The sequence below is a fragment of the Xenopus tropicalis genome, chromosome 3 (assembly GCF_000004195.4).
Source record: "Xenopus tropicalis strain Nigerian chromosome 3, UCB_Xtro_10.0, whole genome shotgun sequence".
Taxonomy (NCBI): domain Eukaryota; kingdom Metazoa; phylum Chordata; class Amphibia; order Anura; family Pipidae; genus Xenopus; species Xenopus tropicalis.
The window spans coordinates 147,432,355-147,502,986 of NC_030679.2; the positions used below are offsets into that span (position 1 = coordinate 147,432,355).

The following is a 70,632-nucleotide window of genomic DNA, read 5'->3' on the forward strand; positions in this document are numbered from 1 at the left end:
GAATCAGTAAAGGCAAAGTACACCTACATACAAGGAAAACTCATAAATTGCAATCCCGGATTGGGCTGGACAATGTTTAGCATTACTCATCACTGGCGATGTTGCCCATAGCAACCAATAAGCAATTAGAATTTAACCGGCACCTACAAGTCAGAAAACAAAAGCAAAGATCTGATTGGTTGCTATAGAACACATCTCCGCTGATGTTGGCTTCCATACTATAATGAAAGGCGGTCGGGATTACTTACACGTTCCTTTATGCTATAGGAGTCCTCAGCTGTCCATGGTTTCATTTAAAATGCTACCTGGTTGCTAGGGACACCGATCCCAGCAACCACACAGCTGTTACAGCAACAGGCTGCAAAAATGAAGCCTAAACAGCTGGCACAAACAAGAAAAGTGCGATAACATAATAACAAGCATTAAATCTTGCTTCCGGATCAGTCCGGTTTCCAGCTGGCGGGGGTTCCCTAGCAACAAGGTGGCAGTTTAAAAGCCAGGATGGACCTGGCAGCATAGAAAGGTCAATGAGACCCCAGATTTAGACAATAAAACCCAGCGCAGAACTTATTGAGATCAGAGTTATGGATCCAAGACCCCCCCCCGGCTGTAGGAGGGCCCCCCAGAACCTACAAAGCCTAAAGAACATGGGGCCAACATGGCCGGGGGCCCCAGCATGGGATAAAAGAGGGGCCACATCAAAACCCACAGCAGGTAAGGGGGTTCTATTAGCATTGGGGTCCCCAGACCCCCTATGAGAGAGAGAGGGGGGTCACATAAGAGACAGACAACACGTATAGAGACTCACTGTGCAGCAGGATTAGTAGAGACAGAAAGCAGACGCCCGGCTCCATCGCTGCCCGCTGGCACAGACCGACAGTCGGAAGGGGCAAGTTATTTACAGACAGGATGTAACGTTTCCTAAGGGAAGAAACTGGATCGTCTTGTCTCGGAGACCCTGTAACCAACGTGTCCCCCCCACCCCAGCCCCTCTGTCCCACAGCTGTCACTTGTGTCACTCACAGTGACATCCCATATCATCCTATAGACAGGGCCTTAAAGGCACAGCGACGCTTTCTTTTTGTTTTTTAGGCTCAGCAGCTGCTCAGATTGGGGTCCCATGTACCCTAGCAACCAGGCAGTTGCTTAGCTGGTAAGATAGAAGGTGAATAAGGAATGGCCGGGACAGTAAATCAGTAATAAAAATAAGGGGAACAGGGGATCTGAACTACCGGCTACTGAACTACAAATCCCAGCATACTAAAATATATTATCCAGCCTTGACGCATACTGGGAGCTGTAGTACAGCAACACCGGGGTTCTATTTTAAAGGCAATATGGTTTTCCCCCCACTCTCACGGCCCCATTAGATTATAAAGGAATCGTCCAATGAAAATCCCAGCTGATCTGTGTCAATCTGGCTCGTGTTTGTGTTCCTGGAGCTGGAAGGGTTAAACTCTGTTTTACTATCACAGAACATGTAAACAAATGTATTGGATTAGCTCTGCAGGCCTAGGCCTGATCTTTTTGCAGGTCACATGTGATACACAAAAATAACTTTTCATCTGTTATTTTTGCTTAGTTTCTCATTGGTGAGCTCGTTTGCATCAATAATTAGGTTCTGGCTCAGCAGCATTCTCATTGGTGAGCTCTCCTACATCTGTAATTAGGTTCTGGCTCAGTAGCATTCTCATTGGTGAGCTCTCCTACATCTGTAATTAGGTTCTGGCTCAGTAGCATTCTCATTGGTGAGCTCTCCTACATCTGTAATTAGGTTCTGGCTCAGCAGCATTCTCATTGCTGAGCTCTCCTACATCTGTAATTAGGTTCTGGCTCAGCAGCATTCTCATTGGTGAGCTCTCCTACATCTGTAATTAGGTTCTGGCTCAGCAGCATTCTCATTGGTGAGCTCTCCTACATCTGTAATTAGATTCTGGCTCAGCAGCATTCTCATTGGTGAGCTCTCCTACATCTGTAATTAGGTTCTGGCTCAGCAGCATTCTCATTGGTGAGCTCTCCTACATCTGTAATTAGATTCTGGCTCAGCAGCATTCTCATTGGTGAGCTCTCCTACATCTGTAATTAGATTCTGGCTCAGCAGCATTCTCATTGGTGAGCTCTCCTACATCTGTAATTAGGTTCTGGCTCAGCAGCATTCTCATTGGTGAGCTCTCCTACATCTGTAATTAGGTTCTGGCTCAGTAGCATTCTCATTGGTGAGCTCTCCTACATCTGTAATTAGGTTCTGGCTCAGCAGCATTCTCATTGGTGAGCTCTCCTACATCTGTAATTAGGTTCTGGCTCAGCAGCATTCTCATTGGTGAGCTCTCCTACATCTGTAATTAGGTTCTGGCTCAGCAGCATTCTCATTGGTGAGCTCTCCTACATCTGTAATTAGGTTCTGGCTCAGCAGCATTCTCATTGGTGAGCTCTCCTACATCTGTAATTAGATTCTGGCTCAGCAGCATTCTCATTGGTGAGCTCTCCTACATCTGTAATTAGGTTCTGGCTCAGCAGCATTCTCATTGGTGAGCTCTCCTACATCTGTAATTAGATTCTGGCTCAGCAGCATTCTCATTGGTGAGCTCTCCTACATCTGTAATTAGATTCTGGCTCAGCAGCATTCTCATTGGTGAGCTCTCCTACATCTGTAATTAGGTTCTGGCTCAGCAGCATTCTCATTGGTGAGCTCTCCTACATCTGTAATTAGGTTCTGGCTCAGTAGCATTCTCATTGGTGAGCTCTCCTACATCTGTAATTAGGTTCTGGCTCAGCAGCATTCTCATTGGTGAGCTCTCCTACATCTGTAATTAGGTTCTGGCTCAGCAGCATTCTCATTGGTGAGCTCTCCTACATCTGTAATTAGGTTCTGGCTCAGCAGCATTCTCATTGGTGAGCTCTCCTACATCTGTAATTAGGTTCTGGCTCAGCAGCATTCTCATTGGTGAGCTCTCCTACATCTGTAATTAGATTCTGGCTCAGCAGCATTCTCATTGGTGAGCTCTCCTACATCTGTAATTAGGTTCTGGCTCAGCAGCATTCTCATTGGTGAGCTCTCCTACATCTGTAATTAGGTTCTGGCTCAGCAGCATTCTCATTGGTGAGCTCTCCTACATCTGTAATTAGGTTCTGGCTCAGCAGCATTCTCATTGGTGAGCTCTCCTGCATCTGTAATTAGGTTCTGGCTCAGCAGCATTCTCATTGGTGAGCTCTCCTACATCTGTAATTAGATTCTGGCTCAGCAGCATTCTCATTGGTGAGCTCTCCTACATCTGTAATTAGGTTCTGGCTCAGCAGCATTCTCATTGGTGAGCTCTCCTGCATCTGTAATTAGGTTCTGGCTCAGCAGCATTCTCATTGGTGAGCTCTCCTACATCTGTAATTAGGTTCTGGCTCAGCAGCATTCTCATTGGTGAGCTCTCCTACATCTGTAATTAGGTTCTGGCTCAGCAGCATTCTCATTGGTGAGCTCTCCTACATCTGTAATTAGGACGCCGATACATTGTTTCTATAGGACAGATAGGGATGACAGGCATGGTTGCCAGGGGCAACTACACGGGCAAATAACCCCAATACGGTAACACTGTGTAACGAACCTTTAGGGCATTAGATTTCCTTTCATTGTGCAAATTAGTTTTTCCCTAGCGCAGTTCCCCTTTAATTGGGTGCAATGAGAGACACGAGGGTGCAATGAGAGACAAGCCCCCCCCCCCCCCCCATTCCGCGTTGTTACACGGCGAGATTCCTGGCACAGCGCCCGCGTGTATTTTCTGGACAGGGCCCCTTTAAGTGGCTTTGGGTTCAGCTAATTGGCCGAGATGTTCTGTAGAAAGGCGCCAGGCCTATGATTTGCGCGACTCTGGGGGTTTGATGCCTTTTATGCCGGTGCCAAGTGGCGCCTGAAAGCACTGCCTCCAACGCTTTGTGCCGCTTCTACTGCAGAAAATCACAAATGTGGATAAAAATGACTTTAAAGTATATACAAAAAGTTACAGAACACATTAAATAAACAAGCGGAAAATAATGGCAGTCAAATTATAAGAAAAACAGGGCAAGCAAAGTGGCGCCCCTCTGTGCCATTATGGCCCCCGCTCTGCCTTTGTTATGTTCCTGCACTAAAGGCCAACTGAGGATTTGTTGGGTTTGTTATGGGTTCTTGTAAAATATTAAGGTTTGGAAATTGATGATACAGTGGGCTTGAAGGAGTTAATAGCTGTGGTCATGTATGCACTCCTGTCTTAGCCATACACATATTGACTGACACATAAATTTATATAGTCCTTTGTTCCTTACATCAGCAATGTCCCTAAGCAACCTATGGAATGGCCTATGTATAAGGGTGGGGGAAGTGTATCCCATTGAGGGGGTATATATTTAAGAACAAAGAAGAGCCTGGAACACAAGCACACATCCCACACAGACACACAGACACTCACACACACAGCTAAGACATACACATTTATCCACATAATACACTTTTTAGACCTCAGATTAATACATTCATATACTTTGCATTTATGGTTTTGGTAGGCTGTCGATGATATATTTGACTGGCTTAATTGTTATAATTTGTATGTATTTTTCTGTAACATTATTTCCACACATTAAATATACTTAAAATATCACCCTGGTGAGTGGTATCTGTTGACCATAGAACTTACACAAATTTAATAAATATAGAGCAGTTATTACAGTTCTGTACAGTTCTGATGCTGCAGAGAAGATCCGACTGATGAACCCAAGGGGGTGCCCCCACCCGACCCACCGTAAGGAGAAGAGCAAAGGGGCAAATGGTACTAGAGGTGCCCGAAATGCCTCCGTAACTACTGAATGTTGCAGAGCCCAGGGGTTGGGGAACAGGGCATCCCAGTATTTACCCCATGGAGGTGGCATTTACCCCAGGCACAGCGGCCAGCACCCCCCCTTCACACCCACAAAAACACATTGCTGTGAGGTGCATCATGGGGTGGGGAAGCCGTAATGGCACTCACCCCCTGGCACAGAGCAAGCACTCACCCCCTGGCACAGCAGCACTCACCCCCCTGGCACAGAGCAAGCACTCACCCCCTGGCACAGCAGCACTCACCCCCCTGGCACAGAGCAAGCACTCACCCCCTGGCACAGCAGCACTCACCCCCCTGGCACAGAGCAAGCACTCACCCCCTGGCACAGCAGCACTCACCCCCCTGGCACAGCAGCACTCACCCCCCTGGCATGGTGGCAGCACTCACCCTCCTGGCACAGCAGCACTCACCCCCCTGGCATGGTGGCAGCACTCACCCCCCTGGCACAGCAGCACTCACCCTCCTGGCACAGCAGCACTCACCCCCCTGGCACAGCAGCACTCACCCTCCTGGCACAGCAGCACTCACCCCCCCTGGCACAGCAGCACTCACCCCCCTGGCATGGTGGCAGCACTCACCCCCCTGGCACAGCAGCACTCACCCCCCTGGCACAGCAGCACTCACCCCCCTGGTACAGCAGCACTCACCCTCCTGGCACAGCAGCACTCACCCCCCTGGCACACCAGCACTCACCCCCTGGCACAGCAGCACTCACCCCCCTGGCATGGTGGCAGCACTCACCCTCCTGGCACAGCAGCACTCACCCCCTGGTACAGCAGCACTCACCCTCCTGGCACAGCAGCACTCACCCCCCTGGCACAGCAGCACTCACCCCCCTGGCACAGCAGCACTCACCCCCTGGTACAGCAGCACTCACCCTCCTGGTACAGCAGCACTCACCCCCTGGTACAGCAGCACTCACCCCCTGGTACAGCAGCACTCACCCTCCTGGTACAGCAGCACTCACCCTCCTGGCACAGCAGCACTCACCCCCTGGTACAGCAGCACTCACCCTCCTGGTACAGCAGCACTCACCCCCTGGTACAGCAGCACTCACCCCCTGGTACAGCAGCACTCACCCCCTGGTACAGCAGCACTCACCCTCCTGGTACAGCAGCACTCACCCTCCTGGCACAGCAGCACTCACCCCCTGGTACAGCAGCACTCACCCTCCTGGTACAGCAGCACTCACCCTCCTGGCACAGCAGCACTCACCCCCTGGTACAGCAGCACTCACCCTCCTGGTACAGCAGCACTCACCCCCCTGGCACAGCAGCACTCACCCTCCTGGCACAGCAGCACTCACCCCCCTGGCACACCAGCACTCACCCCCCTGGCATGGGCCTTAGTAGAATAAAGAGAGAGAGGCTCTTGGCTGATGAGTGACATGGGCACATGTGGGGCCCGGCGGCACATAAATCCCATTAATAAGGTAGGGATGGGGGGCAGGAATGCGGTGTAAGAAGGGAGGATTAAGGGGGACGGGAGCCTCACAGGAATCATTTTTCCCACTTAACAGGAGCTTTAAATAGAGGTGCCCCCCCCCCCCCCCCCGCTCGGCCTAAATATCCTGAGAAACTTTATCCCCCTCAGTGGGTGTCTATGCCCTCTGCCAAACTCCCGGGCCCTCACCCCTAGTCCCCTGTCCGGGCCCTCGCCCCTAGTCCCCTGTCCGGGCCCTCGCCCCCAGTCCCCCGCCCGGGCCCTCGCCCCCAGTCCCCCGCCCGGGTCCTCGCCCTCAGTCCCCCGCCCGGGCCCTCGCCCCTAGTCCCCCGCCCGGGCCCTCGCCCCTAGTCCCCCGCCTGGGCCCTCTCCCCTAGTCCCCCGCCCGGGCCCTCGCCCACAGTCCCCCGCCTGGGCCCTCTCCCCTAGTCCCCCGTCCGGGCCCTCGCCCCTAGTCCCCCGCCTGGGCCCTCGCCCCTAGTCCCCCGCCCGGGCCCTCGCCCACAGTCCCCCGCCCGGGCCCTCGCCCACAGTCCCCCGCCCGGGCCCTCGCCCACAGTCCCCCGTCCGGGCCCTCGCCCCTAGTCCCCCGTCCGGGCCCTCGCCCCACGTCCCCCGCCCGGGCCCTCGCCCCTAGTCCCCAGTCCGGGCCCTCGCCCCCAGTCCCCGTCCCCCGCCCCCAGTCCCCCGTCCCCGCCCCCCCCATGGCCTTCGCCCCCAGTCCCCCGCCTGGGCCCTCGCCCCACGTCCCCCGCTTGGGGCCCGATGCTCCTCACACACCGTAGTTATCAGCTCTGTGGGAAATACACAAACCTGAGGCCGAACATGGTTTATAGGATTAGGCATGTGATGGATTCACACATTTTGATTGGCTGCAGACTGGCTACTTGCCCCAACTGCGTTGCTAAAACATGGACACAATGAAGTTCTATGCACCCAGAAAAGAATGGGTCAAGGCAGACACTCCCCCCAAATGCCACCCCATCTCCTCTCCTAGATACACTAAATCCCAGGCTGAAGGCCAATTAGGGTGAGATTTGGGGTGCTGCTCCTGAAACTATGGCTGAATGGCCCGTACTTCAGGGGTTCCTTGTATCCTTATATAAAACAATGGTCCCTTATATCCTTATATATCAATAACGGCCCCTTATATCCATATATATCAGTAACGGCCCCTTATATCCTTATATATCAATAACGGCCCCTTATATCCTTATATATCAGTAACGGTCCCTTATATCCTTATATATCAGTAACGGTCCCTTATATCCTTATATCCTTATATATCAATAACGGCCCCTTATATCCTTATATATCAGTAACGGCCCCTTATATCCTTATATATCAATAACGGCCCCTTATATCCTTATATATCAATAACGGCCCCTTATATCCTTATATATCAATAACGGCCCCTTATATCCTTATATATCAATAACGGCCCCTTATATCCTTATATATCAATAACGGCCCCTTATATCCTTATATATCAGTAACGGTCCCTTATATCCTTATATTTTTATATATCAATAACGGCCCCTTATATCCTTATATATCAATAACGGCCCCTTATATCCTTATATATCAATAACGGCCCCTTATATCCTTATATATCATTAACGGCTCCTTATATCCTTATATATCATTAACGGTCCCTTATATCCTTATATATCAATAACGGTCCCTTATATCCTTATATATCAATAACGGCCCCTTATATACTTATATATCAATAACGGCCCCTTATATCCTTATATATCAATAACGGCCCCTTATATCCTTATATATCATTAACGGTCCCTTATATCCTTATATATCATTAACGGTCCCTTATATCCTTTTATTTTTATATACCAATAACGGCCCCTTATATACTTATATATCAATAACGGCCCCTTATATCCTTATATATAATTAATGGCTCCTTATATCCTTATATATCATTAATGGCCCCTTATATCCTTATATATCAATAACGGCCCCTTATATCCTTATATATCAGTAACGGTCCCTTATATCCTTATATATCAATAATGGCCCCTTATATCCTTATATATCAATAACGGTCCCTTATATCCTTATATATCAATAACGGCCCCTTATATCCTTATATATCAATAACGGCCCCTTATATCCTTATATATCAATAACGGCCCCTTATATCCTTATATATCAATAACGGCCCCTTATATCCTTATATATCAATAATGGCCCCTTATATCCTTATATATCAATAACGGCCCCTTATATCCTTATATATCATTAATGGCCCCTTATATCCTTATATATCATTAATGGCTCCTTATATCCTTATATATCAATAACGGCCCCTTATATCCTTATATATCATTAATGGCTCCTTATATATCAATAATGGCCCCTTATATCCTTATATATCACTAATGGCCCCTTATATCACCTGTGTCACCTGCCTTTGGTGTCATAAAGTTCTGTAACCAATAAGAAGTGGCCAATGAATTTCCCAAAGCCTATATATACAGTATATACACACATTTCCTCCCACGTTCCCATAACTTTGGGGAATTTTAGCCTTCATGTAACTGTGGTTATTTCCCTATAAATGTCCTCAAAAATAGCCATAGGAAACAGCAGGGCTGCAATGATAAGGCCAGCGGGGGCTGCCGCACACAATGCATGCTGGGTAACGGAGCAGCAAGCAACTCTCCTACACACACACGCAACTGCCCCAGCCTGAGAGGTAAGAACACAGAATGACTACGGGGCAATAGGTATCTCTGGGATGGCAGATACAATAGACAGCTTTAGGGAAGGGCTTTTGTTATGGGCGTCATACAATGCGGATCCCGGGGGTGGCGCACTCTTTATTCATGGTATTTATTGCTTCCCTTTGCTCTATGTGCCTGGGGCAGGGGGTGGGGCTTACACAGCTAATGGGGGTAAGAAGGGGCCCCCTGGGCAGATAATGTCCTTACGCTGGGGCTTATAATATAATAATAGCTGGGGGACACTTGTAGGGCTGGGGAACCCCCCAGCTTTTCCTATCATTTTGCAGATCCAATATTTTTTACTTTGCTATGACTATATTTTTTATTTGGCCATGGTGTCTTTTTCAGCCCCCGATAAGCTGCGCGACGCATTGAGCCCACCATGAGACGTTTGCTCTCGTTGGTCCTCATTCTCTTGGCCACTTGGCCGGCCTGCTCCCCTTCCTGCACCACTGAGAAGAACGTAGTGAAGGACAAGCAGGAGACCCAGTGTACGCACATGGCTCTCACCTCTGTCCCCATAGCGGATATCCATAAGGACACCGCCATCCTCATCTTGAAATATAACGACTTGAAATCCGTCACTGCCTCCACCTTCAAAGGTCTCTCACTGCTGCTGGAGTTGGACCTGTCTAACAACGCAATGACCAATTTTAAGGTAGAATTTGCACTGGGCTTGGAAGAACTCAACTTGGCCAACAATTCATTGGACCACATCCCAAACCTCTCCCTGCTGACCAACCTGAACAAGCTCATTCTGTCCCACAATCGCATCACCTCCGTGCCCGACGCAGCCTTCCATCATCTGAAGAACCTCCAACAGCTCTATCTCCAGCACAACGGAATTCATTACCTCTCCGAGCAGGTCAGGACCCATCTCTATGTTCTTGTTATGCACTGTATGGACCTTGTGTCTTACACCGTAGCCATCCCCTTATCCCTACTGCCATCTTCTCTTCTCAACCTTCCTAATGCCGCGACCCTTTAATACAGTTCCTCATGTTGTGGTGACCCCCCAACCATAAAATTATTCCTAAGACCATCGGAAATATGTTTTTTCCGATGCCCTTAGGCGACCCCTGTGAAAGGGTGGTTCGACCCCCAAAGGGGTCCCGACCCACGGGTTGAGAACGGCTGCTTTATAAATTACCTCCATCACCACCAATGTTTTTTTCAAAACTTTTTTCCCATTTCAAGCCCATCATTGGTCCAGGCCTACCTTATTTAGAAGTTTGCAGTTCCAAGAATATGTATTGCAAGCTAATTAACCTACAGGCTAGGCTTACTAACCCCCCAAACTAGGTACTACGTATCCTTTGCCTCATTTCTTCCTCACCCTCTTGCCTCTGCCTCTACCTGCCCTGTTTCCTTCAAATACGACTTTAGTACTCATAGAACGTCCGATTCATGAATTTAAGGGCAATTAAACCAAATATTCCTGTATCTTGGGCAGGTATTTGAACACTCCCAGCAGCTGCACACCTTGGACCTCTCGTACAACAAGTTGGTAAGTGTCCCGCGGCATCTCATTAGCCACGCTGAAAAACTGGACAAGTTCTACCTAACGGGGAACCGGCTGACTGAAATCCCAGATGATTTCTTTGAAGGTCTGGCCAACCTGGCCTATGTCTACCTGGATGACAATCCCTTCCAATGCAACTGTGCCTTAGAGAACTTCAAGGCTTGGGTGGAGGATAATTCATTTAATATCTATACCATGAAGGATGGAGATACAACCCAAGATGAATACAGCGTGGTCTGCACTTCACCAAATAAAGTGCCACTTTTGAACTTTCCTATGGACCACTGTAGTAACACAGGAGATAATGATTATGTAACAAACACAGTAGGTACGGATTATGTAAAATATTCAGTTACATCGATACATTCCATACTAACAACCCAAAAAGCAAGGCTTGTAAGTCCAACGATGCTCCAAACATCTACACTGACAGATGCTCCAACAACTATCAAATCTGAAACAACTGAATTTGAAATATCTTCTGAAACACCAACGATTTTATCAACCCTGGATGCAGCAGAGGCTGCTACTACTACTACTGCCGAGTTTCAAACATCTAAACTGACAGATGCTCCAAAATCTATCACACCTGGATCAACTGAATTTGAAATATCTTCTGAAACGCCAATGATTTTATCCACCCTGGATGCAGCAGAGGCTACTACTACCGCCGAGTTTCAAACATCTACACAGACAGATGCTCCAACAACTATCAAAGCTGGATCACCTGAATTTGAAGTATCTTCTGAAACGCCAATGATTTTATCCACCATGGATGCAGCAGAGGCTACTACTACTGCCGAGTTTCAAACATCTACACAGACATCAAAGACCTCAGCCTCTAGGTCGGCCTGCTCTCATTTGTGCACCACCGAGAAGAATGTAGTAAAGGACAAGCAGGAGACGCAGTGTACGCACATGGGTCTGACTTATATCCCCCTAACTTGTATTCCAAGCAACACTTCTATCCTCATCTTGAAATATAATGACTTAACCTCCATCACCACCTCCACTTTAAAAGATCTCCCCTTGCTGGAGTTGGACCTGTCTAACAACGCAGTGACCAGCTTTACGGCAGACTTTCCTCTGGGCTTGGAAGAACTCAACTTGGCCAACAACTCAATCAACCACATCCCGGACCTCTCCCCGTTGACCAACCTGAAGACGCTCATTCTGTCCCACAATTACATCAGCTGCGTGCCCGACACAGCCTTCCATGATCTGAAGAACCTCCACCATCTCTATCTGCAGCACAACGGAATTCATTACCTCTCCGAGCAGGTCAGGACACAGATATAAGTTTTTGTTATTCGATGTATGTTGATACGTTATGTCTCCACCTGTATTCTTCTGTAGGTATCTCATACTTCTATTGCCATCTTTGCTTTGTAATAGTTCAGTAATGAGCATTTGGTCATTAACCTCCACCACCGGTGGTTATATTGGACTTTTTCCAATTTATGCTCCATTATGGGGTCCATTGTTTGTTCAGGGTCCCCTTTAGCTAATATCGAGGATACAGGTGTATGAAAACATCGTAGCCATTGTCATAGTTTCAAGAATATCTAGGACAGCCAATAACTGTTCACCTTAGATCCCAAGCTAAATGACCCACAGGCTAGGGCTAAGGCTGGCCGGACTATCTAGGGCAGCAGAGAGACATCCTTTTTCTCTAATTTCTTCTTCTTCACCCTGTTACCTGTCCTGTTTGCTTCACTTATGACTTTAGCACTCACAGATAAATAGGGAACCCTAGATTTATTAACATGAGGCCAAGCCCTTGCAAGTAAAACCAATGTTCTTGTACCTTGGACAGGTGTTCGAACGCTCACAGCAGCTGCAAACCTTGGACCTCTCGAACAACAAGCTGATAGGGGTCCCATGGCATCTCATTAGCCACGCCAAAAAACTGGACAAGTTCTACCTAACGGGGAACCGGCTCATGGAAATCCCAGATGATTTCTTTGAAGGCCTGAAGAACCTGGCCTATGTCTACCTGGACGACAATCCCTTCCGATGCAACTGCGCCTCGGAAAACTTCAAGACTTGGGTGGAGGTTAATGCGTTCAACATTTACACCATAAAGGATGGAGCAACAACTCAAGATGAGTACAGCGTGGTCTGTGCATCACCCTATAAGGTGCCACTTCTGAATTTCTCCATGGACCACTGTAGCACCGAGCCAAGCAAACCCATAACTACCACCCCCACACCTTATGTTCAACCGACCCAAAAAGCAAGAGTTTTATCAACCACGCAAGTGAGAGTACCCACCACTGAGCTTACAACTTCTACTCAAGACACGCCAACAACAAGGTCACCCCAAACACCAACAGTTCCAACATCTCCTCTAGTAGATGCTCCTCTACCGACCACCCTTGCATCAGAACCATCTACTTTAAAGTTGTCCACAACCATAAAGACACAGACCACTTTGAAATTGGAAATGCCAGACGTTCAAAACACCACATGGACCAAAACCGTGTCGCCAATGGTGGAAGAACACAGCACACCAACCATTTATTTAGACACACAAGTGCCAGTGGCACCGGTGGGCATAGGAAGGCTCCAATCATGGCTGGCAGAACCCATTACCAGATACTGCTGCATCCTTCACCTTCTCCTCTACCTTTTGGCTACCCTCCTGGTTCTCCTGCAGGTCGTGGTATTTGGAGTGTGGCTTGTCTGGGCATGTAAGACTTACTACAAACATTACCACACACTTGTAGATAAACCCCCCCCAATCTGGCTGATACGGGCGCGGAGGCGGAAAGATGAGGCTCCTCAGCCACATGTAGCGGCACAGGGCCGTGTATACACAGGCCAAACATTAATGAGGGTCTTCGAAGTGGATTGTGGAGACCAGAGAAATAAATTCACCTCTGCCATTCTTTAGGAAGAGCACCTACACACTTTACTGCACTGTCACAATAACCCTGGGGTAATGGAGATACTATAGGGAACCTGGCAGCCCCAGGCCTAGGGTAGCAGGACATACTGTGTATTATTTGAAGCAAAATATAATCTTGAACAACCACGGCCATCTTGTTTTATTGTGTGGGTCTGGCGTGGGTCGCTGCCACATTGGGCAATTGTCAATCTTTTATTTAGTACAATGGACACCTAGGAGATTCTTGCCCAAAGCTGCCCAAGTACTGAGGGAGGCTGGGTGGTATATGTCAGGGCAGGGCCGCCATCAGTTTTCTGGGCCCCCCCTCCCACACCCTCAATGGCCCCTCCCCCAGTGACCCCTCCCATCAATACAAAGGACATAAAACTTTGGTAGCCAGGGCCCCCTAAAACATTGGTGTCCAGGAGTTACATTTTGCATTTGTGCCAGGGCAGGTACCCCCTAAATCATTGCTAGCCAGCCCAGGGCCCCCTAGAACTTTGGTAGCCAGGGCACCCCTAAACAGCCCCCCCCCCCCCAAAGCATCCTCCAGCTTCCCCCAGGCCCCCCCCCCCAAAGCATCCTCCAGCTTCCCCCAGGGCCCCCCACCCAAAGCATCCTCCAGCTTCCCCCAGGGCCCCCCACCCAAAGCATCCTCCAGCTTCCCCCAGGGCCCCCAAGCATCCTCTGGCTCCCCCCAAGCATCCTCCAGCTTCCCCCAGGCCCCCCTGTGCAGAACATACACCCATGTATATATAAATCCATATTAAAGGGAAAGTTTCCCTGCAAAAAAAAAAAAAAAAAGATAAAAAAGACCCCTGGCTGTTGTGGGTGCTGGTTTCCTATTTGTTCATCTAAATGGCAGCAGAGTGCTGGCGTCAGTGCTAATCTGTGCTTCCCCCGACTTTATTTACCCCCATAAATAGTGGAACATCCCAACTCTGCACCCCACTTTCCCCGAGCGCTAGAATGTGGGGCTCCTATGGTGGATAGGTGGGCGGGGACGTGGTACAAGAGCACAAATACAAACGTGTGTGTGTAGCAGTTTATACAGTACTTCCATGATCCAGTATACAGCTCTAACCCCCCCCCCCCCCCCAAACTACCCCTGTGCCCCCAAGGGTGCAGTTTCTATATTAAGACACACACATATATACAAAAGTGTATATATGTCAAAGCAGAGAGTCCAGATACCCCGCCGGCCAATTGCACACAGATTAAAGCCCCCAGAGGAGGCTGGGAAACCAGTACTGCAGTACCGCAATCTCACAGCAGGGGGCGGGCCAGTCCCCTCGGGGGCGGGAAATGTGAGGTTGAGTCTCCCAAGGGACAGCTTCTCTGGGGTTTCGCAGTTTGTCGCTTATCCGCTGAGGAAAAACTTCTTGTAGTATTTGTTCATCTGCTCCAGGAAAATGAAGGTCAGAACGGTGTGGGGTCCCAGACGCGCGTAATACGGGGTGAACCCCTTCCACAGGCTGAAGAACCCCTCGTACCGCACCACCTTCACCAGCACGTCCTGCGCACACACAGCGGGGAAAGTCAGCGTCACATAAACATATCACCATGGTAACATGTGGAACAAACTGACTTAATGGCAGTGATGGGGTTAATGGGTTACAGGTACAGAAAAGAGCCCTAATGGCAGTGACAGGGTTAATAAAGGTACCGTAAAGAGCAATACTGGCCGAGATCGGGTTAATGGGTTAACGGTACAGTAAAGAGCCCTAATGGCAGTGACAGGATTAATAGGTTAAAGGTACCGTAAAGAGCAATAATGGCCAAGATGGGGTTAATGGGTTAAAGATACAGTAAAGAGCCCTACTGGCAGTGACAGGGTTAATAGGTTAAAGGTACCATTAAAAGCAATAATGGCCGAGATGGGGTTAACGGGTTAAAGGTACAGTAAAGAGCCCTAATGGCAGTGACAGGGTCAATAAAGGTACCGTAAAGAGCAATAATGGCCGAGATAGGGTTAATGGGTAAAAGATACAGTAAAGAGCCCTACTGGCAGTGACAGGGTTAATAGGTTAAAGGTACCGTAAAGAGCAATAATGGCCGAGATGGGGTTAACAGGTTAAAGGTACAGAAAAGAGCCCTAATGGCAGTGACAGGGTTAATAAAGGTACCGTAAAGAGCAATAATGGCCGAGATAGGGTTAATGGGTAAAAGATACAGTAAAGAGCCCTACTGGCAGTGACAGGGTTAATAGGTTAAAGGTACCGTAAAGAGCAATAATGGCTGAGATGGGGTTAATGGGTTAACGATACAGTAAAGAGCCCTACTGGCAGTGACAGTGTTAATGGGTTAAAGGTACAGTAAAGTGCTCAAATGGCAGTGACAGAGTTAACAGGTTAAAGGTATGGTGCTGTAATGTCAGTCTCTGGATTAAAGGGACAGGAAAGTGCTCTGATGGCAGTGACAGGGTTAACATTTTACAGGTACAATAAAGAGCCATAAGGTCAGCCTAAGGGTTAATGGGTTAAACGGTACAGTAGCATGTCCTAGGGCTAATGGGTTAAAGGTAAATGTTAGATTACGAAGAGCAAACAAGCATGGAGGTTGCTACTCCCTGGGGGATAATGGGTGGGGGCAGCGCTACAGAGCAATACCAGGCATTAGTGGCACTTACCCACCTCCCATATATGGGCACAGAACCCCTCAGTGACTGCTAATATCCTTATCATTTACAGTAGGGGGTACATTATCCCTTATACATGAGTGATACTCAGAGTTCCCTGTATAACTCAGCCTGCAGCCTTGTGCCTTTATATGGGGGGCACAGAACCCCTCAGTGACTGCTAATATCCTTATCATTTACAGTAGGGGGTACATTATCCCTTATAATACATGAGTGATACTCAGAGTTCCCTGTATAACTCAGCCTGCAGCCTTGTGCCTTTATATGGGGGGCACAGAACCCCTCAGTGACTGCTAATATCCTTATCATTTACAGTAGGGGGTACATTATCCCTTATAATACATGAGTGATACTCAGAGTTCCCTGTATAACTCAGCCTGCAGCCTTGTGCCTTTATATGGGGGGCACAGAACCCCTCAGTGACTGCTAATATCCTTATCATTTACAGTAGGGGGTACATTACCCCTTATAATACATGAGTGATACTCAGAGTTCCCTGTATAACTCAGCCTGCAGCCTTGTGCCTTTATATGGGGGGCACAGAACCCCTCAGTGACTGCTAATATCCTTATCATTTACAGTAGGGGGTACATTATCCCTTATAATACATGAGTGATACTCAGAGTTCCCTGTATAACTCAGCCTGCAGCCTTGTGCCTTTATATGGGCACAGAACCCCTCAGTGACTGCTAATATCCTTATCATTTACTAGTCGGGGGCCATAAAGTGAATGCCATGCTTATCAGTATGAAGGGTCAGTGCCATGTTGATTTACAGAGGGTGAAGTCCAGGTTCACGGAGGGTTAATGAGTGAGCACTCACCAGTCCGTTCTTGTACTCGGGCTTCCCATCGATCATACGCATGTTCTGTATCCTGCAGGGAGAGGAGCCAAACGCACCCAAAGGGTAAATTAGGCGTGAAAAGGGCAAATCCATAAAGCAAACAGGCAATTATAGCACAGATAAGGGCAGAGCAGAGAGAGAGAGGGAATGGCGCTGCCATGTTGGCATGCCGGGGGTCTGGGTAAGGAATGGGGGGGGGGGGAACCAATGTATTATTATGGGCGGGGGGAGGGGTGGGAGTTACACAGAGGGAGCACTTACCTGGTTTTTGCAATGTCGACTGGCATGGAGGCGGCAGTGGTGACCAGCCCACTGATCATACTGGCACAGAAGTGGCACAGAATATCATCCCCAAAGTACCCTGTAGGGGCAGAAGGCAAGGAGCGTTGCATCCTCTATTCACACTGAGTATCACACGCTGTGCCAGCCCTACTCACCCCACCCCCCTATTATATACACTACCCGGCCAAGGCTGGCACAACAGGGGCATAGAATGGGGCTATAGATGCCACCCCTTCCTGCCTATAGAGCGAAACCCTGACCAGCATGGGGGGCCCCAGCGCAGTCATGTGACAAGAGCCCACCCCTTACCTGTATCTAGCAGGAACTGCTTGGACTGCGAGTACGATGCCAACTGAGCCGCATTAACAACGACGGCGCGAGCCATGGTGGGTACACAGCCCTGTAATAAACACAACATCACGTGGGCACGGGGCCACTAGTAAGCACAGTGCGGGCCCCAACCCCCTTTGTCTTTATTGTGTTTCTTCCCCCGACCCCACTTACCCTCCAAAGTGTGGTAATTCCCTCCTCCCTTGACATCCTCACTAGTGCATTAAACACGTTGGTGTAGCCCCTCCGCTGATCAACGGGCATCCTGGAACAGAAAAGCATGGGATTTGGCTCCTCCTCTGCGGAACCCTTCAGCCTCATACCCCTCCCCCAAAGAAAATTCCTCATAACTGCTGCTTTAGAGATGATTTCCCCACCTCAGCCACATACTCTAGTTACTCCCCCGAGCAACCTTCATCCATCCTACCTTCTGCCTTACAGATAATTCCCCCCAGCCACATACTCTAGTTACTCCCCCGAGGAACCTTCATCCATCCCACCTTCTGCCTTACAGATAATTCCCCCCCAGCCACATACTCTTGTTACTCCCCTGAGGAACCTTCATCCATCCCACCTTCTGCCTTACAGATAATTCCCCCCAGCCACATACTCTTGTTACTCCCCCGAGGAACCTTCATCCATCCCACCTTCTGCCTTACAGATAATCCCCCCCAGCCACATACTCTTGTTACTCCCCTGAGGAACCTTCATCCATCCCACCTTCTGCCTTACAGATAATCCCCCCCAGCCACATACTCTTGTTACTCCCCTGAGGAACCTTCATCCATCCCACCTTCTGCCTTACAGATAATTCCTCCCAGCCACATACTCTAGTTACTCCCCTGAGGAACCTTCATCCATCCCACCTTCTGCCTTACAGATAATTCCCCCCAGCCACATACTCTTGTTACTCCCCCGAGGAACCTTCATCCATCCCACCTTCTGCCTTAAAGATAAATCCCCCCCAGCCACATACTCTTGTTACTCCCCCGAGGAACCTTCATCCATCCCACCTTCTGCCTTAAAGATAAATCCCCCCCAGCCACATACTCTTGTTACTCCCCCGAGGAACCTTCATCCATCCCACCTTCTGCCTTACAGATAAATCCCCCCCAGCCACATACTCTAGTTACTCCCCCGAGGAACCTTCATCCATCCCACCTTCTGCCTTACAGATAATTCCCCCCCAGCCACATACTCTTGTTACTCCCCTGAGGAACCTTCATCCATCCCACCTTCTGCCTTACAGATAATTCCCCCCCAGCCACATACTCTTGTTACTCCCCTGAGGAACCTTCATCCATCCCACCTTCTGCCTTACAGATAATTCCTCCCAGCCACATACTCTAGTTACTCCCCTGAGGAACCTTCATCCATCCCACCTTCTGCCTTACAGATAATTCCCCCCCAGCCACATACTCTTGTTACTCCCCCGAGGAACCTTCATCCATCCCACCTTCTGCCTTAAAGATAAATCCCCCCCAGCCACATACTCTTGTTACTCCCCCGAGGAACCTTCATCCATCCCACCTTCTGCCTTAAAGATAAATCCCCCCCAGCCACATACTCGTTACTCCCCTGAGGAACCTTCATCCATCCCACCTTCTGCCTTACAGATAAATCCCCCCAGCCACATACTCTAGTTACTCCCCCGAGGAACCTTCATCCATCCCACCTTCTGCCTTACAGATAATTCCCCCCCAGCCACATACTCTAGTTCCTCCCCCGAGGAACCTCCATCCATCCCACCTTCTGCCTTACAGATAATTCCCCCCAGCCACATACTCTAGTTACTCCCCCGAGCAACCTTCATCCATCCTACCTTCTGCCTTACAGATAATTCCCCCCAGCCACATACTCTAGTTACTCCCCCGAGGAACCTTCATCCATCCCACCTTCTGCCTTACAGATAATTCCCCCCAAGCCACATACTCTTGTTACTCCCCTGAGGAACCTTCATCCATCCCACCTTCTGCCTTACAGATAATTCCTCCCAGCCACATACTCTAGTTACTCCCCTGAGGAACCTTCATCCATCCCACCTTCTGCCTTACAGATAATTCCCCCCCAGCCACATACTCTTGTTACTCCCCCGAGGAACCTTCATCCATCCCACCTTCTGCCTTAAAGATAAATCCCCCCCAGCCACATACTCTTGTTACTCCCCGAGGAACCTTCATCCATCCCACCTTCTGCCTTAAAGATAAATCCCCCCCAGCCACATACTCGTTACTCCCCTGAGGAACCTTCATCCATCCCACCTTCTGCCTTACAGATAAATCCCCCCAGCCACATACTCTAGTTACTCCCCCGAGGAACCTTCATCCATCCCACCTTCTGCCTTACAGATAATTCCCCCCCAGCCACATACTCTAGTTCCTCCCCCGAGGAACCTCCATCCATCCCACCTTCTGCCTTACAGATAATTCCCCCCAGCCACATACTCTAGTTACTCCCCCGAGGAACCTTCATCCATCCCACCTTCTGCCTTACAGATAATTCCCCCCCAGCCACATACTCTTGTTACTCCCCTGAGGAACCTTCATCCATCCCACCTTCTGCCTTACAGATAATTCCCCCCCAGCCACATACTCTTGTTACTCCCCTGAGGAACCTTCATCCATCCCACCTTCTGCCTTACAGATAATTCCTCCCAGCCACATACTCTAGTTACTCCCCTGAGGAACCTTCATCCATCCCACCTTCTGCCTTACAGATAATTCCCCCCAGCCACATACTCTTGTTACTCCCCTGAGGAACCTTCATCCTTCCCACCTTCTGCCTTACAGATAAATCCCCCCCAGCCACATACTCTTGTTACTCCCCCGAGGAACCTTCATCCATCCCACCTTCTGCCTTAAAGATAAATCCCCCCCAGCCACATACTCGTTACTCCCCTGAGGAACCTTCATCCATCCCACCTTCTGCCTTACAGATAAATCCCCCCAGCCACATACTCTAGTTACTCCCCCGAGGAACCTTCATCCATCCCACCTTCTGCCTTACAGATAATTCCCCCCCAGCCACATACTCTAGTTCCTCCCCCGAGGAACCTTCATCCATCCCACCTTCTGCCTTACAGATAATTCCCCCCCAGCCACATACTCTAGTTCCTCCCCCGAGGAACCTCCATCCATCCCACCTTCTGCCTAACAGATAATTCCCCCCGCCACACATTCTCTAAATATTCCCCCGAGGAACCTTCATCCCACCTTTTGCCTTACAGATGATATCTGCAGTCTTGGACATTTATTGCAGCTACAATTTCACAGTCAAACTCCGACCCAGAGGAACTGCTCTCATACCACATGACTTACAGACAATTTAGCCACCACTCTAGCTCCTCCCCTGAGGAACACTCCTTGTAACTTTGTAACTCCTTGTTTCGGCCATGTCCTAATGACCCAGAGGAACTGTCCCCATACCGGCTGTCTTACAGGGGATTCCTGCAGTCTCAGCAATGCACTCGAGCTCCAGCATCATGTGTCTCAGAACTGTGCAATTATGTGCATTTCCCCCAGCTTAAGGCTTGCACTTTAGCCTGCTCCTGTGGAACCTTCCTTATACCCCCTGTCACTAACCTTCCCCTATATCAGCCAATAGCTGAACACTGGTTCATAAAGGGTGCAGCTGGCACTTCCAGGGCCTGCGGGAGGAGAGACACAAATATAGTGAATTTGGGGGGTGACTCCTCCTTATGCACTTGGATATGCAGGAGAATGCCCAAAGGGAGCTAGCGATCCAAACTGTGCAAAGAGCCGTAACCCCTATGCCCCCTACCTCTTACAGCCCAGCCAGGTATTCCAGGCCATGCCCTGTGGGGCCCTCCCCAAACCTTCTGTCTAATGGATAAGCCCCCCAGGTTCAGCCTTCCCTTTCCCGTGGTTTAAACCTCCGCCCAGGAATGCCACATATAACTGGGTCAGGAGAATGCCAGGCTCATATTATCAAGTATACCAAGAACTTGAATATCACAATAAATGTTCCTTTCCTCCCGGGTCACTTGCTTTGCCCCCCCCATCTCCCCCTCCTATATGTCCCACAGTGGCCTGGAGCGTATCCATCACCCCCGCACCGTGACAGCTCAGCAGTAAGTGATATGTGCCCGTGGGCAGTGCCAAGGATCCTGTGAGACTTTATGTCCTGCTCAGTTGCTCGCTGAATACTTGGCTAATGTCACAGTCCAACCACTGATTCCCCCCCCCCCCCCCTTGGCCAAATATAACTGCCCTCGCTCTACTGATGATGCCACGCTAATTCACATAATGTCATGTGACACATGCAGAGAGACTGGCACCAACCCATAACCTCTAAACTGTCTCAGGGCCATGTCACCCCTAAGGGCACTTGCTCTCTCCTTTACTGGGGGCACTGCCTCTTGGGCCCTACGTAACGCACACCTTGTACCCAGAGCAATGACAGGTAAGGGCATAATTTGGCATCTGGTACATTCTGGTTTTCTAAACAGAGGCGCATTGTTCTAAGCCGGTATTGCCACAACACTGCCTGTGCCACCCATCTAGATGTGTCCCACATGTGCCCTTCAGGGTCCCGTTCCTTACAGTAGACATCCGTGCCAATCTTCCATATCTGCACTGGACTTGTGGCCCCACCCAGCCAGGCTCTCTGGCAGTGCCCTCTGTCACTGTTACCTGAAACTGCCAGCTCAGCACTCTCTTTATTTACCTGCCGTCGGCAGTCATTCTGATGAGTGCAACCTCCGCCGGTGTCCCCACAAAAGCCCCGGTGGCCCCTGCGGTCATTCCAATAGCAGCCTTCATAAGGAAGTTGGGGGGAGTCCCATCAGCCTTTGTGAACTTCTCGAACAGTATGGTGTATATGCCGAGGCGGGTGGTGGTGTAGGTGGCCTGGCGCAGCAGCCCCGCTGATAAACTGTCCAAAGAGAAACAGAGAATGAGAGAACAGGGTGCACTTATCCACTCTGCCCGATCCTGGCATGACTTGATCTGTGTGCCCCCTTACTCTATATACTTCATATACAGTGTTTGCCCATTTCCTTTACTACGCTTGTTGTTACCCCATTCCCCGGGGGGCAGTTCCAAAGAGGCACTGGGCATTTGTTTGCCAAGATGCTATCTGGCATCTGCACCTGTTTTATTTGCCAAACACTTTTGTGCAGGGCACTGGATGTATGGGGTACCCACACCACACAGCCTGGCATCAGCAATATTACCCCCATGCCCCTCAGATAATGCCCCAGAGGAACTGAAGGAATAACACCTGTCAGACCATGGCAATGCACAAGAGAAAGCACCACCCTGCGGCACTCTGGGAAACACAGGCGACGGCAGGGAAAGGAGGTCACTGGGTGCTGAAGCAAATATAGTAGCTGAGTTATGTGAGGAATCCAGTGTTACAATAAAGCGAGTCACCTTATGTGAACTCATTCCCCGCCTCCAGTGAGCTCTCAGTACCCCTCTGCCCCCTTCTCCCCACAATCGCTGGGTGCTCTCACCCTGTGTAGATCCCTCTCAGGCCCTCATTGCGCAAGATGCTGCCAACAGCATGGAAACTGGTCTTGTACTCCTTGGTTTTGGCTCCTTCCCCGCTCAGCTGCATCCGGTTCTTCACCAGGTCGAGGGGCTGCACAAAGACAGTGGCCCCCATCCTAGGAACACAAACACAGTGTGTGACACAGGGGCCCTATGTACTCACCTCTTATATACACCACATTGTCTCTGCTTGAACTGTGTATGTGCTGGGGGGGGTATTTATAGGGAATGATACTGAACTGTGTATGTGCTGGGGGGTATTTATAGGGAATGATACTGAACTGTGTATGTGCTGGGGGGTATTTATAGGGAAAGATACTGAACTGTGTATGTGCTGGGGGGTATTTATAGGGAATGATACTGAACTGTGTATGTGCTGGGGGTATTTATAGGGAATGATACTGAACTGTGTATGTGCTGGGGAGTTTTATAGGGAATGATACTGAACTGTGTATGTGCTGGGGGGTATTATAGGGAATGATACTGAACTGTGTATGTGCTGGGGGGTATTATAGGGAAAGATACTGAACTGTGTATGTGCTGGGGGGTATTATAGGGAATGATACTGAACTGTGTATGTGCTGGGGGGTATTATAGGGAATGATACTGAACTGTGTATGTGCTGGGGGGTATTATAGGGAAAGATACTGAACTGTGTATGTGCTGGGGGGTATTATAGGGAATGATACTGAACTGTGTATGTGCTGGGGGGTATTATAGGGAATGATACTGAACTGTGTATGTGCTGGGGGTATTATAGGGAATGATACTGAACTGTGTATGTGCTGGGGGGTATTATAGGGAAAGATACTGAACTGTGTATGTGCTGGGGGGTATTATAGGGAATGATACTGAACTGTGTATGTGCTGGGGGGTATTATAGGGAATGATACTGAACTGTGTATGTGCTGGGGGGTATTATAGGGAAAGATACTGAACTGTGTATGTGCTGGGGGGTATTATAGGGAAAGATACTGAACTGTGTATGTGCTGGGGGGTATTTATAGGGAATGATACTGAACTGTGTATGTGCTGGGGGGTATTATAGGGAATGATACTGAACTGTGTATGTGCTGGGGGGTATTATAGGGAATGATACTTAACTGTGTATGTGCTGGGGGTATTATAGGGAATGATACTGAACTGTGTATGTGCTGGGGGGTATTATAGGGAATGATACTGAACTGTGTATGTGCTGGGGGGTATTATAGGGAAAGATACTGAACTGTGTATGTGCTGGGGGGTATTATAGGGAAAGATACTGAACTGTGTATGTGCTGGGGGGTATTTATAGGGAATGATACTGAACTGTGTATGTGCTGGGGGGTATTATAGGGAATGATACTGAACTGTGTATGTGCTGGGGGGTATTATAGGGAATGATACTGAACTGTGTATGTGCTGGGGGGTATTATAGGGAATGATACTGAACTGTGTATGTGCTGGGGGGTATTATAGGGAATGATACTGAACTGTGTATGTACTGGGGGTATTTATAGGGAATGATACTGAACTGTGTATGTGCTGGGGGTATTATAGGGAATGATACTGAACTGTGTATGTACTGGGGGGTATTATAGGGAATGATACTGAACTGTGTATGTACTGGGGGGTATTTATAGGGAATGATACTGAACTGTGTATGTACTGGGGGGTATTTATAGGGAATGATACTGAACTGTGTATGTGCTGGGGGGTATTATAGGGAATGATACTGAACTGTGTATGTGCTGGGGGGTATTATAGGGAATGATACTGAACTGTGTATGTGCTGGGGGGTATTTATAGGGAATGATACTGAACTGTGTATGTGCTGGGGGGTATTTATAGGGAATGATACTGAACTGTGTATGTGCTGGGGGGTATTATAGGGAATGATACTGAACTGTGTATGTGCTGGGGGGTATTTATAGGGAATGATACTGAACTGTGTATGTGCTGGGGGGTATTATAGGGAATGATACTGAACTGTGTATGTACTGGGGGGTATTTATAGGGAATGATACTGAACTGTGTATGTACTGGGGGGTATTATAGGGAATGATACTGAACTGTGTATGTGCTGGGGGGTATTATAGGGAATGATACTGAACTGTGTATGTGCTGGGGGTATTTATAGGGAATGATACTGAACTGTGTATGTGCTGGGGGGTATTTATAGGGAATGATACTGAACTGTGTATGTGCTGGGGGGTATTATAGGGAATGATACTGAACTGTGTATGTGCTGGGGGTTATTTATAGGGAATGATACTGAACTGTGTATGTGCTGGGGGGTATTATAGGGAATGATACTGAACTGTGTATGTGCTGGGGGGTATTATAGGGAATGATACTGAACTGTGTATGTGCTGGGGGGTATTATAGGGAATGATACTGAACTGTGTATGTGCTGGGGGTATTATAGGGAATGATACTCTCAATTCTGCCACATATTCCCATAGGGAATATATATATATATATATATATATAGCTTCTTTTCCATATGGGAATGTATAATATATATGCACAGCGACAGCCCTTGTATAGTGGCCCAGCTCCCATACATTCCTATAGGGACACGCAATATAATGGCTCCCATACATTCCTATAGGGACACACACAGTATAAATAGAATGGCTCCCATACATTCCTATAGGGACACACACAGTATAAATAGAATGGCTCCCATACATTCCTATAGGGACACACACAGTATAAATAGAATGGCTCCCATACATTCCTATAGGGACACACACAGTATAAATAGAATGGCTCCCATACATTCCTATAGGGACACACACAGTATAAATAGAATGGCTCCCATACATTCCTATAGGGACACACACAGTATAAATAGAATGGCTCCCATACATTCCTATAGGGACACACACAGTATAAATAGAATGGCTCCCATACATTCCTATAGGGACACACACAGTATAAATATAATGGTTCCCATACATTCCTATAGGGACACACACAGTATAAATAGAATGGCTCCCATACATTCCTATAGGGACACACACAGTATAAATAGAATGGCTCCCATACATACCTATAGGGACACACACAGTATAAATAGAATGGCTCCCATACATTCCTATAGGGACACACACAGTATAAATATAATGGCTCCCATACATACCTATAGGGACACACACAGTATAAATAGAATGGCTCCCATACATTCCTATAGGGACACACACAGTATAAATATAATGGCTCCCATACATTCCTATAGGGACACACACAGTATAAATATAATGGCTCCCATACATTCCTATAGGGACACACACAGTATAAATATAATGGCTCCCATACATTCCTATAGGGACACACACAGTATAAATATAATGGCTCCCATACATACCTATAGGGACACACACAGTATAAATATAATGGCTCCCATACATTCCTATAGGGACACACACAGTATAAATATAATGGCTCCCATACATACCTATAGGGACACACACAGTATAAATAGAATGGCTCCCACACATACCTATAGGGACACACACAGTATAAATAGAATGGCTCCCATACATTCCTATAGGGACACACACAGTATAAATAGAATGGCTCCCATACATTCCTATAGGGACACACACAGTATAAATAGAATGGCTCCCATACATACCTATAGGGACACACACAGTATAAATAGAATGGCTCCCACACATACCTATAGGGACACACACAGTATAAATAGAATGGCTCCCATACATTCCTATAGGGACACACACAGTATAAATAGAATGGCTCCCATACATACCTATAGGGACACACACAGTATAAATAGAATGGCTCCCACACATACCTATAGGGACACACACAGTATAAATAGAATGGCTCCCATACATTCCTATAGGGACACACACAGTATAAATAGAATGGCTCCCATACATTCCTATAGGGACACACACAGTATAAATAGAATGGCTCCCATACATTCCTATAGGGACACACACAGTATAAATATAATGGTTCCCATACATTCCTATAGGGACACACACAGTATAAATAGAATGGCTCCCATACATACCTATAGGGACACACAGTATAAATATAATGGCTCCCATACATTCCTATAGGGACACACACAGTATAAATAGAATGGCTCCCATACATTCCTATAGGGACACACACAGTATAAATATAATGGCTCCCATACATTCCTATAGGGACACACACAGTATAAATATAATGGCTCCCATACATTCCTATAGGGACACACACAGTATAAATATAATGGCTCCCATACATACCTATAGGGACACACACAGTATAAATATAATGGCTCCCATACATACCTATAGGGACACACACAGTATAAATATAATGGCTCCCATACATTCCTATAGGGACACACACAGTATAAATATAATGGCTCCCATACATTCCTATAGGGACACACACAGTATAAATAGAATGGCTCCCACACATACCTATAGGGACACACACAGTATAAATAGAATGGCTCCCATACATACCTATAGGGACACACACAGTATAAATAGAATGGCTCCCACACATACCTATAGGGACACACACAGTATAAATAGAATGGCTCCCATACATTCCTATAGGGACACACACAGTATAAATATAATGGCTCCCATACATACCTATAGGGACACACACAGTATAAATAGAATGGCTCCCATACATTCCTATAGGGACACACACAGTATAAATAGAATGGCTCCCATACATTCCTATAGGGACACACACAGTATAAATATAATGGCTCCCATACATTCCTATAGGGACACACACAGTATAAATAGAATGGCTCCCATACATACCTATAGGGACACACACAGTATAAATAGAATGGCTCCCATACATTCCTATAGGGACACACACAGTATAAATAGAATGGCTCCCATACATACCTATAGGGACACACACAGTATAAATATAATGGCTCCCATACATTCCTATAGGGACACACACAGTATAAATATAATGGCTCCCATACATTCCTATAGGGACACACACAGTATAAATATAATGGCTCCCATACATTCCTATAGGGACACACACAGTATAAATAGAATGGCTCCCATACATTCCTATAGGGACACACACAGTATAAATAGAATGGCTCCCATACATTCCTATAGGGACACACACAGTATAAATAGAATGGCTCCCATACATTCCTATAGGGATATGGTACAACCCTGCCCCCCCAGTGATGCCCTATAGCAGTACCAGGGATCAAGCTAAGGGGCTCTGCTAATATCCCTCCCACCCCCGTACAAAGCCGCCAAGGGCATTACCCTGCCAGCCCCCCGAACAGGAACTTCACAGCCTTGGGGGAGGTCCGCTGCCTCCCTGCTTCTGCCATCTTGGTACCGACTGAACGGAGAGACCCCCAAGGTGACACCGGCGGCCGGGTAGCAACAGGGTAAAGCCGCGCTGGCTGCTGACGTACAATGAGGAACTGCTGCGGACATCTTGGTAAAGGGAAATGTGAATTGAAACTAGTGCGCGGCCGCCATGATAAGTGCGGGCAAACGCTGTAGCGAAAGGCGTCGGAGGCCTGGGCATCCATTTGCCAGAAGGGCAGCACTAGTATGTGGGATAGGGTGGGAGACATCTTTACTATGGGCGCTTTGGAGCACAGCTTGTTATTATTATATAAACTGGAGGCTCACTGCCTTATTGTATATCATGTACTCTTACCCTTACTAGGTGTTAGTTTGACAACAATTCTAAGTATACCCTAAGCATACAGAACATAAGGCATTCCTTCACACTTTATATGTGAAACAATATGGCAGCTGGATCCATGGTGGTTTGTCTTTGCTCTTGCTGTGACACCTGGTGCCAGCAAACATGCAGGCTGCATAAACAGAGGCTATGGAATGCCTAAGCACGCTTATGCTGACTGTGTGGGAAAGTGCTCAGGGAAGCCATTTTCCTCACACACTACTATCCTGCAGAGGGTACAAGGGCTCAGGGAAGCCATTTTCCTCACACACTACTATCCTGCAGAGGGTACAAGGGCTCAGGGAAGCCATTTTCCTCACACACTACTATCCTGCAGAGGGTACAAGGGCTCAGGGAAGCCATTTTCCTCACACACTACTATCCTGCAGAGGGTACAGGGGCTCAGGGAAGCCATTTTCCTCACACACTAGTATCCTGCAGAGGGTACAAGGGCTCAGGGAAGCCATTTTCCTCACACTAGTATCCTGCAGAGGGTACAAGGGCTCAGGGAAGCCATTTCCCTCACACACTAGTATCCTGCAGAGGGTACAAGGGCTCAGGGAAGCCATTTTCCTCAAACACTACTATCCTGCAGAGGGTACAAGGGCTCAGGGAAGCCATTTTCCTCACACACTACTATCCTGCAGAGGGTACAAGGGCTCAGGGAAGCCATTTTCCTCACACACTACTATCCTGCAGAGGGTACAGGGGCTCAGGGAAGCCATTTTCCTCACACACTAGTATCCTGCAGAGGGTACAAGGGCTCAGGGAAGCCATTTTCCTCACACTAGTATCCTGCAGAGGGTACAAGGGCTCAGGGAAGCCATTTCCCTCACACACTAGTATCCTGCAGAGGGTACAAGGGCTCAGGGAAGCCATTTTCCTCACACACTAGTATCCTGCAGAGGGTACAAGGGCTCAGGGAAGCCATTTCCCTCACACACTAGTATCCTGCAGAGGGTACAAGGGCTCAGGGAAGCCATTTTCCTCACACACTAGTATCCTGCAGAGGGTACAAGGGCTCAGGGAAGCCATTTTCCTCACACACTAGTATCCTGCAGAGGGTACAAGGGCTCAGGGAAGCCATTTTCCTCACACACTAGTATCCTGCAGAGGGTACAAGGGCTCAGGGAAGCCATTTCCCTCACACACTAGTATCCTGCATAGGGTACAAGGGCTCAGGGAAGCCATTTTCCTCACACTAGTATCCTGCAGAGGGTACAAGGGCTCAGGGAAGCCATTTCCCTCACACACTAGTATCCTGCAGAGGGTACAAGGGCTCAGGGAAGCCATTTTCCTCACACACTAGTATCCTGCAGAGGGTACAAGGGCTCAGGGAAGCCATTTTCCTCACACACTAGTATCCTGCAGAGGGTACAAGGGCTCAGGGAAGCCATTTTCCTCACACATTAGTATCCTGCAGCGGGTACAAGGGCTCAGGGAAGCCATTTTCCTCACACACTAGTATCCTGCAGAGGGTACAAGGGCTCAGAGAAGCCATTTTCCTCACACATTAGTATCCTGCAGAGGGTACAAGGGCTCAGGGAAGCCATTTTCCTCACACATTAGTATCCTGCAGAGGGTACAAGGGCTCAGGGAAGCCATTTCCCTCACACACTAGTATCCTGCAGAGGGTACAAGGGCTCAGGGAAGCCATTTCCCTCACACACTACTATCCTGCAGAGGGTACAAGGGCTCAGGGAAGCCATTTCCCTCACACACTACTATCCTGCAGAGGGTACAAGGGCTCAGGGAAGCCATTTCCCTCACACACTACTATCCTGCAGAGGGTACAAGGGCTCAGGGAAGCCATTTTCCTCACACACTAGTATCCTGCAGAGGGTACAAGGGCTCAGGGAAGCCATTTCCCTCACACACTAGTATCCTGCATAGGGTACAAGGGCTCAGGGAAGCCATTTTCCTCACACACTAGTATCCTGCAGAGGGTACAAGGGCTCAGGGAAGCCATTTCCCTCACACACTAGTATCCTGCAGAGGGTACAGGGGCTCAGGGAAGCCATTTTCCTCACACACTAGTATCCTGCAGAAGGTACAAGGGCTCAGGGAAGCCATTTTCCTCACACACTAGTATCCTGCAGAGGGTACAAGGGCTCAGGGAAGCCATTTTCCTCACACACTAGTATCCTGCAGAGGGTACAAGGGCTCAGGGAAGCCATTTCCCTCACACACTAGTATCCTGCATAGGGTACAAGGGCTCAGGGAAGCCATTTTCCTCACACTAGTATCCTGCAGAGGGTACAAGGGCTCAGGGAAGCCATTTCCCTCACACACTAGTATCCTGCAGAGGGTACAAGGGCTCAGGGAAGCCATTTTCCTCACACACTAGTATCCTGCAGAGGGTACAAGGACTCAGGGAAGCCATTTTCCTCACACACTAGTATCCTGCAGAGGGTACAAGGGCTCAGGGAAGCCATTTTCCTCACACACTAGTATCCTGCAGAGGGTACAAGGGCTCAGGGAAGCCATTTCCCTCACACACTAGTATCCTGCATAGGGTACAAGGGCTCAGGGAAGCCATTTTCCTCACACTAGTATCCTGCAGAGGGTACAAGGGCTCAGGGAAGCCATTTCCCTCACACACTACTATCCTGCAGAGGGTACAAGGGCTCAGGGAAGCCATTTTCCTCACACAATATTATCCTGCAGAGGGTACAAGGGCTCAGGGAAGCCATTTCCCTCACACACTAGTATCCTGCAGAGGGTACAGGGGCTCAGGGAAGCCATTTTCCTCACACACTAGTATCCTGCAGAAGGTACAAGGGCTCAGGGAAGCCATTTTCCTCACACACTAGTATCCTGCAGAGGGTACAAGGGCTCAGGGAAGCCATTTTCCTCACACACTAGTATCCTGCATAGGGTACAAGGGCTCAGGGAAGCCATTTCCCTCACACACTAGTATCCTGCATAGGGTACAAGGGCTCAGGGAAGCCATTTTCCTCACACACTAGTATCCTGCAGAGGGTACAAGGGCTCAGGGAAGCCATTTTCCTCACACACTAGTATCCTGCAGAGGGTACAAGGACTCAGGGAAGCCATTTTCCTCACACACTAGTATCCTGCAGAGGGTACAAGGGCTCAGGGAAGCCATTTCCCTCACACACTAGTATCCTGCAGAGGGTACAAGGGCTCAGGGAAGCCATTTTCCTCACACACTAGTATCCTGCAGAGGGTACAAGGACTCAGGGAAGCCATTTTCCTCACACACTAGTATCCTGCAGAGGGTACAAGGGCTCAGGGAAGCCATTTTCCTCACACTAGTATCCTGCAGAGGGTACAAGGGCTCAGGGAAGCCATTTCCCTCACACACTACTATCCTGCAGAGGGTACAAGGGCTCAGGGAAGCCATTTTCCTCACACAATATTATCCTGTGGAGGGTACAAGGGCTCAGGGAAGCCATTTCTCTCACACACTAGTATCCTGCAGAGGGTACAAGGACTCAGGGAAGCCATTTTCCTCACACACTAGTATCCTGCAGAGGGTACAAGGACTCAGGGAAGCCATTTTCCTCACACACTAGTATCCTGCAGAGAGTACAAGGGTTCAGGGAAGCCATTTTCCTCACACACTACTATCCTGCAGAGAGTACAAGGGCTCAGGGAAGCCATTTTCCTCACACACTACTATCCTGCAGAGAGTACAAGGGCTCAGGGAAGCCATTTTCCTCACACACTACTATCCTGCAGAGAGTACAAGGGCTCAGGGAAGCCATTTTCCTCACACACTACTATCCTGCAGAGAGTACAAGGGCTCAGGGAAGCCATTTTCCTCACACACTAGTACCCTGCAGAGAGTACAAGGGCTCAGGGAAGCCATTTTCCTCACATACTACTATCCTGCAGAGAGTACAGTGGCTCACTGTGTGGGCACCAGTGCAAGTGCTTGAGGGCTAAGTGGGGCATACACTAAAGACTTTTGCCTGTCCCTATAGGAAGTGTAACCTGCACCCTGGGCCTTGATTGGCCTTGTGGCCCCGCGTGGGTCACATCATTGTTAGGAGCTGACGGAGCAGAACCAGTAGGTCGCTCTGATCCCTCATTACAGGTACAGGCTCAGTGTGTGCTCTCTCCATATTGAGAGCAGTAGGCAGCCATGATCCGGTGGGTTCCCAGACAGATTCTGATCCTCAAGTTGCTGTACTACAGTGTGGGTAAGTCAGTGTGTTTAGACCCTTCCACTATGGCGCATAATTCCTATACGGGGCACTTGGTTCCTTTAGGGACTGGGCCTGTAACTATGTCAGGGCCATTAGGGCACTTTTACACTGACTTTGTTTCGCCCCAGATCTGGCACGTGTGGCACACCGTTTCCCATCTAACATCTTCCTTGCCATATTGCAACATGCCAACCAGCACCACATTCCCAACCCCTGGATTCATCAGCTACGTATAAAGGCTCATGAGGGAACTGAGGCAATGGTGGCAGAGGGTAAGTACACATATATCCATATGAAAGTGTTTCCCCATAGAATGCCATGCAGCCAGCTTGGTGGCTTGTGTAGCCCAAGGCAGACGATATTAAGCCCACAGACAGGATGGCAGGAGAAACCATTGAGTATCTCACATTGAACAGATAACAGAATTTCCTCCATGTGACCCACGGGCTGCAGCCTTGGCCTTGCACCCCTGAGTGGGATTGCTTTACTGCACAGTATGGGCCACTGGTCTTGTGCCTCAGGTGGCTTGGCATTCACACAATAGATGTGCCAGTTAGCTGGATGGCACTGAGAGATCCTACGAATTAGTGCAATTCCCCATATACTGGGAATAAGTAGCCACTCCATTGCACAGATCTCTATGGATCAGTATGTACATGATTTAATCCACTCCCCTACACAGCACTGGGACGGGCAGGTTCAGTGACCCCTACAGGCTAGGGAATAGCTATGCACCCCACAAGTTGCCCCAAGTGATTTACTCATGCATTTATAATTACAGGGGGACCGGAAGAAGAGCCATCGGGAGAAAAACAGCCACCCCGCCCCGCCCCGCCCAGACTCACTGACCCAGGGCCCACTGGGAAAAGAAGCAAGAACTCAAATTAGTTCTCATCAGTGGGCGTGGCTACAGGTCACCTGATTTCCAGGAAGTAATCCTTCCATTTTTCTCATGTTTCTGGATGAATAAAGCTCTTTTCTGACAAATTCCTGTATTTGTTCCGTTCTGTACTAGTTTCCTATGTCATTTAATTACTATAATTACTCATTTGTAGATGAACCCCGCATGGGAGGAGCCATTCTTACCGATGGCAGAGTGTGATGACCAGTTATTGTCCTTTAGCGCCACAAAGGGCAGGAAGCACTCACTGCCAGCCCCGCCTTGTCCAAAGGGGAAGGAAACTTTATTTGTACAGGGAATATAAATATATATATATATACAGTATGTTATTGCTAAATGGCCTCTCTCTCCTCTTCCATCACTTGTCTTCTGATTGGTTATGATTCACATGCAATCAACCAATGCTCCTCCCTTACTTACTGATCACTCCCAGCCCCTCGCGGTACTCTCCATTTGCACCTCTCTGCTTGGTGTCAGTCTGACATCACCCAAAGATGCTGGGATTGTGCAGCTGCAAAGTGCATAGGAGCCGGTTGAAGTCCGCAAGTGTCCATGGGGAAAGTGGAGCCAGGGATGCTCCTCCCACTGCGCTGCTGCTGGATGGGCTGCAAGAAAACATGTAGGCACTTTAGTCTCGCTTGCACATCAGTCATCAGCTCCAGTCACAACTCGCAGCTCCTTCTGTCTGTGTCACCCTGCAGGGGGAGGGGCAGTCTCACAGCTCCTTCTGTCTGTGTCACTGTGTCACCCTGCAGGGGGAGGGGCAGACTCACAGCTCCTTCTGTCTGTGTCACTGTGTCACCCTGCAGGGGGAGGGGCAGACTCACGGCTCCTTCTGTCTGTGTCACTGTGTCACCCTGCAGGGGGAGGGGCAGACTCACGGCTCCTTCTGTCTGTGTCACTGTGTCACCCTGCAGGGGGAGGGGCAGACTCACAGCTCCTTCTGTCTGTGTCACTGTGTCACCCTGCAGGGGGAGGGGCAGACTCACAGCTCCTTCTGTCTGTGTCACTGTGTCACCCTGCAGGGGGAGGGGCAGACTCACAGCTCCTTCTGTCTGTGTCACTGTGTCACCCTGCAGGGGGAGGGGCAGACTCACAGCTCCTTCTGTCTGTGTCACTGTGCCACCCTGCAGGGGGAGGGGCAGACTCCCGGCTCCTTCTGTCTGTGTCACTGTGTCACCCTGCAGGGGGAGGGGCAGACTCACAGCTCCTTCTGTCTGTGTCACTGTGTCACCCTGCAGGGGGAGGGGCAGACTCACGGCTCCTTCTGTCTGTGTCACTGTGTCACCCTGCAGGGGGAGGGGCAGACTCACGGCTCCTTCTGTCTGTGTCACTGTGTCACCCTGCAGGGGGAGGGGCAGACTCACAGCTCCTTCTGTCTGTGTCACTGTGTCACCCTGCAGGGGGAGGGGCAGACTCACGGCTCCTTCTGTCTGTGTCACTGTGTCACCCTGCAGGGGGAGGGGCAGACTCCCGGCTCCTTCTGTCTGTGTCACTGTGTCACCCTGCAGGGGGAGGGGCAGACTCACAGCTCCTTCTGTCTGTGTCACTGTGTCACCCTGCAGGGGGAGGGGCAGACTCACAGCTCCTTCTGTCTGTGTCACTGTGCCACCCTGCAGGGGGAGGGGCAGACTCACAGCTCCTTCTGTCTGTGTCACTGTGTCACCCTGCAGGGGGAGGGGCAGACTCACGGCTCCTTCTGTCTGTGTCACTGTGTCACCCTGCAGGGGGAGGGGCAGACTCACGGCTCCTTCTGTCTGTGTCACTGTGTCACCCTGCAGGGGGAGGGGCAGACTCACAGCTCCTTCTGTCTGTGTCACTGTGTCACCCTGCAGGGGGAGGGGCAGACTCACAGCTCCTTCTGTCTGTGTCACTGTGTCACCCTGCAGGGGGAGGGGCAGACTCACAGGTCCTTCTGTCTGTGTCACTGTGCCACCCTGCAGGGGGAGGAGCAGACTCACGGCTCCTTCTGTCTGTGTCACTGTGTCACCCTGCAGGGGGAGGGGCAGACTCACAGCTCCTTCTGTCTGTGTCACTGTGTCACCCTGCAGGGGGAGGGGCAGACTCACAGCTCCTTCTGTCTGTGTCACCCTGCAGGGGGAGGGGCAGACTCACGGCTCCTTCTGTCTGTGTCACTGTGTCACCCTGCAGGGGGAGGGGCAGACTCACAGCTCCTTCTGTCTGTGTCACTGTGTCACCCTGCAGGGGGAGGGGCAGACTCACAGCTCCTTCTGTCTGTGTCACTGTGTCACCCTGCAGGGGGAGGGGCAGACTCACAGCTCCTTCTGTCTGTGTCACTGTGTCACCCTGCAGGGGGAGGGGCAGACTCACAGCTCCTTCTGTCTGTGTCACTGTGTCACCCTGCAGGGGGAGGGGCAGACTCACAGCTCCTTCTGTCTGTGTCACTGTGTCACCCTGCAGGGGGAGGGGCAGACTCACAGCTCCTTCTGTCTGTGTCACTGTGTCACCCTGCAGGGGGAGGGGCAGACTCACAGCTCCTTCTGTCTGTGTCACTGTGTCACCCTGCAGTTTTTCCTGTATTACTCACTTAATGGCAGCAGGGTCATTGAATGTGACGAGCATGTCAGTTGAGTGCTGCGGCAGGCGGAATAAGGCCATGTGTATAGTGACAGCGTTTCGAGCCTGTAAGGCAATACAGAGAGATTAGGAGGCACCTCTCCTGATGATGCAGCAATGGCAGCGCCGGCCCTCAGTCTCTGATACAAGGAACACCGTAAGGAAATACCGTACCTCTTCATTGAATTTGGCCACTAGCTGGTGACCGGTCAGTACCCAGGCATTGGTGCAGGCAGTGAGAGTGAGCTGAGCCAGGGGGAGGGGCTCTACGCTTAAGACTTCTGATTGGCCCTCTGCATCATTACTTGACGCCACATCTTCAAAGTGGTATCTACAAATAACATAAAAGAACGGGATAAGGCACCGGCAGCCAACCCACATTGCCCTAGGTCCCACCGCTCATACTGCCCTGCCCCACACAGCCAATGGCTACTAGGCTGCCGCCCACTTACAGAAGCACTGACAGTATGGCATCTCCCATCGCCCTCAGCTCACTTATTCACCCACAATACACTTATTACTGGTCAAAGGGGAAGAGTTGTGCTGCAGTAACCCATAGCAACCAATCAGCAGTTAGCTTTTAGATTCTGACTATATTTCCCAGCCTTTCCCTCTATCTCTGCTCACTGATGTGAGTGATACCCACCGGGCAGCATCTGAGTCTGATACCCCTTCCTGATACTCCAGTAATTCCACTATGATACTCTGGTCAGTGGCATTGTGGGCAAAAACCTCCTGGTTGTCTGGGATCTCCCGCAGCTCACTGTCAGGGGCAGAAATACAGAGCGTGAGGCAATAACACCCATTGGTATAAATACAAATATACAGAGAAGGAATGTTCTGGGCACACAATAAGCTGTACCCCCATACTGTACTGTCTAAGGGAAACACTATGGCACCTCCCTACCCATATGTATAAATACAAATATACAGAGAAGGAATGTTCTGGGCACACAATAAGCTGTACCCCCATACTGTACTGTCTAAGGGAAACACTATGGCACCTCCCTACCCATATGTATAAATACAAATATACAGAGAAGGAATGTTCTGGGCACACAATAAGCTGTACCCCCATACTGTACTGTCTAAGGGAAACACTATGGCACCCCTACCCATATGTATAAATACAAATATACAGAGAAGGAATGTTCTGGGAACACAATAAGCTGTACCCCCATACTGTACTGTCTAAGGGAAACACTATGGCACCCCCTACCCATATGTATAAATACAAATATACAGAGAAGGAATGTTCTGGGAACACAATAAGCTGTACCCCCATACTGTACTGTCTAAGGGAAACACTATGGCACCCCCTACCCATATGTATAAATACAAATATACAGAGAAGGAATGTTCTGGGCACACAATAAGCTGTACCCCCATACTGTACTGTCTAAGGGAAACACTATGGCACCTCCTACCCATATGTATAAATACAAATATACAGAGAAGGAATGTTCTGGGCACACAATAAGCTGTACCCCCATACTGTACTGTCTAAGGGAAACACTATGGCACCCCCTACCCATATGTATAAATACAAATATACAGAGAAGGAATGTTCTGGGCACACAATAAGCTGTACCCCCATACTGTACTGTCTAAGGGAAACACTATGGCACCCCCTACCCATATGTATAAATACAAATATACAGAGAAGGAATGTTCTGGGCACACAATAAGCTGTACCCCCATACTGTACTGTCTAAGGGAAACACTATGGCACCCCCTACCCATATGTATAAATACAAATATACAGAGAGGGAATGTTCTGGGCACACAATAAGCTGTACCCCCATACTGTACTGTCTAAGGGAAACACTATGGCACCCCCTACCCATATGTATAAATACAAATATACAGAGAAGGAATGTTCTGGGCACACAATAAGCTGTACCCCCATACTGTACTGTCTAAGGGAAACACTATGGCACCCCCTACCCATATGTATAAATACAAATATACAGAGAAGGAATGTTCTGGGCACACAATAAGTTGTACCCCCATACTGTACTGTCTAAGGGAAACACTATGGCACCTCCTACCCATATGTATAAATACAAATATTCAGAGAAGGAATGTTCTGGGCACACAATAAGCTGTACCCCATACTGTACTGTCTAAGGGAAACACTATGGCACCTCCTACCCATTGGTATAAATACAAATATACAGAGAAGGAATGTTCTGGGCACACAATAAGCTGTACCCCCATACTGTACTGTCTAAGGGAAACACTATGGCACCTCCTACCCATATGTATAAATACAAATATACAGAGAAGGAATGTTCTGGGCACACAATAAGCTGTACCCCATACTGTACTGTCTAAGGGAAACACTATGGCACCCCCTACCCATATGTATAAATACAAATATACAGAGAAGGAATGTTCTGGGCACACAATAAGCTGTACCCCCATACTGTACTGTCTAAGGGAAACACTATGGTACCCCCTACCCATATGTATAAATACAAATATACAGAGAAGGAATGTTCTGGGCACACAATAAGCTGTACCCCCATACTGTACTGTCTAAGGGAAACACTATGGCACCCCCTACCCATATGTATAAATACAAATATACAGAGAGGGAATGTTCTGGGCACACAATAAGCTGTACCCCCATACTGTACTGTCTAAGGGAAACACTATGGCACCTCCTACCCATATGTATAAATAGAGTTGTATAGGTTTCGTGAAAGTAAGTGTTTATCCAGATAATGATGCTGAAGATGAGGAAGGGCCGGTACCCCGTATCCTACCTGACATCCTGAGAGAAGGGGGGCAGCACTGCAGAGAAAGCACCGGCAAAGAGAGGGTGCGGCTGGGAATCCTGGGCCATGGGGGAATCTGTGGGATAAGGAAACATTAGAAATCCCCCTGTACAGTTATATGGCAGCCAATTGCACATTATTGCACATGCAGTTGGTCACTTTAAACCCCTGTACAGTTCCCAGGGCCAGAGATAGAAACCCAGCAGGGAATGGGTTACCTAAGGCCTATGGGACAGCTTCCATCATAGCCCTGTAAGGCACATCTCCCTGCATCTCTACACCCTAAAGATGGATCTCAGCTGGAAGTTGTCGCTCCCCAACTGGAAATTACAGAGACTACAACTCCCAGCATGCTTTGCCTGGAAGTTGTAGCTCCCCAGCTGGAAATTACACAGAGACTACAACTCCCAGCATGCTTTACCTGGAAGTTGTTGCTCCCCAGCTGGAAATTACACAGAGACTACAACTCCCAGCATGCTTTGCCTGGAAGTTGTAGCTCCCCAGCTGGAAATTACACAGAGACTACAACTCCCAGCATGCTTTGCCTGGAAGTTGTAGCTCCCCAGCTGGAAATTACACAGAGACTACAACTCCCAGCATGCTTTGCCTGGAAGTTGTAGCTCCCCAGCTGGAAATTACACAGAGACTACAACTCCCAGCATGCTTTGCCTGGAAGTTGTCGCTCCCCAACTGGAAATTACAGAGAGACTACAACTCCCAGCATGCTTTGCCTGGAAGTTGTCGCTCCCCAACTGGAAATTACAGAGACTACAACTCCCAGCATGCTTTGCCTGGAAGTTGTCGCTCCCCAGCTGGAAATTACACAGAGACTACAACTCCCAGCATGCTTTGCCTAGAAGTTGTTGCTCCCCAACTGGAAATTACACAGAGACTACAACTCCCAGCATGCTTTGCCTGGAAGTTGTAGCTCCCCAGCTGGAAATTACACAGAGACTACAACTCCCAGCATGCTTTACCCGGAATTTGTAGCCCCCCAGCTGGAAATTACAGAGAGACTACAACTCCCAGCATGCTTTGCCTGGAAGTTGTTGCTCCCCAGCTGGAAATTATACAGAGACTACAACTCCCAGCATGCTTTGCCTGGAAGTTGTTGCTCCCCAGCTGGAAATTACACAGAGACTACAACTCCCAGCATGCTTTGCCTGGAAGTTGTTGCTCCCCAGCTGGAAATTACACAGAGACTACAACTCCCAGCATGCTTTGCCTGGAAGTCGTAGCTCCCCAGCTGGAAATTACACAGAGACTACAACTCCCAGCATGCTTTGCCTGGAAGTTGTAGCTCCCCAGCTGGAAATTACAGAGAGACTACAACTCCCAGCATGCTCTGCCTGCCGCCTAAATACCCGCACTGGAAGCGTTGCGATCCTCAGCGTGCTTCCCCTCAACTTCAGCTCGAAGCGCTGGCTCCGGACGCACAATAATTACGTCACTAGAAATTCTGCCAGGTTGCGTAGGGAAAAACTTGCCTGCAAAAACCGCCATCGGCCATTTTTGATGAGGGAAAACGTTGCTTAGTACCACAAGGAGGGCCGCGATCGGCCATCTTTGATGAGGGAAATCGTTGATTAGTACCGCAAGCAGAGGGAAGAAGACAGGGTTTAAAGTTAAATTTACGTTAGGCGAGGTTGTACGATCCAATGAAACCGGTATCAGCTTCATAAATAACACGGGCCGTTAAAGTGAGGCAGCAGCGTCTCTCAGGCATAAGACATGTGACCCATGACCCGCCATCTTTGGTGTGGCAAAATGCTATTGAATAAATATATCAGCCTTGTTAAGTGGGTTGTGTGAGGGCATGGTGATATCTCAGGGGTACTCAGGGACAGAAAGTTGTTCCGCCCCTTCAAGTATTTAATGAAAAACAGTTGATTCTGGAATATTTTGTGACAGACAGCTGTGGCCCTCAAATATTCCTTGATAGGCACAATGGTGGCCCCCATATATTTAATAAAAGACACTAGTAGGTTTGCTGTGTAGCCCCGGGGGCAGCCATTCCTGCACTGGTACAGCTGGGGTGTTTGCTACAGAAACCCTACTATAGTTTATATAAATACCCCGCTGTGTAGCCCCGGGGGCAGCCATTCCTGCACTGGTACAGCTGGGGTGTTTGCTACAGAAACCCTACTATAGTTTATATAAATACCCCGCTGTGTAGCCCCGGGGGCAGCCATTCCTGCACCGGTACAGCTGGGGTGTTTGCTACAGAAACCCTACTATAGTTTATATAAATACCCCGCTGTGTAGCCCCGGGGGCAGCCATTCCTGCACCGGTACAGCTGGGGTGTTTGCTACAGAAACCCTACTATAGTTTATATAAATACCCCGCTGTGTAGCCCCGGGGGCAGCCATTCCTGCACCGGTACAGCTGGGGTGTTTTCTACAGAAACCCTACTATAGTTTATATAAATACCCCGCTGTGTAGCCCCGGGGGCAGCCATTCCTTCACCGGTACAGCTGGGGTGTTTGCTACAGAAACCCTACTATAGTTTATATAAATACCCCGCTGTGTAGCCCCGGGGGCAGCCGTTCCTGCACTGGTACAGCTGGGGTGTTTGCTACAGAAACCCTACTATAGTTTATATAAATACCCCGCAGTGTAGCCCCGGGGGCAGCCATTCCTGCACCGGTACAGCTGGGGTGTTTGCTACAGAAACCCTACTATAGTTTATATAAATACCCCGCTGTGTAGCCCCGGGGGCAGCCATTCCTGCACTGGTACAGCTGGGGTGTTTGCTACAGAAACCCTACTATAGTTTATATAAATACCCCGCTGTGTAGCCCCGGGGGCAGCTGTTCCTGCACTGGTACAGCTGGGGTGTTTGCTACAGAAACCCTACTGTAGTTTATATAAATACCCCGCTGTGTAGCCCCGGGGGCAGCCATTCCTGCACCGGTACAGCTGGGGTGTTTGCTACAGAAACCCTACTATAGTTTATATAAATACCCCGCTGTGTAGCCCCGGGGGCAGCCATTCCTGCACCGGTACAGCTGGGGTGTTTGCTACAGAAACCCTACTATAGTTTATATAAATACCCCGCTGTGTAGCCCCGGGGGCAGCCATTCCTGCACCGGTACAGCTGGGGTGTTTGCTACAGAAACCCTACTATAGTTTATATAAATACCCCGCTGTGTAGCCCCGGGGGCAGCCATTCCTGCACCGGTACAGCTGGGGTGTTTGCTACAGAAACCCTACTATAGTTTATATAAATACCCCGCTGTGTAGCCCCGGGGGCAGCCATTCCTGCACTGGTACAGCTGGGGTGTTTGCTACAGAAACCCTACTATAATTTATATAAATACCCCGCTGTGTAGCCCCGGGGGCAGCCATTCCTGCACCGGTACAGCTGGGGTGTTTGCTACAGAAACCCTACTATAGTTTATATAAATACTCCGCTGTGTAGCCCCGGGGGCAGCCATTCCTGCACCGGTACAGCTGGGGTGTTTGCTACAGAAACCCTACTATAATTTATATAAATACCCCGCTGTGTAGCCCCGGGGGCAGCCATTCTGCACCGGTACAGCTGGGGTGTTTGCTACAGAAACCCTACTATAATTTATATAAATACCCCGCTGTGTAGCCCCGGGGGCAGCCATTCCTGCACCGGTACAGCTGGGGTGTTTGCTACAGAAACCCTACTATAGTTTATATAAATACCCCGCTGTGTAGCCCCGGGGGCAGCCGTTCCTGCACTGCTACAGCTGGGGTGTTTGCTACAGAAACCCTACTATAGTTTATATAAATACCCCGCTGTGTAGCCCCGGGGGCAGCCATTCCTACACTGGTACAGCTGGGGTGTTTGCTACAGAAACCCTACTATAGTTTATATAAATACCCCGCTGTGTAGCCCCGGGGGCAGCCATTCCTGCACTGGTACAGCTGGGGTGTTTGCTACAGAAACCCTACTATAGTTTATATAAATACCCTGCTGTGTAGCCCCGGGGGCAGCCATTCCTGCACTGGTACAGCTGGGGTGTTTGCTACAGAAACCCTACTATAGTTTATATAAATACCCCGCTGTGTAGCCCCGGGGGCAGCCATTCCTGCACTGGTACAGCTGGGGTGTTTGCTACAGAAACCCTACTATAATTTATATAAATACCCCGCTGTGTAGCCCCGGGGGCAGCCATTCCTGCACTGGTACAGCTGGGGTGTTTGCTACAGAAACCCTACTATAGTTTATATAAATACCCCACTGTGTAGCCCCGGGGGCAGCCATTCCTGCACTGGTACAGCTGGGGTGTTTGCTACAGAAACCCTACTATAGTTTATATAAATACCCCGCTGTGTAGCCCCGGGGGCAGCCATTCCTGCACCGGTACAGCTGGGGTGTTTGCTACAGAAACCCTACTATAGTTTATATAAATACCCCGCTGTGTAGCCCCGGGGGCAGTCATTCCTGCACTGGTACAGCTGGGGTGTTTGCTACAGAAACCCTACTATAGTTTATATAAATACCCCACGGTGTAGCATGGGAGCCATGCCTGTAGCACGTATGTACCCCGTGTCACCCCCACGCACATGTATTACATATCCATCCCATGACACAAACAGGTGCCACAATGGCATCACGCTCAGTCACATGAGAGGATTCGCCACCAGAGGAAGTGAAAATAGACTTTTTAACATTGAATTAAAAGCCACAGGGTGAGAAAGATGAACTGCCCCACGTCATGGGGATAAAATGAGGAAATGGGTACATAAAGGGTAAATATGCTACTCTCTGTCTGTCTAATAAGTTAGGCTATACTTGACCTTTAATGCAGGATGTATGGGGTAGAATAGGGATTCCCTGGGCTGAACACGACCCATATGTATCTATTCTACCCATGAAGCACTATAATGACCAATGACCTGGCTCGTTAGAGCGTGCACATTCCCAAGCTCAGAGAAGGGGACTTATAGCGCCCCCTTTAGGTACAGAAAGTATTCTTTGTTAATTGCTGGACAGTCACTACTACTACTACTCCCAGCATCCCCTCACAAACATATCTCAGCCTTCCATCTATGCACCTGTTCTACCCTAACTGCACCCATTATTTCCCATGAGCCTCCCTGATGGTACAGACATTCTGGGGGGCACACATAATATTATAGCAATAATAATAAGCATACATATTACCCCTGTTTAGTAGCTCCTACCAACCAATCGCCTTTTGTCTTTCATTAGGCTTACTGCAGATTTGAATTATCAGAACCCATTGCTGATTGGCTGCCACGTCGCACTTGTTTTGTGATTTCACCTACTAAGGCTTACCAGAAAAGAGTGGGTTAAAGGTGGGAGAAATTACTGACTAATTGGGCTCAGGTTCATTGGGCCAGGGCTACATGCGCAGTCACAGAGACATTATCTCCCTTCTGTTTGGCCTTAGGGTTCTGGGATTTTAATGAGCAATTGAAGGTTTTTGGTGGAGTTCCCTTGCCTCTCGCAGGCACCAAATAATGGCGGTTACCCTCCAACTTAGGTAAGTGCTTCTTATGTAGTGTATGCTGCCATATAGCTTGGCATTTATAAAGGGTACTGTTATAGTTCCAGGGGTACCCAGGGCACAAATAAGCATTCACCCCAAATCCCCCCCTAACTGGCCTTCAGGCTGGGCCCCCTTAGCCCATAACAAGGTTACAGATATATAGAAACATTGGGGTAACAGTCACCCTGCTATAGTTCCAGGGGTACCCAGGGCACAAATAAGCACTCACCCCAAATCCCCCCCTAACTGGCCTTCAGGCTGGGCCCCCTTAGCCCCTAACAAGGTTACAGATATATAGAAACATTGGGGTAACAGTCACCCCGCTATAGTTCCAGGGGTACCCAGGGCACAAATAAGCACTCACCCCAAATCCCCCCCTAACTGGCCTTCAGGCTGGGCCCCCTTAGCCCATAACAAGGTTACAGATATATAGAAACATTGGGGTAACAGTCACCCCGCTATAGTTCCAGGGGTACCCAGGGCACAAATAAGCACTCACCCCAAATCCCCCCCTAACTGGCCTTCAGGCTGGGCCCCCTTAGCCCATAACAAGGTTACAGATATATAGAAACATTGGGGTAACAGTCACCCTGATACAGTTCCAGGGGTACCCAGGGCACAAATAAGCACTCACCCCAAATCCCCCCCTAACTGACCTTCAGGCTGGGCCCCCTTAGCCCATAACAAGGTTACAGATATATAGAAACATTGGGGTAACAGTCACCCCGCTATAGTTCCAGGGGTATCCAGGGCACAAATAAGCATTCACCCCAAATCCCCCCCTAACTGACCTTCAGGCTGGGCCCCCTTAGCCCATAACAAGGTTACAGATATATAGAAACATTGGGGTAACAGTCACCCTGCTATAGTTCCAGGGGTACCCAGGGCACAAATAAGCACTCACCCCAAATCCCCCCTAACTGGCCTTCAGGCTGGGCCCCCTTAGCCCATGACAAGGTTACAGATATATAGAAACACTGGGGTAACAGTCACCCTGCTATAGTTCCAGGGGTACCCAGGGCACAAATAAGCACTCACCCCAAATCCCCCCTAACTGGCCTTCAGGCTGGGCCCCCTTAGCCCATAACAAGGTTACAGATATATAGAAACACTGGGGTAACAGTCACCCTGCTATAGTTCCAGGGGTACCCAGGGCACAAATAAGCACTCACCCCAAATCCTCCCCTAACTGGCCTTCAGGCTGGGCCCCCTTAGCCCATAACAAGGTTACAGATATATAGAAACATTGGGGTAACAGTCACCCCGCTATAGTTCCAGGGGTACCCAGGGCACAAATAAGCACTCACCCCAAATCCCCCCCTAACTGGCCTTCAGGCTGGGCCCCCTTAGCCCATAACAAGGTTACAGATATATAGAAACATTGGGGTAACAGTTACCCTGCTATAGTTCCAGGGGTACCCAGGGCACAAATAAGCACTCACCCCAAATCCCCCCCTAACTGGCCTTCAGGCTGGGCCCCCTTAGCCCATAACAAGGTTACAGATATATAGAAACATTGGGGTAACAGTTACCCTGCTATAGTTCCAGGGGTACCCAGGGCACAAATAAGCACTCACCCCAAATCCCCCCCTAACTGGCCTTCAGGCTGGGCCCCCTTAGCCCATGACAAGGTTACAGATATATAGAAACATTGGGGTAACAGTTACCCTGCTATAGTTCCAGGGGTACCCAGGGCACAAATAAGCACTCACCCCAAATCCCCCCCTAACTGGCCTTCAGGCTGGGCCCCCTTAGCCCATAACAAGGTTACAGATATATAGAAACATTGGGGTAACAGTCACCCTGCTATAGTTCCAGGGGTACCCAGGGCACAAATAAGCACTCACCCCAAATCTCCCCCTAACTGGCCTTCAGGCTGGGCCCCCTTAGCCCATAACAAGGTTACAGATATATAGAAACATTGGGGTAACAGTTACCCTGCTATAGTTCCAGGGGTACCCAGGGCACAAATAAGCACTCACCCCAAATCCCCCCCTAACTGGCCTTCAGGCTGGGCCCCCTTAGCCCATAACAAGGTTACAGATATATAGAAACATTGGGGTAACAGTCACCCTGCTATAGTTCCAGGGGTACCCAGGGCACAAATAAGCACTCACCCCAAATCTCCCCCTAACTGGCCTTCAGGCTGGGCCCCCTTAGCCCATAACAAGGTTACAGATATATAGAAACATTGGGGTAACAGTTACCCTGCTATAGTTCCAGGGGTACCCAGGGCACAAATAAGCACTCACCCCAAATCCCCCCCTAACTGGCCTTCAGACTGGGCCCCCTTAGCCCATAACAAGGTTACAGATATATAGAAAAATTGGGGTAACAGTCACCCTGCTCTTTGGTCTTTTTATTTAGGTTTGCCTGGCTCTGTTTGTTGCTGCCCTGCATTGCGCTCTCTGCGAATTTCCCCAGCGGTGAGTAAGAGAATAAATAATGATTAGATGGTTAAAGGGGAACTAAACAAAGAATTTTGCTAAAAAAAAAAAGGCTTTACTATATATAGATTTTGTATTTTATAGTGTATTACTATACCAGCCCAGAGGAACAGCAGCACTAAATGCCGCAGTGATCCAGGCCTTTATGGTGGGTCACATTTGATATCTAAATCCTCTTACAAGCCTTAGCACAACCTTTGTAGACCACATCTACTGCAATGTTACTGTCTGGTAGCATCTGGAACTATGAGCTTTCCTTCTAGAAGGATTGTGAGAAGATGCAAACCAATGACTTTGGAAAAGTGTAGTCATCTCCTGAGGAAGCCATGATTGTGGGTGGTTTTGGCTTGGGTTTCTGATAACAGGACAAATATGGTGGTAAAATAAATATCTTCTGCAGGTGTATCTAAATCAGAGTGTCTCAATCGTGTCTTCTGGATATGGGTGGACAAGGACTTTGTAGGATCCAGAGAATGGTACTTAGAAGCTCTCAGTAAGTAGAACAAACTAACGTCCATTTTGAGAGTGAGATTGTGTCCTGCTATCATTTCTACCATCGTATGAGGAACGTGTGTGACTGTATGTGAAGGGCATTGTGTTGCCTGGGTCTCCATGACCCGTTAACACACTGTTCCTATGAAGAGCTCGGATGTAACGTTCTATTGCAGATGCAACTGGAACGCCAGTTCAACTTGATGATGACCTTGCCTCACAGTGTGGCTATTCCATAACTAAGGATATATACGGCAACCTGGAAATGAGGATCTCCTTCTTGGCATGTTGGGTTCTAAATGTGGTCTGTATCTTCTCACAATATTACAGTTGTACGGCTGTGTTATTTATTGTATTGATGGCTTTCTCTCCTCCACTATAGAATGACCTCCAGTTTGACCTTAAGGTGCAGCTTCTTGTAAGACAAAATGGTGTTGGTTTCATTCCTTACCCAGTCTCGCTGTCCTGCCGGATCACTGACCCATGGAATGTACGGGAGGTTCTCTGTGAGGAGAACTTCATGGAAGTGAGGCTAACTTTTTACATTTGGACTTAGATAGAGTTATGGGTTTTAAGGAGCAGGGCTTTTTGACTAGGATTAAAAATGGAGAGAAGTTGTCCTTTTCAGTTTGGTCTAAGCTGTGGTAGCACAGACACTTGTTTGACCCACCAGAAGGTAACTGCTGGGAAGAAGAATAAAATCTTCTGTGGCTGTAGCATCTTTTGTAAAACCAGCAGTGGTCTCCAAAGACCCTTGTCTATAGAGACCACTGCTGGTTTTACAAAAGATGCTACAGCCACAGAAGATTTTATTCTTCCCAGCAGTTACCTTCTGGTGGGTCAAACATGAGTTTACTTTTTAGAAGGTTCTTGAAGGTGACATTGCTACGTGTAACCAATGCAGTCATTAGTTGGAGTTTCTGCTGATGTTGCCTTTATAAAACATTTAGTCAAAGGCAACAGTCTTCATGCTCTACCATGGCCTACTACCATCACAAGCATTGTAGCTGAAGCTATGGGTGGCAACCATGGCCTCATTCTGACAGTGGCACTTTGGTCTCAACAGGTCTCTGTCAGAAGAATAGTTCCCTGGGTTGTTGATTGGATGACTGAAGACTTACAGGCAGTGTGGCCAGTGGTAAGTCTGTCAGGACTTTGTGAGTGACTTCTAATATCCTTAACATTTACAGTAGGGGGTACATTATCCCTTATAATACATGAGTGATACTCTGAATTCCCTGTATAACTTAGCCTGTCCTTGTGTCCTTTTAAACCTTCCTTCTGCTCGCAGACGGAGGGCGGAATATCTCAGAGCTGGCAGGTTGAGTTCCAGATGCCGGACCTTAGTATCATCACCGTCAGTGCCGCAAAAGCACAAAGGATGGGCTATGGGCTCAATGCTACGGCGACCAGGGTTGTCTTCAGAGCCCCCTACAACACGTCTGAGTCCCGGATCATAAAGGTGAAACATTTTGGGGGTGGGTGGTGGGTAGATGGGGGTAGACACTAGACCAGAACAAAAAAAAACAACACAAAACCTGTCTCTCTTTAGAATGGAAGCTATCATCTTGAAGTGATCCTAGCCAAGATGTACTATTCTCAGCCCTTAATTCGACTCATTGTGGACACCACAACTGCATGCCCTGCTGGTAAGTGGCAGAGCCTTATGACCTAAGGCATTAAACAATGTAAGACAGGGCAGAAAAATATGCCTTCATGCCAGCCAGGTGGTAACTTTGAAAGCAAACATCTAGTTGCTAAGGGTTACTGGATCAAGGCAAAACTTCCTCTATGTTAGCAACATCCATCTTTAAATCTTCCAAGTTTGGCCTCCTCCATTGTGAAGTGCAACGAAATGACTGTTACCTTCTTTCCTCCCAAAGATCCTCCTATGATAACCAACACCTCCATCTTCTGGCTGACCCCTGCCATTCTCTCCCCTCTGGTTCTTGACCTTGTGGCCTACAGAGACAGGGGGGTTTCCATGGGTGTGGATGGTAGGCTGCTTGACCCCAGTGTAATAGCGACCAATGGCTACAGCCTCAGTAAGAACGCCACCACCGTGAACGTGACTGTGCCAATCGGTGCACCCGGTGGTTATACGGAGGTAAGGGGCACCATTCTGCTTCATAGGTATGTACATTATTCAGAATTCAAAATGGTTGAGGTTCCGTCATTGTTCTTTGAGAGCAGTTTATGCTCTAGGTCAGTGCTGTCCAACTGGCGGCCCGCGACCCCCCTCTGTGTGGCCCCCCACCTGTCTGGCTGCTTTGATGGCTTACTCTTGTGTAAGCTTTAAATGGTATCAGTACTGTGATTAACTGCCCCCCCTGCATGGTTCTCACCTCAGATTCAGGCTGTAATCAGGCTGTATTGTTTAACTATGTAATCCCCTGTGTTGTTCACACCTTTTAATCTCTGCATTGTTCACCCCCTGCAGTGTTCACACCTGTAGGAGCATTGCCAGCATTGTGTCACTGTAGGCTGCCTGTGTGTGCCATACATACAGGCAGCATAGGGCAAGCAGAGTATGGCACACACCGGCAGGGTAGGGAAGGCAGAGTATGGCACACACAGACCAAGTTTGGCACAAACCAGCCAAGAATGGCACACACAGTGAAAGTATGGCACACGCAGGCAGGGTAGGGAAGGCAGAGTATGGCACACACAGGCAGGGTAGGGAAGGCAGAGTATGGCACACACAGGCAGGGTAGGGCAGGCAGAGTATGGCACACACAGGCCAAGTATGGCACAAACCAGCCAAGAATGGCACACACAGTGAAAGTATGGCACACGCAGGCAGGGTAGGGAAGGCAGAGTATGGCACACACAGGCAGGGTAGGGAAGGCAGAGTATGGCACACACAAAGGCAGGGTAGGGCAGGCAGAGTATGGCACACAGGCAGGGTAGGGCAGGCAGAGTATGGCACACACAGGCAGGGTAGGGAAGGCAGAGTATGGCACACACAGGCAGGGTAGGGAAGGCAGAGTATGGCACACAGGCAGGGTAGGGCAGGCAGAGTATGGCAGGTTTTTGCTGTACTACAACCATTAATATGGGTATGGTCATGTGATAACATGGGTGTGGTTTCAAGTGGGTGTGGTTTCAAAAAGGGGAGTGGTCAAAACTGGCTTCCATTATCGGCCCTCCACCAAGTAGGTCGAAAAAATTCCGGCCCTCGGTACAACAGAAGTTGGACAGCACTGCTCTAGGTGTTGTGGACAACTTTGAGACGGTGTGGCCTTGACTAACATCTGCTTTGTCTTCACAGAGTGATATTGTGAACAATACCTACGGGACCACATACCATATACATCTCCTGTTAGTGCACCACTGGCGAGGGGCCACTGCCGACACCACCAGGCACTCTGCTATTAAACCAATCAACACCCCTTTTATGCCCCAGGTGCCCATCTTCATTAACCGTGAGTACTGACTTACACCGCAGAGTGGTAAGTGGGAGTGGTGTACCAAGGTTGAGGAGGAGTTGGGGGCTGCATAATTGGTACACTGGGGCATGGAGTCTAGGGGCAATGCTTATTTAGTAGTCAGTGCCCTAGAACATTTCTCATGCAACTGGAGGGATCTTGGGTTCTATGTAAACACAACTGCCAGAATAACATCCTCAATGCTCCAGAAATTAATTCCACACTTCTATCTACAGGTACGGTACCGGAAACGCGTTACTTTAACGTGTCTCTGGGCAACTTCTTCCCCGATGTGGGTCTCAAGGCTTTCATCATAAAGAAAGTGATGGTCACGTTGGATGAGGCCAGTCGGAGAGGCTTCAGAGTGGGAACCGTGGACAACAAAAATGGCACAAGCGCTTATGTCCTTCAGGTGCCCTTCGGCGATCCGCTGGTGGAACAGAAGGTAAAGGTTGCACCACCCGGTCCGACTTTCAGTTCCTTTCTTCGTGTCTAGGGAGTATGAGTCGTTCCAAGTTCTATTCCATAAGGCCAATGTGCCATCAAACTTGTCTTCTCCTTATCTATGCTAACATAGTATTATGGTACTGCATCTCTATACACACTATGAGAGAATCTTGGGAAGGAATCTTCAGGAAGGAATTTTTTCCCCTCTGCGGCAAATTAGAGAGGCTTCAGATGGGGTTTTTTGCCTTCCTCTGGATCAACTAGTAGTTAGGCAGGTTATATATAGGCATTATGGTTGAACTTGATGGACGTATGTCTTTTTTCAACCCAACTTACTATGTTACTATGTTACTATCCATGCCGCTTTAGGCCCTGGTTGACTAACCATGATCTCATGGATGTTGAAGGAAGCATCTGTGATACTAAGCCAACCCCTCTGCTGCTTTGTTCCTCCCTAGTTCCTATAAAGGGGTTACTAACTGGGCTTGTAGTTGTAGCTTCCCAGCTTCTCTTGAATCTCCTCAACCTTCTGTGTAGATAAGGAAGCCTGAGGGCAGCAGCAAGAAACAATGGCCGCTTAGGCAAGACTGAAACTGCTGAATCAGTAACATCTTATTGATCGATAAATGCAATCTGACTTCCTGATTATTCAGTGTCAGATTGTGGTTTAGCCCAGGGGACTACAACTGCCAGCATGCCCTAGGCATTCCACCAACTGAAGACTCTTAGTTCATAGAACCCCATAGAACAATGGTTCTCAACCTTCTTAAGGCTGTGACCCTTTAATACAGGTTCTCATGTTGTGGTGACCCCCAACCATAAAATTATTCCTAAGACCATCGGAAATATGTGTTTTCCCATGGTCTTAGGCGACCCCTGTGTGTGTCCTAACCCACAGGTTGAGAACCGCTGGCCTAGAACATCTAGTGGGTGTCTCCTTGGCTGGAATTGTCTTTTTTAACTGGTATAACTTTCCTCCTAGTACCTGGAGGGCAACAAGCGGGTCTACACCCTCTATGTCACCTACATCCTGACCCTTCTGAGCAAGAAAAAGGATTTCACCTACACGGATGTGGTGGAGTGTGTCTTAAAAGATGTAGGTGAGTCTGGTCCCAAACTGATGCCAAAAAGCCTGTTATAGGGAAAAATGTACCAGTCATTGAGCCTGAAATGTGATTTATCTTTGTTTTTTTTTCCACCACTTTCTAGTCCCTCCCACTTATGATAAAACCTGTACAAACAACAGCCTGATCCTGAACATGACCCGGGGGAACATGGATATGTACTGGATCCCATATATCCGAGATCTTCCTCTGACTCAAGCCTTAGCGGCCTCTCAGAACTACAAGATAACCCAACGGGCCTCAACGTTACTGATCGAAGTCCCACTCTTCTCCGTAGGCCTGGTCTATGAGGTAACCCCATGTCCAAGTACGGTCGAATAGCTTCCAGTTTGACTGTGGAACTAAGGGCCTGTGTTTTGTTCACCTTTAGTATAATGTAGACATTGATATTCTGAGACAATTTGCAATTGGTCTTCATGATTTCCTTGTGGTTTTTCTGTAATTTAGTTACAGCAGCTCTCCAGTTTGAAATTTTAGCAGCTATCTGGTTGCTACGGTCTTGTTTACCTTAGCAACCAGGCAATGGTTTGAATGAGAGTCTGGAATATAAGTAGGAAGGGGTCTAAATATAAAAATAAGGAATAAAAAGTAATAACTCTAAGTTTACAGGGAAATAGTGTGGTTGTTTTTTTTTTGTTTTGTTGCCAGGGTCAGTGACCCCCCATTTGGAGATTGGAAAGATGCAGAAGAGGAAGGCAAATAATTCAAAAACACTAAAAAGTAAGGAAGACCAGGGTCGGACTGGGGGGTGAAGGGCCCACCGGGGCTCCCGCCCCAGGGGCCCTGCAGGTGCCCCCGCTGGCCGCATCCCCTAACCCCCCACCCCCCCGGGGTCCTCCCCCGAGCGTGTAAATTTAACACATCAAGGGAGGAGTGGTCGGGCAGGGGGAGCGCCGTCAAGGGTCGGGTCTGGGCCCGGCGGCCCAGTCCGACCCTGATAAAGACCAATTGCAAAGTTGCTAGGTATAGGACATTCTAGAACAACATTACAAGTTGACTTAAAGCGGAACCACCCCTTTAACACCGAATGTAGCTGAGAGGTGTTTTGTCCTTTTTAATCCACGCCCATAGGACATCACACTGAGGGGGATCAGGGCTCGCTTGGACTTCGCGTTGAAGGACAACAAGACCCTTCAAGTCAGGAGCAGCTATTCCTTTGCATGTAATTTTCCAACTGACCGACTATTATGTGAGTAAGCTCATTGGGCAACTTTAGGCCAACTTTCCAACTCTTCGCTTGTGCTTCTGTATCTTTATGCCGTAGCTGTAGCCTTCATAGTTTCTCCTCCACCTTTGTGTCCCTTTTGTAGTGTGCCTTCCCAATGGTACCATGAAGGCCACCGTACTCAGTCTCGACACCAAACCTCGCTTCGACCCCCGAGAAACCCACCTGAAGGACCCAACGTGCAAGCCCCAGGAGGCCAATAATGATCTGGCTCTATTCTCCTTCTCCGTCTTTTCCTGCGGCACGACTAGGCAGGTGCTGGATGCTCGTTCATAAGACCACACAGTGGCTTCTTCTGAGATTCTCGGGGGGGAAGGGTTTGTATAGCACCAGGGTAAGGAACTGAGGGAAAAGGTCTCCATCTTTCTTACAGTTTGTAGGAGGCTATTTGGTGTATGAGAATGAAGTTACCTTTGATCGAAAGGGGTTACCTCCAATCAAACCCATCATCTCTCGAAATTCCACTTATAGGTGAGTCTTGTGTCCAAGGAACACATTTTGGTAGGGTATGGGTGAAATGTCTTGGCGTATAAAACCTGCAATAGACTTCCCCCACCGCCTATATATATTTTTGCCTAATGGAAAATCCTGAGAAGAATTTCTCACCACGGACTGGTTTCAAGCAAGACGATTTTTCCGAGGACCAGGGGTGGTGGGTTTAGACCTGAGCTTATTTCCCTGCAACTAGATGCACCTAGATCCCTTATTCTTCTTACTCCCACCTAAGTGGTGACATCCCCTGACACTTAGTATGGAGCTTTAAGTAGAAAGCTTCCTGGGCTATGCATTGTAGTTGTCATGGAGTTGGGATCACAGGTAATTGGGACCAGAGGTGGTCCAGTTTAGCACAGCCCACGGCCCGGCACCGGCCCCGGGCCCAGTGGTTGGGGACTCATGTGTTAGAGGACTTTTCCTTTCTTCTTATAAAGGTCTTTCAGTTCTCCGTTAAACCCCCAGATATGCCCAGCCCCACAGGGTGAGACCCACTGCTCTTAAGTTTTAGTGACACCAATTGCAGTTTTAGCCTTTCCAAAGATGCCATTGTGCCTAGGACTGACTGACCAGTCTTCTCGCTCATAGCCCTCCTATTGTGTTATCCCCTAGCACAGTGGTTCTCAACCTTCCTAATGCCGCGACCCTTTAATACAGTTCCTCATGTTGTGATGACCCCCCAACCATAGAGGAGCGGTGTCTCGGTTCCTAAGGCCATTGGAAATATGTGTTTTCCAATGGTCTTCCAGGCGACCCCTGTGAAAGGGTTGTTCGACCCACAAAGGGGTCCTGACCCACAGGTTGAGAACGGCTGCCCTAGCAATTTAGGGTTCTAAAAGGTTATTCCTAGGACTGTTGAAAGGAAGTTTCCACAACAGGGCAAATCTTTTTAAATGTCTCCTGCTCCAACTATTGCCCCAATAAAACTTTGGCAAAATGGCTTCTCATTTATATTTGCTGATATTTTGTCCATTGAGTGACCACTTTCTCAATCCTTGGGTTCCATACGGTCCTCACTGCCATTTATAACTGTCTTACGTGAACTTGAAATTCATGTTATGGCTTCTATAAAGCTTTGACCTTGTGTCAATCTTCTCACCCTCTTCTGACCATAAGGAGCTATATAAAACATTATACACCTTTAGACCGTGACCTTGATGGCATCTACCTGACCTTACTTACCTTGCCCCAGGCTGACCCTGCGCTGTCGGTACCCTCTGACGGACACTCAGCAAGTGGTGGGTAAATACAACACTACCATTATCGGCCGCCGCGGGATTTCCACAGACTTCAGCAATGAGCAAGCCAAAGGTGACTGCTACGTGTAGGGCTGGCCACCCATTAAGGTGCCACATTGACGGGGGGTCGAGTTAATCCTCCCTTCCTTTCCTCGCAGTTCTTAGAAAGAGAGACGAGAACACACAAGTGTCGGATCTAAAAGTAGCCAGAGGTATTTGTCACCTTTTCCTACTCTTTGTTGGTCTTCAAGCTTCAGCTAAACCTTCTCCTCTGTGTATTTGCCTCTGCCTCATTGGGAGCGCTTAAGCATTCAGCGCTAGTAGCCTTCCATTGGCTAGCATGCTTATGCCTTGGCTAGAATCTAGAAGCCTCTATTTGCAGATAGGACCTTCACTTCATTCTACCACCCTGGGGACTTCCCACTACTAATCCAGCAAGAGGAGAGCCTATATTTCGAGGTGGATGAGCGAAGGAGAGGGACGTCCCCCACGCGTGCCGTCAGACTGCAAGAGTGCTGGGCTACTCCCTCCCACAGGACAGATGGATTCCCACAGTGGGACCTAATCATGGATGGGTAAGTTACGCAGTGGAGAGGGCGTAATGCTCTTAGAACCTAGACATTTTGGGGCGATTAGTCACCGCAACTTTTAATTAAGACCGTTGTGGTGACTTTTCACCCATAGACTATAATGGTCATTGCAGCGACTATTTGGCGGGCATTTTCGATGCACGGATTAGTGGCGGCGACATATCACCCCATGTGTCTTCGCCCTTAGGAAGAGTCCTTGTCTCAGAAACCAATAGGCCCACTAACAGTGGGGATCATCTATCAACACTGGGCAAATTTGGCTGTGGGCAGTAACCCATGGCAACCAATCAAACTGTTGCATTCATTGTTCTACCTGCAGCTGGCTTGGAAAAAAGTCAATCATTGACTGGTTGTTATGGGTTACTGCCCATGGGCAACTTTGCCCAGTGTTGATAAATGAGCCCCAGTAGTCATTGCTCCATATATAGTACTTGCACGGGCCAAGATGTTGGCTGGACACATTACTTCCGACACACTAATCCAATATTTCTTTCCAAAGCTGTTGCCCCGTTCCATTGGGTGTCTCTATCTTAAGGTGTTTATCCATAGTTGGTCTCCACATCTGGCTTGGGACATATCATTCAAAGTCATTAGGTTCCCTAGGTGTTTAGTTTGATGCAAAAACCTGTTGTACTGACCATCCTACCATTGTAGGTGCGCCCAAAAAGGTACCAATTACTCAGTAGACTTGGTACAAGGCCCTCCTTCCCGATTCCAGTTGAAGATCGAAGGAGGCTTGAGTGAACAGGTGGGTAAAAATGACTAAGTGATGGTCAACCCAGGGGCAAATGGAAGATTTGCTCCTAAAAATGATTTTTCTTGCTACCCCAGTACCAGCTGTTCGTGTACTGCCAGGGTCTGGTCTGTGACTCTCTACTAGAATCCGACCGATGTCAAACTGCCTGCAATGAAGCAAAGCCTGGAGTGTGTAAGTGTTCTAGATTACTGTGCCTTGTTTGTGTCCAGCCATCTCCTCTCCAGAGACGTAGGACTCTTCCCACCAATGTAAATATAGATTAGGGAATGATGGGACAAACTAGGCAGAAAGAGGGTCAACGTAAGTGCTTCTTGATTATTGAACAAGGTCATGGTATAAGGTGCAGCCACCGTACCACGAGGTCCATACTCCGTTCCGATTCTATTGGATCAGTATTCTGCACCTTACAGTTTTTACCTGGAATCTGCTCCACATGGTCTTCTATATTGCAGGGAGAAGAACGGTCCCTGTGGCGGAACCCTATGAGCTCTTATCTGCAGGTCCTATTCGGATTGGCCCAGGCGAGGCCGAAGTACAGTATCGGCATGTGGGTGAGTGGGATTGGATCCAGAACCGGGTTGGATCTAGAACTGGGAGAGAGGCAGTGGGATAAGCCAGGTTTTCTATCGCTCGTTACAGAAGAGAAGAGCTGGAGCACGTGGATTTGGCTCCTGTCGGTTGGCCTTGCCTTCATTGCCGCCTTCACTGTTGGATCGGTTATACTGGCTCTACGGCTTTTTGTCTGTTAAAATAAAAAAAATGTTTTCTAGTTATCTGGGTTTGTCATAATTGTTTGTTCCACACCAGCTAGAGTCTCATAGGTTTAACGCTTTATACATAGACATCAGCTTGATGGGCGGACCAAGCCAAGTAGACCCAAAATAGAGATGCAACCAACCCAGGACTCCATCTTGGGATCAGATCCCAGCAGACTTCTGAAGCCTAATTGTTCAGGCAAACTAAGCCCAAACCCTTAGGTTAAGAACCCATGGAGCGGTTGAGTTGCCGCCATAGCAGAGATCTATCGTGGGAGACTCGACTTCTCTGAAAAGGCTTTGCACCGGCAACAATAGGAGTCACCGGTGGAAAGCCCTTCACATCGCTTCCAAAGTTGTGCGAACTTGCCTACAGGAGGAAACTTAGTGCAACCTTGGATTACCAAAGAGATGCGAAGGGTTTCCACCAGCGACCTTTTCAAAGCGGTTACAAAATGCCAGAAAATACCCTGCCATAGACAGTACTGAGAATTGTCTCTGGTAGTAGCTCTATGTGTCTTCACCCTTAAGGTGACCATACACGTTAAGATCTGCTCGCTTGGCGAGGTTATCAAGCGAGTGGATCTTCTCCCGATATCCCCACCTACGGGTGGGGGAATTTAGGCTAATTCGGTTGTTTGGCTCTGGGGCCAAACGATCGAATTATAGAGACGGAAATGGGTGCAGTCGGTTCGTTGATGCAGTCCCCGATCCGGCTAATATTTTTTAACCTGCCCGATCGATATCTGGCCAATTTCAGTCCAGATGTCAGTCGGACAGGCCCATCGTTAGTGCCCCTACATGGGCTGATAAGCTGCCGAATCAGTCTAAGGGACCCATATCGGCAGCTACAATCGGCCCGTGTATGGCCGCCATTAGGCCCACCTTGGGCAGATTAATTGCCCCGCAAAAAACCTTCTCTACAGCTGGCGTCTAATCTCCTCAAAATGCCATCCCAGCGTCAAGAATGTAAATCACCGGTGGGATTGTATCCGCATCTCTTTGATTTTCCGAAGTTCCGAAGGACTCTGGACGACATTCATTTTTCTCAAATCTACAAATCAGGGTTCATATTTAACTCCGTATCAGAACTAATCATCATTTTCATGGGAGATTTGGTACATTCTTAGTATCCAATGAGTACCGATATGTTCGGCTCTTACATCAACATTGTTTTTTTTTTTTGCCCAGCCCACTTGCGTTTGCTAAGTATATAAGTGGCATATGGCACGACTGTGACTTTTTCCTCAAAAAAAATTTGCCAATGACGAAATGTGGAATTTTGCTGCGATTCCATTCCTGGTGAGAAAATGTGCTCGTCACTAGCGCTGTGCAAACTACATAAATGTCCCCCAGTGTCTGAGATCCCGTGGGGCTTATTGCTATCCATATAGATATCCGTTACAGGGAGAACCATAGGGAACAGTGTGTGTGGGGCAGCAGAGGGAGATGATGATGGAGCAGTAAATGGTGGGGGGAGTGGTACATGCACAGGCAGGGCTAACAGCGGAGCCGCAGTGTCTGTGCTGCAGCGGAGGCTGATGAGGCATTGGGAGGGGAGGAGGCTGATAGCAGAGCCATACGGGAGAGTCTGTGCTGCTGATGCTGAGGGGACGGGGAGGCTGATGAGGCATTGGGAGGGGAGGAGGCTGATAGGGGAGACTCTGTGCTGCTGATGCTGAGGGGACGGGGAGGCTGATAGGGGAGAGTCTGTGCTACTGAGGGGAAGGGGACGGGGAGGTTAATGAGGCATTGGGAGGGGAGGAGGCTGATAGGGGAGACTCTGTGCTGCTGATGCTGAGGGGACGGGGAGGCTGATAGGGGAGAGTCTGTGCTACTGAGGGGAAGGGGACGGGGAGGTTGATGAGGCATTGGGAGGGGAGGAGGCTGATAGGGGGGACTCTGTTCTGCTGAGGGGAAGGGGACGGGGAGGCTGATGAGGCATTGGGAGGGGAGGAGGCTGATAGGGGAGACTCTGTGCTGCTGATGCTGAGGGGACGGGGAGGCTGATAGGGGAGAGTCTGTGCTACTGAGGGGAAGGGGACGGGGAGGTTGATGAGGCATTGGGAGGGGAGGAGGCTGATAGGGGGGACTCTGTTCTGCTGAGGGGAAGGGGACGGGGAGGCTGATGAGGCATTGGGAGGGGAGGAGGCTGATAGGGGAGACTCTGTGCTGCTGAGGGGAAGGGGACGGGGAGGCTGATAGGGGGGATTCTGTGCTGCTGAGGGGAAGGGGAGGCTATAGGAGAGGGGACAGGAGGCTGCAGGGACGACTCTTGATGCCCCGAGTGATGGTGACAGATGCACAGGAAGGTGCAGCCCTACAGATTTGGATCTTACCCCCCCCCCCCCCAGTACCAGAGGCAGAATGGCAATAACAGAACCCCTCTAGAATCTGCTGGATTTTCTGAAACCCGATGAGTAAATTCACCATGAGCATCTCACAGGTGAGTCTGTCTTAATGGAGTATTGGGCTGTCTCTGTCTGTCTGTCTAACCCTCCAGCCTCCATTGGCTCCCATTTTTATTTGCAATGGAGAATATACATGGTCTTTTTTTAGTAATATATAGTATAGACATCTGCGCTCCGCCCAGTCACATCCTGGTACTGCCCCCCAGCTTGGGGCAAATGCTTTATGCCAAGATGGAGAAGTGGGGGGGTACAGGTGGCTGAATGGGGGCTGCAGTGAGAGTGGGGTGCTATAAATGTGAATGTGGGAGAAGCCTAGGGTTGCCACCTGTCTGGTTTCGGAAGTGCTGCCCGGGCCAAACCTCCTGCCTGGTTTCTCTAATTAGGAAAACCAGGCCAATAGCCATGTCATAGCCCCCCTCCTCCCCACCCTGCTGTTATGGCCCGCCTCCTTATTGCCCCCCATGACATCACCCCCACCCCCTGTCCGGCTTTCTTAGCCAGCAGAGGTTTCAACCCAAGAGAAGCCTATGGTTCTACAGGTGCACACCCAGCACAATGAACAGAGTAAAAGCCAATCCGTCGGGCCGATACAGAGGAACATACTGGGGGGGGGGGGGGGGATTCAGTGTGTCGCTAAGTGCGCAGGTCTGTCTGTCACCAAATTGAAAAAGCTGTGAAAATGTTGTTTATGCGTCAAAAAAAATACAGTAGGGGGCACATTATCCTTATAATACATGAGTGATACTCAGAGTTCCCTGTATAACTCAGCCTGCAGCCTTGTGCCTTTATATGGGGGGCACAGAACCCCTCAGTGACTGCTAATATCCTTATCATTTACAGTAGGGGGTACATTATCCCTTATAATACATGAGTGATACTCAGAGTTCCCTGTATAACTCAGCCTGCAGCCTTGTGCCTTTATATGGGCACAGAACCCTTCAGTGACTGCTAATATCCTTATCATTTACAGTAGGGGGTACATTATCCCTTATAATACATGAGTGATACTCAGAGTTCCCTGTATAACTCAGCCTGCAGCCTTGTGCCTTTATATGGGGGGCACAGAACCCCTCAGTGACTGCTAATATCCTTATCATTTACAGTAGGGGGTACATTATCCTTATAATACATGAGTGATACTCAGAGTTCCCTGTATAACTCAGCCTGCAGCCTTGTGCCTTTATATGGGGGGCACAGAACCCCTCAGTGACTGCTAATATCCTTATCATTTACAGTAGGGGGTACATTATCCCTTATAATACATGAGTGATACTCAGAGTTCCCTGTATAACTCAGCCTGCAGCCTTGTGCCTTTATATGGGGGGCACAGAACCCCTCAGTGACTGCTAATATCCTTATCATTTACAGTAGGGGGTACATTATCCCTTATAATACATGAGTGATACTCAGAGTTCCCTGTATAACTCAGCCTGCAGCCTTGTGCCTTTATATGGGGGGCACAGAACCCCTCAGTGACTGCTAATATCCTTATCATTTACAGTAGGGGGTACATTATCCCTTATAATACATGAGTGATACTCAGAGTTCCCTGTATAACTCAGCCTGCAGCCTTGTGCCTTTATATGGGGGGCACAGAACCCCTCAGTGACTGCTAATATCCTTATCATTTACAGTAGGGGGTACATTATCCCTTATAATACATGAGTGATACTCAGAGTTCCCTGTATAACTCAGCCTGCAGCCTTGTGCCTTTATATGGGCACAGAACCCCTCAGTGACTGCTAATATCCTTATCATTTACAGTAGGGGGTACATTATCCCTTATAATACATGAGTGATACTCAGAGTTCCCTGTATAACTCAGCCTGCAGCCTTGTGCCTTTATATGGGGGGCACAGAACCCCTCAGTGACTGCTAATATCCTTATCATTTACAGTAGGGGGTACATTATCCTTATAATACATGAGTGATACTCAGAGTTCCCTGTATAACTCAGCCTGCAGCCTTGTGCCTTTATATGGGGGGCACAGAACCCCTCAGTGACTGCTAATATCCTTATCATTTACAGTAGGGGGTACATTATCCCTTATAATACATGAGTGATACTCAGAGTTCCCTGTATAACTCAGCCTGCAGCCTTGTGCCTTTATATGGGGGGCACAGAACCCCTCAGTGACTGCTAATATCCTTATCATTTACAGTAGGGGGTACATTATCCCTTATAATACATGAGTGATACTCAGAGTTCCCTGTATAACTCAGCCTGCAGCCTTGTGCCTTTATATGGGGGGCACAGAACCCCTCAGTGACTGCTAATATCCTTATCATTTACAGTAGGGGGTACATTATCCCTTATAATACATGAGTGATACTCAGAGTTCCCTGTATAACTCAGCCTGCAGCCTTGTGCCTTTATATGGGGGGCACAGAACCCCTCAGTGACTGCTAATATCCTTATCATTTACAGTAGGGGGTACATTATCCCTTATAATACATGAGTGATACTCAGAGTTCCCTGTATAACTCAGCCTGCAGCCTTGTGCCTTTATATGGGGGGCACAGAACCCCTCAGTGACTGCTAATATCCTTATCATTTACAGTAGGGGGTACATTATCCCTTATAATACATGAGTGATACTCAGAGTTCCCTGTATAACTCAGCCTGCAGCCTTGTGCCTTTATATGGGGGGCACAGAACCCCTCAGTGACTGCTAATATCCTTATCATTTACAGTAGGGGGTACATTATCCCTTATAATACATGAGTGATACTCAGAGTTCCCTGTATAACTCAGCCTGCAGCCTTGTGCCTTTATATGGGGGGCACAGAACCCCTCAGTGACTGCTAATATCCTTATCATTTACAGTAGGGGGTACATTATCCCTTATAATACATGAGTGATACTCAGAGTTCCCTGTATAACTCAGCCTGCAGCCTTGTGCCTTTATATGGGGGGCACAGAACCCCTCAGTGACTGCTAATATCCTTATCATTTACAGTAGGGGGTACATTATCCCTTATAATACATGAGTGATACTCAGAGTTCCCTGTATAACTCAGCCTGCAGCCTTGTGCCTTTATATGGGGGGCACAGAACCCCTCAGTGACTGCTAATATCCTTATCATTTACAGTAGGGGGTACATTATCCCTTATAATACATGAGTGATACTCAGAGTTCCCTGTATAACTCAGCCTGCAGCCTTGTGCCTTTATATGGGGGGCACAGAACCCCTCAGTGACTGCTAATATCCTTATCATTTACAGTAGGGGGTACATTATCCCTTATAATACATGAGTGATACTCAGAGTTCCCTGTATAACTCAGCCTGCAGCCTTGTGCCTTTATATGGGGGGCACAGAACCCCTCAGTGACTGCTAATATCCTTATCATTTACAGTTACGTTACACTTTTGGTTGCTTCATGTAAGTGGATTTATTACATGACACTTTCCCTAACTGTCGCTCTTAGGAAGAAGAGAAGCAGCGACTGGATCAGTTCCTCAGTGATTTGGCGCTTCTGGGTTCTTTACAGGTGGGTTTTGGAGTCATCTCCCCTATCAGTGCTGCTTGGGTTCTTGTATTACAGTACTGCGGGCCCAGATTGGCTTTAGATTCCCCCCCAAAATGGCTGCCGAATACACTTCACATCCCGGTGGGCTTTAGAAAAGACCTTGTGTGAGTTGCCACTGCCTTTGCCTTTTCTCCTGCTCTGTGCCTGTAGGGTCCGGGAGCTGAGAGCTAGGCATCCTGGGAAGGATGGTTCTACTTGGAGAGGGTTTGGTCCCAGATATGTGAGGAAGTGGTGCTATGCTTGTTAATAGGATCACAGATAATAATTGTATGTCTATGAAGATTCTCATTCATCCAGGTCATGATATACAGTATCTAGTAGAATTAAGTCTAAAACAACTGGACTTTTCTGAGTTTTTCTTGAAAACGTTTCACCACTCATCCGAGTGGCTTCTTCAGTTCAAATGACTGGTAGGGAATTCCCCGGCATTTAAACTCTTGATGGTAGTAGAGTCACAGACATCCAATCACAATGGTTCCATTGAACTTGTTCAGTTAGGTGTTAGCTGAAACTGACAGGTGTAAGAAGGTATGATCCAATCACAATGGTACCAAGATTCTCATTGATGAAGGTGTTAATCCTTCAAAGTACATGACTGGAAGTGTGAACTGTTGTGAAACTGCCGGGGTAAGGATGTCAACGCGCCATTGTATGTTGGTGACAAGCGGTGTCTCAGGCCCCCTCCTCTGTTCAGGGATGGTTTTTCCAGGTTGGCATAAATGGCCTCTTTCACACCTCTTTCAAACCATCTGTCCTCTCGGTCCAAAATATGCACGTTACTGTCCTCAAAGAGTGACCTTTTTCTTTGAGGTGTAGATAGACCGCTGAGTCTTGTCCTGAGGAGTTTGCCCGCCTATGTTGGGACATTCTCTTACAGAGAGGTTGTTTTGTCTCCCCAATGTATAAGTCTGAGCACTCTTCACTACACTGGACAGCATAGACCACATTACTTTTCATGTGCTTGGGTGTTGGGTCTTTCGGGTGCACCAGCTTCTGTCTCAGGGTGTTGCTGGGTTTGAAAAACACAGGAATGCGATGTTTGTTGAAAATTCTCCTAAGTTTTTCTGATGTTCCAGCAACATATGGAATGACTATGTTGTTTCGCCTGCTGTGTTCCTCCCTTCTGTTTGTAGGTCTGGTCTTTCTGTTGGTCTTTGATTTGGTTTTGATGAAGGCCCAGTCTGGGTACCCACAAGTTTTCAGAGCTCCTTTTAGATGTTTATATTCTTTCTCCTTGGCCTCTGCATTGGATGCCACAGTTTCAGCCCGATGATTTAGAGTCCTAATTACACCCAGTTTATGTTCCAAAGGGTGGTGGGAATCAAACAGCAAGTACTGGTCTGTGTGGGTGGGTTTCCTGTATACTTCAATATCCAGGTCCCTCCCCTCTTTGATAACTATAGCACAGTCCAAAAAAGCCAGTTTGCTGTCTTTCAGATCTTCCCTTGTGAACGTGATGTTTTTGTCCACCGAGTTTATGTGTTTGGTGAAGGCTGGAACCTCGCGTTCTTTAATTTTGACCCAGGTGTCATCCACATATCTGAACCAATGACTTGGTGTTGTTCCCTTGAAGGTGTCCAGGGCTTTCTTTTCCACTTCTTCCATGTAAAGGTTCGCTACAATTGGAGACACAGGCGAACCCATGGCACAGCCATGTTTTTGTCTATAGAAAACTTCCTTGTGCTTGAAGTAAGTGGTATTGAGACATAGGTCCAGTAAGGAACAAACTTGTTCTGGGGTCAGCTTTGTTCTGCTGCTGAGGGTGGTGTCTTGTTTCAGCCGTTTCCTCACTGTATCAATTGCCTCGGCAGTGGGTATGCATGTGAACAGAGATGTTACGTCATAGGACACCATTGTATCATCGATCTCCAGCTTTAACTCCTTCACTTTTTTGACAAAGTCCATGGAGTTCTGAATGTGGTGTACTGTGTTTCCAACTAAGGGGGCTAAGATGTTGGCCACGTATTTAGCAATGTTATAAGTCACACAGTTAATGCTGCTGACAATTGGCCTCAAAGGGGCTCCTTCTTTGTGTATTTTTGGGAGTCCATATAGGCATGGAGTGGCTTCGCCTGGGTAAAGGCGACGGTACAAAGCTGGACTGATGACCTTTTCCTTCTCAAGGTGCTGCAAGCAGTCTATAACCTTCTTCTTGTAGTTGCTTGTTGGATCTCTCTTGAGTTGCTCATATGTGTCTGAATCGTTGAGCAGTGTGGACACTTTGGCATGGTAGTCTGATGTATTCAGTACCACTGTACACCTTCCTTTATCTGCTGGCAGGATGGTGACACTTGAGTCCTTGGCAAGTGATGTCAGAGCCCTCCTCTCTTGCAGACTTAGATTGGAAGGGGGAGCTTTAGCATTAGCTAGGGCTGCTGATACTTTTAACCGGATGTTTTCAGCCTCATCCACTGGTATCTTATTGTTGTGGATGGATGATTCTGTGGCTGTGATGAAGTCTACCACTGGTACATACCGTGGGGCCACTGCAAAGTTCAGCCCCTTGGCTAAGACATCCTTCTCTGGTTCTGTGAGTTCCCTGTCTGATAAATTCTTTACCCACAGATCCTTGATGTTCTGGCATGTCTTGTTTTCATCTTCCTTCCTCCCTGTTGATTTGTCTGTTCGCTGGGTGTTGTTGGTACGTGATAATAAACTGGTGAATTTGTTTATTTGCCTCTCCTTGCCCTTGGCATGTTGTGCAAGTTGCGCCCGCTCTGTGAATTCAACCACTCTTTGCAACGTCAGCACCGGTAGTTTTGCTGTCAGTCTCTGTTTTGCATTATCAAATTTATGAACCAGGACCTCAATTGAGAAGTTAGTCTGCCTCACCCGTTCATTTAACAGTTGTTTCTGGGCTTTCTGAAGGATCACCTTGGCCCTGTGACCTTTAACCGAAGAACCCAGACGTAGGCTGCATGGTGTGATTCCCTGATATCGGCATCGTAGGTTAAAACGAAGATGGTTTCTGTAATCCGCAAGTTTTCTGGCCGTCCTCTCATATTCCCGTACCAATTTTAGGGTATTCTCCCCAAATTGAGTAGCAATATGTCTATGAAGATTCTCATTCATCCAGGTCATGATATACAGTATCTAGTAGAATTAAGTCTAAAACAACTGGACTTTTCTGAGTTTTTCTTGAAAACGTTTCACCACTCATCCGAGTGGCTTCTTCAGTTCAAATGACTGGTAGGGAATTCCCCGGTATTTAAACTCTTGATGGTAGTAGAGTCACAGACATCCAATCACAATATACATTGGGGAGACAAAACAACCTCTCTGTAAGAGAATGTCCCAACATAGGCGGGCAAACTCCTCAGGACAAGACTCAGCGGTCTATCTACACCTCAAAGAAAAAGGTCACTCTTTTGAGGACAGTAACGTGCATATTTTGGACCGAGAGGACAGATGGTTTGAAAGAGGTGTGAAAGAGGCCATTTATGCCAACCTGGAAAAACCATCCCTGAACAGAGGAGGGGGCCTGAGACACCGCTTGTCACCAACATACAATGGCGCGTTGACATCCTTACCCCGGCAGTTTCACAACAGTTCACACTTCCAGTCATGTACTTTGAAGGATTAACACCTTCATCAATGAGAATCTTGGTACCATTGTGATTGGATCATACCTTCTTACACCTGTCAGTTTCAGCTAACACCTAACTGAACAAGTTCAATGGAACCATTGTGATTGGATGTCTGTGACTCTACTACCATCAAGAGTTTAAATACCGGGGAATTCCCTACCAGTCATTTGAACTGAAGAAGCCACTCGGATGAGTGGTGAAACGTTTTCAAGAAAAACTCAGAAAAGTCCAGTTGTTTTAGACTTAATTCTACTAGATACTGTATAATAATTGTATATGTTGGGAAACCATGGTCATTTCAGAAAACATTTCCAATGTGAACACGAATAAAGTCTTCTCCATCTGTACAACCCTCAGAGTTTATTTACTCACTGTCAGGAAGAGTGGGTTATCTGACTAATACAGGCTTAATGAAGGCCTACTCACCCATCTCACTCCAAAACCAAGGTGGCCCATGGCCATATTTACTGCTTTATGATTAACAAGATCTACACTGAGGTTCTTCTAAACCTTCCAAGGTGGATAACCTCAAGGTGGCCCTTGGACTTATTTACGGCTTAATCAGTAACAAGATCTACACTGAGGTTCTTCTAAACCTTCCAAGGTGGATAACCTCAAGGTGGCCCATGGCCATATTTGCTGCTTTATGATTAACAAGATCTACACTGAGGTTCTTCTAAACCTTCCAAGGTGGATAACGTCAGGTGGCCCATGGCCATATTTACTGCTTGATCATTAACAAGATCTACACTGAGGTTCTTCTAAACCTTCCAAGGTGGATAACCTCAAAGTGGCCCTTGGAGTTATTTACTGCTTAATCATTAACAAGATCTACATTGAGGTTCTTCTAAGCCTTCCAAGGTGGATAACCTCAAAGTGGCCCCAGCCAATATTTACTGCTTTATGATTAACAAGATCTACACTGAGGTTCTTCTAAACCTTACAAGGTGGATAACCTCAAGGTGGCCCTTGGACTTATTTACTGCTTTATGATTAACAAGATCTACACTGAGGTTCTTCTAAGCCTAAGGTGGATAACCTCACAAAGTTCTCTTATGGCCAGACACAATCTGTATGTTACGTTATGGTGGTCTCATCCATGATCATGATGGCTGGTATCTGGAGAATTGCCCTTTGACATATGGAGGCGCTAGACTTGAAATGGATGAAATGCTGAAGCTTTCTCTTTATCCACCCTAATACTTGGTTCTTCCATTGCAAACAGGGTTTCAGATACTTTCAGCCCTGGCTCAGAGGGAGAGAGGAGATCCTCCTGACTGTGGTGAACGAAGATCTTGTAAGTAATCTGAGGTGCTATGTGACTGTTACCATAGCAACGCCAAATCCCCTTCTCTGTAACTCCTTCTTGCTTGTCCCCTCACCTCCATCTTGTTGCCTTTCAGAGCTGCCCATCACTTCCATCTTCTACTTCTCTGAGCACCGACTCCAGCTGCCAAGTTATGGTGGGCGATGAGCAAGTTCCATACAGGTACAACAAGGAATTTTGGGCAGATAGATGTTTTGTCCAATAGGAAGCTACAGGCCATAGATTTGACTTTGCTTTCTTCTGTCTCAGGGTCCCGCCTCACCTTCCCCCCGCCTCCCCATGTGACAGGGAAATCGCGATCCCGGTGAGAGAGACAAAAGCTTTATGAACCCATTTCCTGACCTTCTCTAACCTTCCACTTTCCCCCCACTTACATCTTCTCTACCCTTGCCTTTCAATGGACAGGAAACCCACTGCACTCTTTTCCTATTGGCCGCTTACGCCAAGTATGGCCGACCATTTGTCTGGGTAAGGTCCAATCACCAGCGTCTGACTGGCACAGAGGAGAGTGATTGGCCGCTGAAGGACACACCTCTCACGCTTCAGTCCACTTCTGAGTGGGACACTAAAGGTAAAGTCATGTCTTTGCTGATCCTTTTCAAACATGGATGTTGGTCGGTTTGGCTTTCGGGAATCGGCCATAATGGCGACAGATGTGGAAGTTCTAGTTTAAAGACCACTCCCTCTTCTACTGCCTTCTAACCTAATATTGGATGTCTGAAAAACACAAGGAATTCTGGGAACTAACCCCAAAGAGCTCGAAGAAAATCCCACTTACATGGGTTTATCCTATTGGCTAAAGCTCACCCACTGGGTTTTATAGCAGAAGCCGGGATAATAGCCAATCAGATTCCCAACTACAGACCGTTTTCGCCCTTCTGTAGTCTTTTCTCTGACCCCGGCAGCCAAAAACTATTATTTAAGGCTTCAATTTTATTATTTTTGTTATTTTTATTCCTTATCTTTCTATGTAGCCCCTCCCCTATTCATAGTCCCATCTCTCATTTCAACCACTGCCTGGTTACTGCTAAAAAAAACCCCGGAAAAAACATAAAAAATAAAGACCAATTGCAAATTCTCTTGGAATATCAGTGTCTACATCGTATTAAAAGTTCATTTAAAGGGGAACTACCCCTTTAGTTTATAAAAAAATCATAGTACCCATTTTGAATTTGTTAGAATGTGTAATTTTTGACAATATATGGTTTCTGGGGTCAACTTACTTTTACGGGCCGTGTAAATACATTGGTGGCCAGATAAGTGGGTCTGTATTTGCTTTATATAAAACCCCCTGCGCCTCACACTGAGCCTCTCTTACAGATGTTGGTGTGTGGCACGTGGTGTGGGATGCAGTAAGAGCCTGTGTGACTCCGCCCCCGCGGAACCCGCTGGCTGTTGACTTTGTTTACCTTCGCTCGCTGTCCCTCCCAGAAGCCTGCCTCTCCTCGGGGGCCCTCATCGTGTTCTTCCATCGACTGCTGCTGCGCGAGCCTCAAGGGACGACGATATTTACCAGTGGTGTGTGGATAGTTGATATGTCCTTTATCAGTATTATTTATTATTTATTTTATTTATTATTTATTTAGTAATTTTACTGGCATGTCTGGGGTTAATATGCCCTTTATCAATTTAATGTAGTCATACTTTGAAGTTAATATGTCCTTTATTCTTTTTATTTGGTGATTATACTGGCACATCTGGAGCATGCAAAGTGGGTGTGGCATGTGGGGGCGTGGTCAACAAAATTTTGCCGCACTACCCCCGCCACATATTTTTGTCCCTCTTTCTCTTAATGAAATGTTGGGAGGTATGCTTTTACTGTTTACTATCCCCACCCATAGAGAAAAGGAGATACAGCGTGCTATTGGCTGCTGGGAACTCCGCGGTTCCTCGTGTTTTGGAATTTAAAAAACCATAGAGGCCCAATACTGTCCAGCTTGGCACGTATAATAAGGCGGCATGCTGGGAAAAATGGCACCAAAAGAATGAAAGTTTATAAACCAATCACACGTGGCTTTGGCTCACAGAGCTTACACTCTAGTCCTGGGAGCAGAAATTTTTTGATTGGGGGGACTTTGGGAAAGGGGGTTATTGCCCC

The 70,632-nt window shown here is 48.3% G+C and overlaps 6 protein-coding genes across 10 annotated transcripts in view; 3 read left to right on the forward strand and 3 right to left on the reverse strand.

The window, feature by feature from the left end:
• Positions 1–1,273, reverse strand: part of chrne (cholinergic receptor, nicotinic epsilon) — a 17,790-nt gene extending 16,517 nt beyond the window's left edge. Inside the window, exon 1 of the mRNA XM_002941821.5 lies at positions 809–1,273. Coding sequence (XP_002941867.4) covers positions 809–854 — 46 coding nt within the window. The 5' untranslated portion in view covers positions 855–1,273. The remainder of the gene's footprint in view (positions 1–808) is intronic.
• A 7,400-nt stretch (positions 1,274–8,673) lies between these two features.
• Positions 8,674–13,591, forward strand: LOC101730428 (platelet glycoprotein Ib alpha chain). The gene is made up of 4 exons (XM_004919400.4): positions 8,674–9,006; positions 9,383–9,899; positions 10,488–11,837; positions 12,373–13,591. Exons 2-4 carry the CDS (start codon positions 9,417–9,419, stop codon positions 13,450–13,452), a joined length of 2,913 nt encoding a protein of 970 aa, XP_004919457.2. The 5' UTR covers positions 8,674–9,006; positions 9,383–9,416; the 3' UTR covers positions 13,453–13,591.
• An 888-nt stretch (positions 13,592–14,479) lies between these two features.
• slc25a11 (solute carrier family 25 (mitochondrial carrier; oxoglutarate carrier), member 11) lies at positions 14,480–28,473 on the reverse strand. Its single transcript, NM_001030512.1, is given in 8 exon segments — positions 14,480–14,962; positions 16,907–16,958; positions 17,189–17,288; positions 17,519–17,609; positions 17,714–17,804; positions 22,226–22,432; positions 23,016–23,168; positions 28,323–28,473. Coding segments are annotated over 8 exon segments (918 nt in total). The 5' UTR covers positions 28,391–28,473; the 3' UTR covers positions 14,480–14,806.
• A 5,619-nt stretch (positions 28,474–34,092) lies between these two features.
• rangrf (RAN guanine nucleotide release factor) lies at positions 34,093–40,709 on the reverse strand. Of its 3 annotated transcripts, none has more exons than XM_002941819.4 (6): positions 40,556–40,709; positions 39,180–39,267; positions 37,055–37,171; positions 36,583–36,739; positions 36,380–36,474; positions 34,093–34,436 (listed from the first exon to the last, which is right to left on the reverse strand). In XM_002941819.4, the coding sequence occupies exons 1-6, from the start codon at positions 40,692–40,694 to the stop codon at positions 34,316–34,318; spliced, it is 717 nt and encodes a 238-aa protein (XP_002941865.3). In that variant the 5' UTR covers positions 40,695–40,709; the 3' UTR covers positions 34,093–34,315. The 3 variants fall into 3 exon arrangements, with proteins under 3 accessions (XP_002941865.3, XP_004919461.1, XP_017945345.2); XM_004919404.4 differs by lacking the exon at positions 40,556–40,709 and adding an exon at positions 39,410–39,964; XM_018089856.2 differs by lacking the exon at positions 37,055–37,171.
• Positions 40,710–44,412: 3,703 nt separating this feature from the next.
• On the forward strand, positions 44,413–57,694 carry zpy1 (zona pellucida protein Y1). Its single transcript, XM_004919405.4, has 24 exons — positions 44,413–44,487; positions 44,583–44,675; positions 47,049–47,107; positions 47,529–47,621; positions 47,797–47,924; positions 48,003–48,146; positions 48,687–48,758; positions 48,912–49,082; positions 49,173–49,269; positions 49,504–49,727; positions 50,892–51,045; positions 51,285–51,493; positions 52,478–52,595; positions 52,705–52,910; positions 53,691–53,808; positions 53,930–54,099; positions 54,218–54,315; positions 55,529–55,647; positions 55,733–55,786; positions 55,957–56,149; positions 56,819–56,912; positions 56,996–57,092; positions 57,374–57,472; positions 57,561–57,694. The coding sequence occupies exons 2-24, from the start codon at positions 44,653–44,655 to the stop codon at positions 57,668–57,670; spliced, it is 2,850 nt and encodes a 949-aa protein (XP_004919462.1). The 5' UTR covers positions 44,413–44,487; positions 44,583–44,652; the 3' UTR covers positions 57,671–57,694.
• A 1,485-nt stretch (positions 57,695–59,179) lies between these two features.
• The window catches only part of LOC101730874, a 12,787-nt gene continuing 1,334 nt past the window's right edge, over positions 59,180–70,632 (forward strand). For all 3 annotated transcript variants that reach the window (XR_004222116.1, XR_004222115.1, XM_018089854.2), the window contains exons 1-7: positions 59,180–60,122; positions 63,519–63,581; positions 68,433–68,504; positions 68,611–68,696; positions 68,784–68,838; positions 68,940–69,105; positions 69,855–70,052. Coding sequence is in view for 1 of the 3 variants with exons in the window: in XM_018089854.2 (XP_017945343.2) it covers positions 60,093–60,122; positions 63,519–63,581; positions 68,433–68,504; positions 68,611–68,696; positions 68,784–68,838; positions 68,940–69,105; positions 69,855–70,052 (670 nt within the window). In the remaining 2 variants the exon portion in view is untranslated. The remainder of the gene's footprint in view (positions 60,123–63,518; positions 63,582–68,432; positions 68,505–68,610; positions 68,697–68,783; positions 68,839–68,939; positions 69,106–69,854; positions 70,053–70,632) is intronic.

What these genes read in the sequence shown, in the direction of transcription:
- LOC101730428 (XM_004919400.4), top strand. Translation starts at nt 9,417, where the DNA reads ATGAGACGTTTGCTCTCGTTGGTCCTCATTCTCTTGGCCACTTGGCCG. An exon ending in TTCATTACCTCTCCGAGCAG is followed by an intron (nt 9,900 to 10,487) that starts GTCAGGACCCAT and finishes TATCTTGGGCAG; the next exon opens with GTATTTGAACACTCCCAGCA. An exon ending in TTCATTACCTCTCCGAGCAG is followed by an intron (nt 11,838 to 12,372) that starts GTCAGGACACAG and finishes TACCTTGGACAG; the next exon opens with GTGTTCGAACGCTCACAGCA.
- rangrf (XM_002941819.4), bottom strand. Translation starts at nt 40,694, where the DNA reads ATGGCGGTTTTTGCAGGCAAGTTTTTCCCTACGCAACCTGGCAGAATT. An exon ending in TCGCAACGCTTCCAGTGCGG is followed by an intron (nt 39,268 to 40,555) that starts GTATTTAGGCGG and finishes CTTATCCCACAG; the next exon opens with ATTCCCCCATGGCCCAGGAT. An exon ending in TCAGACTCAGATGCTGCCCG is followed by an intron (nt 36,740 to 37,054) that starts GTGGGTATCACT and finishes TGTTATTTGTAG; the next exon opens with ATACCACTTTGAAGATGTGG.
- zpy1 (XM_004919405.4), top strand. Translation starts at nt 44,653, where the DNA reads ATGGCGGTTACCCTCCAACTTAG. An exon ending in ATGGTACTTAGAAGCTCTCA is followed by an intron (nt 47,622 to 47,796) that starts GTAAGTAGAACA and finishes GTTCTATTGCAG; the next exon opens with ATGCAACTGGAACGCCAGTT. An exon ending in CAGCAATGAGCAAGCCAAAG is followed by an intron (nt 55,648 to 55,732) that starts GTGACTGCTACG and finishes CTTTCCTCGCAG; the next exon opens with TTCTTAGAAAGAGAGACGAG.